This window comes from Hevea brasiliensis, chromosome 6, assembly GCF_030052815.1.
Source record: "Hevea brasiliensis isolate MT/VB/25A 57/8 chromosome 6, ASM3005281v1, whole genome shotgun sequence".
Classification (NCBI taxonomy): Eukaryota; Viridiplantae; Streptophyta; class Magnoliopsida; order Malpighiales; family Euphorbiaceae; genus Hevea; species Hevea brasiliensis.
In genome coordinates, this window is record NC_079498.1 from 99,724,496 (window position 1) to 99,796,262 (window position 71,767).

General features: G+C 34.0%; 6 protein-coding genes across 11 annotated transcripts in view; 3 read left to right on the forward strand and 3 right to left on the reverse strand.

Annotated features, from left to right (window-relative positions):
* The window catches only part of LOC110641242 (nuclear pore complex protein NUP96), a 6,256-nt gene extending 4,648 nt beyond the window's left edge, over window positions 1-1,608 (reverse strand). For 3 of the 4 annotated variants that reach the window (XM_058148751.1, XM_058148750.1, XM_058148749.1), the window contains exon 1: window positions 1-1,607. This exon is cut by the window's left edge and continues 1,027 nt beyond it. In XM_058148751.1, coding sequence (XP_058004734.1) covers window positions 1-1,592 — 1,592 coding nt within the window. In that variant the 5' untranslated portion in view covers window positions 1,593-1,607. The other variant, XR_009149532.1, reaches the window with a different exon arrangement.
* Window positions 1,609-14,548: 12,940 nt separating this feature from the next.
* Window positions 14,549-24,518, forward strand: LOC110641235 (protein RAE1). Of its 3 annotated transcripts, none has more exons than XM_021792885.2 (12): window positions 14,549-14,701; window positions 14,829-14,890; window positions 15,127-15,213; window positions 15,416-15,493; window positions 15,608-15,801; window positions 16,442-16,583; window positions 18,420-18,500; window positions 21,688-21,816; window positions 22,407-22,484; window positions 23,265-23,336; window positions 23,730-23,810; window positions 23,960-24,518. In XM_021792885.2, the coding sequence occupies exons 2-12, from the start codon at window positions 14,834-14,836 to the stop codon at window positions 24,008-24,010; spliced, it is 1,050 nt and encodes a 349-aa protein (XP_021648577.2). In that variant the 5' UTR covers window positions 14,549-14,701; window positions 14,829-14,833; the 3' UTR covers window positions 24,011-24,518. The 3 variants fall into 3 exon arrangements, with proteins under 3 accessions (XP_021648577.2, XP_058004736.1, XP_058004735.1); XM_058148752.1 differs by having other exon boundaries at window positions 14,562-14,701; window positions 14,794-14,890; XM_058148753.1 differs by lacking the exons at window positions 21,688-21,816; window positions 22,407-22,484; window positions 23,265-23,336; window positions 23,730-23,810; window positions 23,960-24,518 and adding an exon at window positions 19,234-19,500.
* A 6,917-nt stretch (window positions 24,519-31,435) lies between these two features.
* Window positions 31,436-32,400, forward strand: LOC110641236 (ethylene-responsive transcription factor ERF003). Its single transcript, XM_021792887.2, has 2 exons — window positions 31,436-31,604; window positions 31,851-32,400. The coding sequence occupies exons 1-2, from the start codon at window positions 31,522-31,524 to the stop codon at window positions 32,305-32,307; spliced, it is 540 nt and encodes a 179-aa protein (XP_021648579.2). The 5' UTR covers window positions 31,436-31,521; the 3' UTR covers window positions 32,308-32,400.
* A 7,557-nt stretch (window positions 32,401-39,957) lies between these two features.
* On the reverse strand, window positions 39,958-45,151 carry LOC110662518 (ribonuclease 3-like protein 1). Its single transcript, XM_058148754.1, has 4 exons — window positions 44,951-45,151; window positions 44,576-44,873; window positions 40,387-40,501; window positions 39,958-40,269 (listed from the first exon to the last, which is right to left on the reverse strand). The coding sequence occupies exons 1-4, from the start codon at window positions 45,053-45,055 to the stop codon at window positions 40,092-40,094; spliced, it is 696 nt and encodes a 231-aa protein (XP_058004737.1). The 5' UTR covers window positions 45,056-45,151; the 3' UTR covers window positions 39,958-40,091.
* A 3,728-nt stretch (window positions 45,152-48,879) lies between these two features.
* On the reverse strand, window positions 48,880-52,987 carry LOC110662519 (probable receptor-like protein kinase At1g80640). The gene is made up of 10 exons (XM_021821492.2): window positions 52,626-52,987; window positions 51,792-51,971; window positions 51,428-51,678; window positions 51,204-51,336; window positions 51,056-51,119; window positions 50,838-50,934; window positions 50,628-50,727; window positions 49,563-49,681; window positions 49,371-49,460; window positions 48,880-49,289 (listed from the first exon to the last, which is right to left on the reverse strand). The coding sequence occupies exons 1-10, from the start codon at window positions 52,795-52,797 to the stop codon at window positions 49,131-49,133; spliced, it is 1,365 nt and encodes a 454-aa protein (XP_021677184.2). The 5' UTR covers window positions 52,798-52,987; the 3' UTR covers window positions 48,880-49,130.
* Window positions 52,988-56,042: 3,055 nt separating this feature from the next.
* Window positions 56,043-57,573, forward strand: LOC110662623 (leucine-rich repeat extensin-like protein 3). The gene has a single exon (XM_021821671.2). It carries the CDS (start codon window positions 56,109-56,111, stop codon window positions 57,435-57,437), a length of 1,329 nt encoding a protein of 442 aa, XP_021677363.2. The 5' UTR covers window positions 56,043-56,108; the 3' UTR covers window positions 57,438-57,573.
* Window positions 57,574-71,767: the final 14,194 nt, after the last annotated feature.

Here is a 71,767-nt window from a genome sequence, read left to right on the forward strand (position 1 = left end):
TTTTCCCTTTCAGAAAAAAGAACTTTTATCAATTCCCAGATCATTACTTGATGCATCAAAACCAAACAAGCAGATGATGACAGCCCAGGCACCTCCAGCTGCTTTTCGATGATGTCAATGTAACTCCGACAAATCTCTGAAAGTATTAAGCGATTAGAAAGAACTTTTTGGAGCTTTAGTTTAAAGGAACCCACTTCAACTTCTTGTGTTTCATGATTTATTGTTTTGTGGAGATTTAAAGGGGAGTCAAAAGCAAACTCAACTAGATCCTTTTTGGTGTTATTGTTTTCATCTCTGACTACTCTGTCAATTGCAACCTTTTCTACATTAATTACAGAAGATAATAACCTCTGAGAACCATTACATCCAACAGGAGCACCACAGTGAACAAGGACACCGTTTGGGCCCCAACCTACACGAAATGACCTACCCATGAACAAACCAGCATCAACTATGTTGCGAGAATGGCTTCCAGTTATTGGTGTCTGATGCTTCAGGTCTAGCTTAAATCCTTCTCCCCTTATTGTCTTTAAAGGCAGGCCCTTATTTTGTTGGGACATCAAAATGGTTCCAGGGGAAGTAGAATTGAAACTTCCAGGATTGTACTCAAGCAGAGCTAATGGTGTTTTCCTTGCAACAGGAAAACTAGATCTATGGCTCATTTTCTGAGCAGAACTCTGTAAAGGATTTCTTGCACGTTCTTTACTAGAGGACAGTTTCTGAAGTGAAGGGCCATTGAAACTCCCAACCTCCTCATCTTCCTCTACAGGAAACATCAGCATCCTCATCTCTTTCATCTTTACAGGATCAAGGCCAAGATGTGCAGGAAGAGAATGATGAAGCAGAGGTCCACTGTGTTCTAATTCTACTTGGGTTTCTTCATTTGTCTCAGGATTGTCACCATCATTCATCTCAAGTGGTTCTTCAACTGCTACAACATCATCCATTATGATATCTTGCTCATCATCATCGCTCAATCCAAATCTGCTGAAATGGCAAACCGAGAACTTCCACTCACTAATTGTTGGGTTAAATGAAATGAAATGAGCACCCTGTCTCTCCATACTCGTTCTCAATTTCTCTGCAACATCTTTGAGCTGCCCCTCATGGATATCTGACAACCTTATCTGCAGAGTCAAAGTCACTTCAGCGGGCTTGTTAAGGCCCTGGCCAACTGGAGGTTTAGCAGTTACATCTTCATAAACTACTATTTCATGTCTATGAAACTTCACAATCTGATCCAAATCCAACCACCTAACATCAGTCATCCCAAGAAACTTGACACATCCATAACCTAATCTCCCAACAGTGAAATCTGGAACTCGGCTACAATAACCAGGATCCAGGAGTTCTCGGGCAATTAAATCAGTCAAGGAAGGTACCATATAATAATCTGTCGAGAATAATATGGGTAATGAAGATTCAATCTTTCTTAAAATTTCACATGATTTATCACCGTTTGGAGATATTATTCTTTTGTTGTGTTGGGCCTGTAAACTAGAAGACCCTACCTCACAATCCAATCCACAGGAAATGCCAAAAGGGGCATTGGATATCGTGTTCAGTAGTTCACTGGAATCCCCTGAAAACATAGCATAAAACACAAACGTTCATTATTATACAGAATCAGTATCATGCTTTAGTGACTAGAGTAAAATGTTATGGCATCATTGATCTTTAATTATATTCAATTTGGCTGCCGAGCAAACAGATGTGAAGAATGGGATATTAGTCTGAAGTTTCAAATTGAGAGCAGAGAAAAAGAAAGAAAGAAATAAGGAATGGGGGGAAATTTGAAAGCAACTGAAGCATTATGTTTCTTCCAGCATTTCATTAAATTTGCTGATTATTCACACTAAGGCCACGAGTGCTCCATATTTCATTTTGTAATATCAACTGATATTTAAAAACATGCACACATTAAAATGCTACTTAAAAAATCAGAGCACTTAAACTTCGGTTTGCACAAAACAATGGTTTATACAAAACAATTGAGCACTTCTAATTCATTGAGGCAAATGACCAAACAGCTTCTATACAACGACTAACAGACACCCTAACTCTATGTTCTTGGCTAACCCAGTATCAATCTCCCACTTTTGAACACTTCCAAGACATTAATAAACAACTTCTGCAAGCAAAACACATTTCACCTTTCCTTTCTATGTGCAACATTTTTCTCAGAAAACAAAACCGAAAAAGAAGAACAGATAAAAATACCAAAAAAATTCAAATGAGCCATAGAGTTTTCAGGTCTCTAGAAAATGAAAACAAAAATTCAAAGTTTTCGAACACTAATGAGAAATTGAAAAGAAAAATTCATGTTAAACTAGAGAGTTACCCCGAACCGGGAGGAGAGAAGAAGCCATGATCTTCGGAGGAAAAGAATGGGTAGAGTAGAGGGAGAAGAATTGGGAGAAGGTTAGCTAGTGCCTGGTAACTCCGGTCTTCGGTGGATCTGCTTTGAGCTATAAAATTTGAGTGCTCTTTATTGTAGGGAACTAGAAGCACTCACAGTCAAGACAAGAGGCCTGAGGCCACAGCGGCGAAGGCTGGACAAACTACACAGAGGGAAAATGGAGCATTGATAAAACCAAAACGAAGTCGTTTCTAGACTTGACATTTATATACAAATTAATTAAAAAAAAAAAAAAACACTTACCATTGCCAAAACGATTTTTTAATTTTCTGATAAAAAAATAAAGTTTAAATCTGCGCAAATTTGAAGAAAATAAAGTAAAATTTAACTTTTTAACTAAATTAATAAAAAAAAATGACTTATAAAAATATGCCATCTTAATAAAGCCCTTTGAAAATTGTGACGCGACAAAAAAATGGTTTGTAAATATATGCTATTTAATCTAATAAATATTTTTTAAAATTATTGTAACACCCCTAATTTTTAAATTTATTATTTTTGAGTAAATATTGATATTTTAATTTTATTTAAATTTTAGAAAATTATTTGAAATTTTTCATATTTTCGAAATTGGGTTTGATTTTCCGAAAATATAAAACTTTGATGATTTTTAAAAATTAATTTAAAGATCACGTGGCAAAACTAAAAATATATTTGGAGTCCACGAATTTTTTTGAGTTTTCTGAAATTTTTTTCGAAATTTTTGGACCTCGTTTTCGGTCCTAAGACAGAGTAAAAATTTAAAATTTTGTATTCTGAATCAAACCGGACCGGATCGGACCGGTCGAATCGGACCAGCCTTCTTCTTCCTTTTTCTTCCTCTCCCGCGCGCGTTTCTCCTCCTCCCTTTCTCTCTCTTTTTCTCTCTCCTCCCTCCTCCCCTTGCCGCACCACCACCTCCCCTTGCCGCACCAGCTCGCCGGCGCCCGCCTCCTCCTCCCACGGCCGCGGCACAGGCACGGAAACTTCTCTGAGCGGCAGCGCACGGGCGACCGTTTGTCTTCCCGGCCAAAATTCGGCTGATCCGGCCACCAATCGGACCGGGTCTTATGTCTAAACTCATCTACTCGTCGAGAGCTTTCCATAGACACCAAGAACACCGAAATCCATCGAGCGGTTTGTCCAATTTTTACCCGGAAAGTTTTAGCCCATTTTGACTTTTGGGCTAGATTTCTCACAAACCGTAAACCCCACGAGAAAACTGAGAGTACCAGAGCGCTCCACTCGTCGAGAGCTTTGCGACGACATAAATTTTGAATTTTTCCGACATCATTTTTCGGTGGGTCCCATGGAACTTCGCAGTGTTTTTCCGAGCATTAAATAAGCTTAGAAAATTCTAAAAAATTTATGTACTAACCCCCGTGTTGTGGGCTTCATGTAGGTATCCTCAATTCGAGGAAATTCGATAGTTGTCCAGGTCTGTGAAATTTCCAGCCAGACAGACCCGTTACCGAAAAAGTCTCCGAATTGAATCGAGGTTTTGGCTACCCCACCATTGTCAAACATCCCGAGCGCATTCCCGAAGTCGGAATCGGCAAAGGTAAACCCGAACCTTGCTTTTTCGTAATTTTCTAGTGTTTAAATAGGATTAAAAATCCATAAAATATTCGTGGTAGCTCAGAAAATTGTGATTCTTTTTGCAATAGCCTAGTAATATTGCTAAGGACCACGGGGCAAAGTTTTAGAATTTTTAGAATTTGTTTGGCAGTTTTTGCGAAAAAAAAATGATCAATTATAAGGACTAAATTGAAATTTTACATATTGTGATGGATGATTGATTCGATGGGCCCAGGAGGGGCTGTGTGATGTGATTGAGTTATGGATATATGGGTTGTGAATATAGAAATGTGTTTTGAGCCCTTTTGCAGGTTGGGTAGGTCCTAGGTATAGGGGAGATTCTGTCGGATTTTCGGCACGACTTAGGACGTATTTGGTCTTTTCTTGATTTGTATTGAGTCAATTGTATTAAATAATTGTAATGTAATTGTCAGGTGAGCCGGGACAGCCTTCTTCCTCCGCTCAGCCGCCACAGTAACTGCTGTCAAGTCTGTGAGTAAAATATTAATTTTAATTGTAATTTCGATATTATTATATGTTCAAGCATGCCCATGCATCACTTATATGCATATATTTATGTAGTTAAACTCTATGCACGATTTATGTTGCATTCATAACTGTTAACGTGCCATGGATGTTGTTGTGGTAATTTGGAGCAGTGTGCGTGCGTTGGCGTGCGTGTGATGTGGTGTGGACTATGGATAGGATGGGTAGTCACGGCTTGAGATCTTCACTGGGACTCGATCCTTCGGGGGTAGTCACGGCTTGAGTTCTTCGCTGGGACCCCGATTTGGTTTATTAAGCGAAAGTCCGGCTTGAGTTCTTCGCTGGCACCAGGTTGGATTTAAGAGAGCTGTATAGGGGATCAGCTCCCATATATTATGATTGATATTACTGGGTGTGTGAGTGCTCCAAATTACCTTTTTGCTGTTATAATGTGAAAATATTGTTGATGTTGCATTTCACTCCACAGGGTTGCATTAGTTTTAGATAGTTATAGAGATTATGGTTAAAATTAATATTTTACTCTCTAAGTCAAACGCTCACTCATGTTCTATATTTTTCCAGGCCACAGGAGGATATTTTTGAGGTTAACCTGCTTTTCTCCCTCGCAGGTCATCTATTTATGTTTGTGTAATTCTATAAACTTTTAGAATTTCTGCATGTGTTAGAAGTATTTAATTAATTTGGGTCTGTAATATAAATTGTTAGTTTGGACCTGTAAAATTATTATTACATGCATGTTTGATTGACTGGATGAGAGAGCTGAGCTCCCATTTATTTTTATGCTGATATGAGTATGTGGAGGGTGAGCTGAGCTCCCCAATTGATATATATTGTGTTTACAGGTCGGGTGAGTCAAAAACTCCCCGTTGAAAGGTCCATTTTATGGCTTGACTCTGTCCGGTTGGTTTCTTGAATGTGGGCCCAAATGGGCCTTAGAGTTGAGTTAATGAATATTTAGGCTTACTATGGGCCTCGGGGGCTTTAGGCTGGCCAGTCCTGTGTCCTAGTCTTGGAGTCCGGCCCATAGGTTGGGTCGTGACAAATGTGGTATCAGAGCTTAGGCTCCAGATTCATAGGGAAAAATTGTTTAAAGTATTGGGAAGAGTCTAATAGGAGTCACATGCGGAAAATAGGGTCCACATTCATCTTGCATTGTCATCTTTGCTTCTAGTCTCTGCTTCATGTATTGTGTATAAATATGAGTCTATAGAGCTGTGTAATGTGTAATTTTGAATTTTGTGGGCTAATGATGCTGAATTTCAGGAAAATGTGTAGAAGCAAGAGAGCTGCCGCTGCACTGAACGGATGTGCTGACGAGGTGTCAAGACAGATGAGGCGCCGCCAGGAGGCGGGTAGGAGGCCTAGAGCTGCTCAAGTAGAAGAGCAGCTGCCACCAGTTTAGGATCAGTCTTTCATGGCACAGGGTCCCATGGACCCCATGGCAACTACTCTAGCTGAGTTGCAGAGAACCATTGACATGATGGCGCAGTATATGGTCCACCCTCCATAGCAGTAGCAGTCCACCGCACCAAGAGGGGAACCTTACAAACAAATCATCAATTTCAAGAAGTTGGTGCCTGGTACTTATGATGTGTCAGACGATGCATATCGGTTTTTGGATTCCTGCAGACAGGCAGAAATAGAATTACAGTTGACTGATAGAAGACTTATAGAGTGTATGCAGCATGTCATAGGGCCTATGCCTAGACAATGGATGAATGACTACATATTACCTCGGATGGAGGGTTTGTCATGGACTCAGTTTGTGGAACTGTTCATCAACTGGTTTGTACCAGAAAGCTTCAGAGATCAAAAGCAGTGGGCCTTTGAGGCCTTAAGACAGAATGTAGATGAATATGCTACAGAATTTCTGGAATTGAGCAGGTCTGCCCCTACAGCAGTAGCTACAGAAACTATGAAGGGGAAAAGATTCCTAAAGGGGCTTGACAGGAGGTATGCAAACCTGGCCATGATGTCTGATCAGTCTTTTGATGTGGTAGTTGATTGAGCCAGACAGATAGAGATTAGCTATGCTGTGGATGACAGCGGAAGAGCAAAGAAAAATAGAGCAGAGGGTTCTTCAGGTGTTCCCCACATGAGTACTCCGGATAGTGGTGGCCAGAGTAATTACAGAGAGAAAAGTAGGAACAAGAAGAGTGGTTTTAGACATAAACCTCGAAGGTTCAGACTAGGATACAGATCCAGCAGTGGTCACAGTTCGGGGTACAGCAGTTCTGGGTCTGATTTAGGATCCTCCTTAGCACCTTGTGCACAGTGTGGAAGAGGACATTCAGGACCTTGTTTGATGGGTTCAGGAGTATCTTTCAGGTGTGGCCAACCAGGTCACTTTGCTAGGGAATGCCCCGTGTTTAGTGAGCCACAGATGGGGTCACAGGGTTCTATTGCGAATGTTCCTCGTCAGTTGTATCCAGGTGCTTCCAGCATGGCAGGCAGTCAGTTCAGTGGCCAACAGGGCCGAGGACAAGGGGGACGTGGATTTGGAGGCAGATCAGGAGGTAGAAGTCAGTATTAGGGTTCTGCCACTCAGGGTAGGGGTCAAACTCGGGTTTTCACCCTGACCCATCAGGATGCTCAGGCTTCCAATGCAGTTGTGGCAGGTATTCTTCTAGTCTGTTCCTATGAGGCTCGTGTTTTGATAGATCCGGGTGCTACGCACTCATTTGTCTCCCCTGTGTTTGCCATGAGATTGGGTAGAAACCCTACCACTTTAGAATGCCCTTTGTCAGTAGCTACCCCACTTAGCGACAACATAGATGTAGATATGGTTTTTCTGGGTAGTCCAGTGGTAGTGGATGGAAAGATCCTCCCAGCAGACTTGGTTCCTCTACCAGTAATGGATTTCGATGTAATCTTGGGGATGGATTGGTTGGCAACTCATTATGCCACTTTAGACTGCAGGAACAAAAAGGTGTATTTCCACATACCTGGTGTGGAAGAGTTTAGCTTTGACGGTGAGAGGAGCATGGCTCCATATAATTTGGTGTCAGCAATTAGTGCTAGAAAAATGTTGAGGCATGGATGTCAAGGGTATTTGGCATTGGTGAGAGATACATCTGTAGAAGGTTTCAGCATGGAAAATTTTCCTGTTGTTAGAGAATTTATGGATGTCTTCCTAGAGGAGCTTCCAGGGTTGCCACCAGGACGGGAAATAGAGTTTTCCATTGATGTTGTGTCGGGTACAAACCCCATATCAATGCCGCCTTACAGGATGGCACCAGCAGAATTGAAGGAGTTAAAGGAGCAACTACAGGAGCTTTTAGACAAGGGTTTCATACGTCTGAGCAATTCACCCTGGGGTGCTCCTGTTCTATTTGTGAGAAAGAAGGATGGGTCATTGAGGTTGTGTATTGACTACAGACAGCTGAACAAGGTGACTATGAAGAACAAGTATCCACTTCCTCGAATTGACGATCTGTTTGATCAGCTTCAAGGGGATAGATTCTTTTCCAAGATAGACCTGTAATCAGGCTACCGTCAGTTGAGAATCAGGAATGAGGACGTGTCCAAAACGGCATTCAGGACAAGATATGTTATTATGAGTTCTTGGTGATGTCTTTTGGACTCACTAATGCACCAGCAGCCTTCATGGACTTGATGAACCAGGTGTTCAAGCCATTTTTGGACCGTTTTGTCATCGTATTCATAGATGACATTTTGGTATACTCTCGGACCGAGGAAGAACACGTGTGGCACTTAAGGATGGTGTTGCAGACTTTGAGGGAGCACCAGCTATACGCCAAAATTTCGAAATGTGAATTTTGGCTAGAAAGCATCTCATTCTTGGGACACGTGGTTTCTAGTGAAGGTATTCAAGTGGATCCCAAGAAAATTGAAGCTGTAACTGATTGGCTTAGGCCTACAACAGTCACTGAGGTGCGAAGTTTTCTGGGTCTAGCTGGCTACTATAGGCGTTTTGTGCAAGATTTTTCCAGGATAGCGACTCCCCTAACTAAGTTAACCCGGAAGAATGTTCCATTCATTTGGACAGATGACTGTGATAAGAGTTTCCAGAAGCTTAAGGAGTGTCTAACCACTACCCCTATGTTGACACTACCTATGAGTGGTGAAAGATACACCGTGTACTGTGACGCTTCCAGAGTTGGCCTAGGGTGTGTTTTGATGCAGAATGGAAAAGTAGTGGCTTATGCTTCAAGGCAACTGAAGAGGCATGAGCAGAACTACCCCACCCATGATTTGGAAATGGCGGCTGTAGTCTATGCACTAAAAATCTGGAGACACTACCTGTATGGTGAAGTGTGCGAGATATACACCGACCATAAAAGTTTGAAGTACATCTTCCAACAGAGGGACTTAAACTTGAGACAGAGGAGATGGATGGAGCTTCTGAAAGACTATGATTGCACCATCCAGTACCACCCTGGGAAGGCCAATGTTGTAGCAGATGCTTTGAGCAGAAAATCTTCTGGCAGTTTGGCACACATTTCAATAGAGAAGAGACCGTTGATTAAGGAAGTACATGAGTTGATGGATCAAGGTTTAATCTTAGATCTATCAGATGAGGGGGTATTGTTGGCTCATTTTTCAGTGAGACCAGACTTGAGAGACAGAGTTAGAGCTTCCCAGCACAGAGACCAACAATTGATGAAGATCATAGAAAGAGTACAGCAAGGTGAAGGTGGTGAGTTTGGATTTGTCAATGATGGCGCCCTAGTGCAAGGTTCTAGGATATGTGTGCTCGATGTGGACAATCTCAGAGATGAAATCATGTGAGAGGCACACTATACACTGTACAATGTCCATCCAGGTTCCACCAAAATGTACCATGATGTGAAAGATAGCTATTGGTGGAATGGCATGAAGAGAAACATAGCAAATTTTGTGTGCAAGTGCTTAACTTGTCAGAAGGTGAAGTTTGAACACCAGAGACCGTCAGGGAAGCTGTAAGAGCTCCCTATCCCATAATGGAAGTGGGAAATGATTACTATGGATTTTGTGACTGGGTTGCCTCGTACCACGCGAGGATATGATTCGATATGGGTAATTGTAGACCGTCTAACTAAATCAGCTCACTTCTTGCCAGTGAAGATCACATATTCTGTTGCACAGTACGCCCGACTCTACATTCGAGAAATAGTCATATTGCATGGAGTTTCTACTTCCATAATATCTAACAGAGTGCCCCAGTTCACTTATCAGTTTTGAAGAAAGTTACAGGAGGCACTTGGCACACAGTTGAACTTTAGTACGGCTTTCCACCCTCAGACAGACGGACAGTCCGAAAGGACAATCCAAACACTGAAAAACATACTTCGCATGAGTGTTTTGGATTTTGGAGGTCAATGGGATGATCAGCTAGCTTTGGTGGAGTTTGCCTACAACAACAGTTACCATTCCAGCATAGGGATGGCACCCTATGAGGCACTATATGGAAGAAAGTGTAGGTCTCCTCTGTGTTGGACAGAAATGGGGGAAGCGAAGGTGCATGATGTAGACCTAGTGCAGTACACTTCAGAGATAGTTCCCTTAATCAGGGAACGATTGAAAACTTTTCGAGGCGTAAGAGTTATGCAGACCCTAGACGGAGGGATGTGGAGTTTGCAGTAGGCGACTATGTATTCCTGAAGGTTTCTCCGATGAAGGGAGTCATGAGATTTGGAAAGAAGGGCAAGTTGGCACCTCGGTATATTGGACATTTTGAGGTTACCGATAGAGTTGGAGCAGTTGCCTACCGGTTTGAACTACCATCCAACCTTTCTCACGTTCATCCCGTATTTCACATCTCCATGCTCAGGAAATACATTCCCGATCCTTTTCATGTACTACAGCCGGATGTAATAGAGCTAAAAGAAAACTTGACATTTGAGGAGCAACCTGTAGTGGTGTCTACCAAGTGAGACAGCTAAGATCAAAACAGATCCCTATGGTTAAGGTTTTGTGGAGGAACCAGTCAGTGGAAGAGTGCACCTGAGAGTCAGAACGGGACATGCGTAGCAAGTACCCTTATCTGTTCAATGTGTAATCATGTACTTTATTCTGCATTGTGTAAAATTCGAGGACGAATTTTTTGTAAGGGGGGAAGAATGTAACACCCCTAATTTTTAAATTTATTATTTTTGGGCAAATATTGATGTTTTAATTTTATTTAAATTTTAGAAAATTATTTGAAATTTTTCAGATTTTCAAAATCGAGTTTGATTTCCCGAAAATATAAAACTTTGATGATTTTTAAAAATTAATTTAAAGACCACGTGGCAAAACTAAAAATATATTTGGAGTCTACGAATTTTTTTTGAGTTTTCTGGAATTTTTTCGAAATTTTTGGACCTCGTTTTCGGTCCCAAGGCAGAGTAAAAATTCAAAATTTTATATTCTGAATCGAACCGGCCGAATCGAACCGGATCGGATCGGACCGGCCTTCTTCTTCCTTTTTCTTCCTCTCCCGCGCGCGTTTCTCCTCCTCCCTTTCTCTCTCCTCCCTCCTCCCCTTGCCGCGCCGCCACCTCCTGCCACCCATTTCGGCCGTGCCTCACCCCTCCCCACGATGGCCGCGACGCCGGAAAACGGCTCATGAAGCGACGAGCACGCGCGCGCGACCGTTCATCTTCCCGGCCAAAATCCGGCCGATCCGGCCACCAATCAGACCGGGTCTTGTGTCTAAACTCATCTACTCGTCGAGAGCTTTCCATAGACACCAAGAATACCAAAATCCATTGAGCGGTTTGTCCAATTTTTGCCCGGGAAGTTTTAGCCTATTTTGACTTTTGGGCTAGATTTCTCACAAACTGTAAACCCCACTAGAAAATCGAGAGTACCATAGCGCTCCACTCGTCGAGAGCTTCGTGACGACATAAATTTTGAATTTTTCCGACACTGTTTTTCGGTGGGTCCAACGGAACTTCGCAGTGTTTTTCCGAGCATTAAATGAGCTTAGAAAATTCTAAAAAATTTATGTACTAACCCTCGTGTTGTGGGCTTCGTGTAGGTATCCTCAATTTACGAAAATTTGTGATTGTAAGATGCGTGAATTTCCGCCGAATGGACCCGTTCGGAAAAGTCTCCGAATTGGATTGAGGTTTTGGCTACCCTACCATTGTCAAACATCCCGAGCGCGTTCCCAAAGTCGGAATCGGCAAAGGTAAACCCGAACCTTGCTTTTTCGTAATTTTCTAGTGTTTAAATATGATTAAAAATCCATAAAATATTCGTGGTAGCTCAAAAAACTGTGATTCTTTTTGCAATAGCCTAGTAATATTGCTAAGGACCGCGGGACAAAGTTTTAGAATTTTTAGAATTTGTTTGGGCAGTTTTTGCAAAAAAATATCAATTATAAGGACTAAATTAAAATTTTACATATTGTAATGGATGACTGATTCGATGGGCCCAGGAGGGGCTGTGTGAAGTGATTGAGTTATGGATATATGGGTTGTGAATATAGAAGTGTGTTTTGAGCCCTTTTGCAGGTTGGGTAGGTCCTAGGTATAGGGGAGATTCTACCGGATTTTCGGCACGACTTAGGACGTATTTGGTCTTTTCTTGATTTATATTGAGTCATTTGTATTAAATAATTGTAATGTAATTGTCAGGTGAGCCGGGACAGCCTTCTTCCTCCACCCAGCCGCCACGATGCTTCTTTGTGAGTAAAATATTAATTTTAATTGTAATTTCGATATTATTATATGTTCAAGTATGCCCATGCATCACTTATATGCATATATTTATGTAGTTAAACTCTAGGCATGATTTATGTTGCATTCATAACTGTTAACGTGCCATGGATGTTGTTGTGGTAATTTGGAGCAGTGTGCGTGCGTTGGCGTGCGTGTGATGTGGTGTGGACTATGGATAGGATGGGTAGTCACGGCTTGAGATCTTCGCTGGGACCCGATCCTTCGGGGGTAGTCACGGCTTGAGTTCTTCGCTGGGACCCTGATTTGGTTTATTAAGCCAAAGTCTGGCTTGAGTTCTTCACTGGCACCAGGTTGGATTTAAGAGAGCTGTATAGGGGATCAGCTCCCATATATTATGATTGATATTACTGGGTATGTGAGTGCTCCAAATTACCTTTTTGCTGTGATGATGTGAAAATATTGTTGATGTTGCATTTCACTCCACAGGTTGCATTAGTTTTAGATAGTTATAGAGATTATGGTTAAAATTGATATTTTACTCTCTAAGTCGAACGCTCACTCCTGTTCAATATTTTTCTAGGCCACAGGAGGATATTTTTGAGGTTAACCTGCTTTTCTCCCTCGCAGGTCATCTATTTATGTTTGTGTAATTCTATAAACTTTTAGAATTTTCGCATGTGTTAGAAGTATTTAATTAATTTGGGTCTGTAATATAAATTGTTAGTTTGGACCTGTAAAATTATTATTACATGCATGTTTGATTGACTGGATGAGGGAGTTGAGCTTCCATTTATTTTTATGCTGATATGAGTATGTGGAGGGTGAGCTGAGCTCCCCAATTGATATATATTGTGTTTACAGGTCGGGTGAGTCAAAAACTCCCCGTTGAAAGGTCCATTTTATGGTCGGACTCTGTCCGGTTGGTTTCTTGAATGTGGGCCCAAATGGGCCTTAGAGTTGGGTTAATGAATAGTTAGGCTTACTACGGGCCTTGGGGGCTTTAGGCTGGCCTAGCTCCTAGTGCTGGTCCGGCCCATAAGTTGGGTCGTGACAATTGTCATGTGATATAATAAAATAAATATTTATTAATTATTTTATTTTAAAATTAAAAATTAAATAATATATATTTTGTATCTTTTATTAAATATAAAAATATATAAGATGTAATTAAAAATTTATATTATCTATTACTAAAAAATTATTTAAAATATAAATTTATATTATTTATTATTAAAGATTGTATCTATTATAAAATTTTATTAATTATTTTTAAAAATAATATATTAAATATAAAATTATATCATCTCTTATTATAAAATTATATTAATTATTATTAAAAAAATATCATATGACATATTAACTAATTTTAAAAAATTATATAATCCTTAAATAAAATTATTTCAAGTAAGTGGCCTAGTTTGTTTGGTTACTATTGTTTTTATAACTTTTCAGAGAAGCTAATTTTATTTTTTCAGAAGTAATGCAAAATAACTCGAATCTGATTAATATTATTAAAATTTAAATTCATTTTAAACTCGATTAAAATTTATTTTTAACAATTCGAATTCGTTTTAAACTCAATTATTATTATTATATGAAAAAAATCTTAATTTTTTTAATTTTATATATTTTAATTAATATTTTACATAAAAAATTATTTTAATTAGTAATTTATATTTTAAAATTTTAATAATTTCATAAAATATTGAAATTCCATTTTATATAAAATAAAATATATAAAAATTTATAAATATTATTATAAAAAATATATTTTATATTTAATTAAGTATTTATAGAAACGAATTTGGGTAACGAATACCTAATGTGTAAAATCTGAACTCGATCTGAATCCGTCACTGGTATTATTTTTCAAATCAAAACCCATCACAAACCCGATTATATAATACTCAAACATATCTTTTTAGGATTCGATCGAATCGAGTACCTATAAAAATCTAACCCGAACCCTTCAAGCGTATTATTTCTTAAACTCAAATCCATTATAAACTCAATTATATAATACCTGAGTACGTCTTATTAGGGTTCAGTTGAATCAAATACCTACAAAAATTCAACTCGTTGCCACCCTATAAGTAACATCCTTAACTTAATTCAAGGAAATTGAAATTATTTGATAAAAAATTATTTTTTTTAATTTATCCTTTTTTAACATTTTCTTCATTGTAATGTTTAAATCATGAAAAATTAAAACAATATTATTTTCATTTCTATATGCATTTAAATAAAAAATAAATTAAATTAAATTTAGAAATTTTGATTATGTTTTTTGATAAAATTTTTTTTTATTATATTTTATTTATTATTATGAAAATGTTATATTGAATTGAATAGTTCAAGTATTATATTTAGAGATATTTAAGTCGTTTTTATTGATATATTATTATTTTCAAAATTTGCATATCAATTAAAGACATATCGTATATATTAGAAAAAAAAAAAAGACATATCGTATATATGAACGCACACATCCCTGTACAAAGACTACGATACATGGTGCTCTCTCCGTTACCTTCTCTCGCCACTTTGTACTTCTGAACACAGTCTCCCTTTCTCGTCTCTATCACCACTCTCTGTCTCCTTTTTACTGGTACATTCCGTGCTTTTCATTTTCTAGCTGCGATATCTATTCACTCTCTGCTACATTTGATTTTTTATTTTTTATTTTTTAAAAATTTTCAGTTTCTTTTATGGATTTCAAACTTGTAATTTGGCAGCTTCAATGGCTACTTTTGGTGCTTCCGCGACTTCAAATCCAAACCCTAACAAATCTATTGAGGTAGTCTATTCTTCTTCTTTTTTTCTGTATTTTTTTTTTTATTTTACTAGTTTTTTAATCTGGATTTTAAGGCTTATAGAGAATTGTTGAATGGAAATATTAGATTTATTTTGAGTTTTTAGGCCAATTTAAGTGAATGGAGATGTAGTTTTTTTTTTTTAATGTGAGGCACACTTTAATTTGATAATTATTTATTAACTAGAAAAATTGGGTTGGCGTCAAACCTTGGATTGTAGGTTACACAACCTCCTGGTGACTCAGTTTCAAGTCTCAATTTCAGTCCCAAGGCCAACTTCTTGGTTGCTACTTCCTGGGACAGCCAGGTTTGTTCAAATTCTCTCTTAAATTGCTGCTTGTATGTAGTGTTTTTTTGGGTGGCCTGTTCTTAAAGCTTAAAATAGTAGCTGAATTTTAATTTTGAAGTTGTTTTTGTCATTCCAATACATCATATATCGTTTATAACTTTCAATATTTATTTTGCAATGTTAGCATTCATAAAAATTTGTTGCTTAAATAATTCTTTAGGTAAGATGTTGGGAAATCACAAGGAGTGGAGCCACTTTAGGAAGTGTGCCAAAGGCATCAATATCACACGACCAACCGGTAATCAATTGAAGAAGAAATGCTTATAAATCTGCTCGTTAATTATGAATTTGTGATCAACAAGAATTCTAAACTTTTTCCTTTTTCTTGTTCCATATTTTCTTCATTTTTAAGGTTTTATGCTCCTCTTGGAAGGATGATGGAACAACTGTATTTTCTGGAGGGTGTGACAAGCAAGTGAAGATGTGGCCTCTACTATCTGGGGGTCAACCAGTAACTGTCGCAATGCATGATGCCCCAATCAAAGAGGTTGCATGGATTCCAGAGATGAACATGCTGGCTACAGGAAGTTGGGATAAGACCTTGAAGTAACTTCTTCTCTCTGTAATTTGGGTTTTCATTTTCTTTTCCTTGCATTTTATTTGGGATTTTTTAAAATGGATCATTACATGTCATGACCGGTTGTTCATTGCAGATGCTGTTCTCTATGGGTGCCTTGCTTTTTTGTTATTATTAATATTTTATCATTGAAGAGCAAAAATCTCTTAAAAAACTGTATGCAATATGTTGGTTGTCCAATATAGTACTTTCGAAGAAAAAAAAAAGTAAAACAAGTTTCTTTCTAGTTGAAGTAAAAACTTGTGAAGTCCAATTTTTAATATTAGTGAAATCCAACGATTATAAATTATATTTTATTTTATTTTTTACTAAATTAATTTTACTTTATAATGAAGCAAACATTTTAAACATTGGTTTAACAAAGTAAAAGCTGAAAATGATATAACTATCTAATTTTCTATTTGTTTGCTTTATGTTGTGTAAGTCTTAAATATGATCCCTAGCAATCTTAAAATTGGAAACTGGTTGAGACTTGAGATGCCCCAAGGTGTTGCGGTGCTTGTGATTGTTATTTCTTTTTCTGCTGTTTCACACATCAATTACTTGCAATGCTTCTGGTGATATTGTGCATTTATCTCCTTTTATCTCAAGTATTGTTTTTGGCATTAGGTACTGGGATTTGAGGCAGCCAAATCCAGTGCACACCCAACAACTTCCTGATCGCTGTTATGCAATGACTGTGCGGCATCCCTTGATGGTTGTTGGCACTGCAGATAGAAATCTCATAGTCTTTAACCTGCAACAGCCTCAGGTAATGTTTTCTCATGTTATAAGATGATTAAATTATCTTTCTAAAATGGCTTTGTGCAATGTCTTTAAAAAATTGGTTTGTTGTACTAGCATAATTTCTAGTAATGGTTATTTTGCCTGATAAATGTTCTATACCTGTATCTTGATGTTCTAAACCTAATTGTAATTGCTGATTATGAAACAGTAGTTCTGATCATGTAGAAAAAGTGATGATATAAATTTAAATTAGCCATTTTTCTATGTGGTAGAGCTACTTTGGACGTTTCTATATTCTTTTGACATGGGAGGGATTGGGATTTATTGATAGCAAGTTCTCATTGAATAATTTCTTGATACCTCTTGTCCATACAGCTCCATTTTACCTGATACTGCCATTAAATTAATTAGACACAAACTTTTGGTTTCAAAAGGATGAGGATTTTAGAGTCTCAATATGATACTTTGGGTAGAGATTGTGTTGCCCATGGTTATTAAAGGGTCAAGGTGCACCAAGGCGCCAAGATATCCTGTAGCCTAGGTGCAAGCGCATGCCCGAGCAAGGCAAGGCACAAAAATAAAAAAGTAATTAAAATGAAAAATATTCTATCACACTTCTAGTAATTAAAATAAAGGCTTAGTTGAGTTGAGTTGAGTTGAGTTATCACACTTCTAGTATAATACTAGTCATTAAAAGAAAAGAGAGAGACAAGGAAATTAATGATAACATAAACTCTATTTACCTAATAGCAATTAGCAAGTAGCAAATACAAACCAATTTATAATACCATAATCCCAATTATAATAACAAAGACTAATAATTTATGATAACATAAACTCAATCATTATATTTCTAAATTCTAATAATTTATAATAAGTTCTACTAATAGCGAAACCTAATAGCAATTACCAACTCACAAGAAGATAAACCCAATTTAATTCAATCATAAACCTAGAAGCTAATAACAAATTTAACAAAACTAATAAGAAATTTAGAGTAATAGCATGTTAACATACTTTCCAAATAAAGAATAAACAAAATCAGAAATTTAGACAAGAAAAAAAAAATGAAAACAGCATATGAGTAGAAGACAGCATGGCAGAATGGAAAAAAAAAAGAGGTAGAAAGCAGCTGCTGGACGAAACATGAGAGAGAGAGAGAGAGAGAGAGAGAGAGAGAGAGAGCATGGCTGAACCCAAAAAAAAAAGGAGCGAGAGAGCAACTGCTGGACAAAACACACACACAGAGAGAGAGAGAGAGAGAGAGAGAGAGAGAGAGAGAGTAGAAGATGAGTAGAAGAGAAGAAAAAAAAAATGTACATACCTGGAGCTGGACTGCTAGAGATCAAGGTTAGCAGCTTCTTCTTCTTAAACTAAGAAAAATATATACAAACCTGGAGCTAGACTGCTGGAGATCAAGGTTAGTAGCTTCTTCTTCTTCTTCTCTTCTTTCTTTGGTGGCTGGAGGCAGGTTTTAAGCCAAAGAAACCCTATTTTTTCTTTTAAATGCACCTAGACTCTCTTGGGTGTGCCTAGGCACACATTGCGCCTCACTGCGCCTGGGTGATGTCCTGCGCCTCTTTCTCCTTTAGGCCCCACTACTTGCGCCCCTTGAGCCCTACGCCTCAAGTGCGCCTTTGATAACAATGGTGTTACCCTAAGTATTGTAGAATTCTCTTCTTTTTCTTTTTCCTCTTTCTTTTTTTTTTTTTTGAGGGGGTGGGTGGTGTGCTGAGTTGTAGTAAAATGAGAAAAATCATTACTAGAAAACAATATGAGTATTAGATATTGCTGATTGTTAATTCTAGTTATTTTTTTCCTTTCTAATGTTCAATTGTAGTCATTGTCTGAATGGTAACAGAATGAGTACAAGAGAATCACTTCTCCCTTGAAGTATCAAACAAGATGTGTTGCAGCCTTTCCTGATCAGCAAGGCTTCTTGGTATGTGCTTGATTATGTCTACATTTTTTTGAGGCAGCCTTTATATATTTATTTCGGTGTAGATTCAAGATGTCTTTTCCAGTAACTCAATTTTGATGGTCTTTCTTTACTTGCTGGGTTTCTCTTTCTGTGTCTCTTGGTAAATAGTAGATGGAAGTATTATTGTGAGGTAGGTGTCATTTGTAATGACTGATAAAACATAGTGTTTGTTTTGCGTAGTGGTGATTTCCCCTTCCTTAGGTGCATATCCGTATTTAAATAAATGATTACATATTTTACACATACAAGAAAAATAGGATAGAATTACACCATGGTCATAATGTATATGTGTGGTGTGCAGTTAAGTTCTTTCCGTTAATTAATTCTATTCCTACAATGTGGTGTTAGTGAAACTTCCTAAAAATTGATGTTCAAAACTGTAATGAATACTAGTAAGGAGAATAAGGTTTGTAATTGTTTGTGGAAGGAGTAAAATAGTGAGGGTGGCGTGTGATAGTTGAGTAGTTGTAAAGATGCTATAGCTTTTTAGGAGAAAGTCAAAGTAGTTACAGTATTCAAGAGTGTATAAATAGAGTATATTTGTATTAGAATAGGCTATTCCACGAATCAATAAACAAGAATACTTTTCTCTCATCTTTGAATATTCTTTTCTCTTCTCATCCAATCTATTTCTTTTCTCATCCAATCTATCTGTTTCTCTCTCTTTCTCTCCTTATTCCTCTGTTTCACTTAGTTGGCAGGCTGTTATGTAACAATTTGGTATCAGAGCCTTGATCTGAGTTGGGTTTGTTTCCAATATTTTCTGTTGGAGTCACAACTTTGGGCAGATTCATGGGAGTCTTGCAAACTTCTAGAATTCCAAGTTTTTCTCTGCTCCTCTCTTTCTCTCTTATTTCCCTCTATTCCTTCTTTTCTTCTTCCTCTCTCCCTGAAATTTCTTCCCTTTCTTACCTCAATTTCTTTTTTTTTTTTCGTTCTTTCTTGAAATTCTTGAATCAAATTCTTTCTTCTTCTGTCACTTTCTGATTCTTTCTTCTATTCCCTTCCTTAATTTCTTATTTCCAGCATTTCAAAAACCTGTTTCTTGAAATTCTTGAAAATTTTCTTCCTCTCCCTTGTTTTTCTCTCTTGCGAGCTGCCTTATTCTCTTTTCCCCTCTATCAAATTCTTCTCAATTTCCCTATTTTCAATTTCTACCCTGTTAGGGTTTCAAAATCAAGACCTGTTTTGTCAAATTCAAGAAAAATCTGAAATAAAAAAAAAATCTTTCTTTTCTCTCAATCTTTCTTCCTTCTCTACAAAATATTTTCTTTCTATTTCTGTAATTTCTTCTCTATTCTTCTTTTCACAATTTTTCTTCTTCCTTTCTCTGTGATTTTCTTCCAATTCCAGTATCAATTCCTTATCTCTGCTCAAATCTGATTTTCTTTTACTATTTTCTTCAAATTTTCTCTCTCAAATTTTCTTGGAAGTAAAATACAATCAGAGCATCAAAACATGGGATTACAATCTTGGGAACAAAAGGATCTTTAGGGAATGCTAGAAATTTTTTAAAGAAGAGTAACAGAACGCTTAGAGGAGTTGCTGTATCAAAAATAGAAAAAATTAGATAAGTTGTTAGAAGAGCAAATAGAAAGGAGGGAAAAATTGTTTCAAGAGGCACAATCCAAAAGTCAATTTCAAGATTTGGAGCTGAGATCCCAAATTCCAGGGGGTTTTGCGGAAAATGGAAAGAAAATAGAAAATGTTGCAGCCTTTACTAATGAAGATGCATTGGAATTGTGTCTTGAACAAGGAGAGGAAACATTACAACATTTGGAGCAGGATTTTCTTCCTCACATGTCTAGTATAAATGAGGTTTTTGGGGAGGAGAATGATGAAGATATAGAAGACAACAATCATGGAATTGAAGTTTATTGGGGTGATGACAAGGAATTAGGAAAGACCAAGGAGAGTGCTGCTAAGAAGGAGATTGTCCTTCTTGATGATAAGATTCATGGGGATGGAGATGTAAAGAAGTCGATTCAAAAGGAGGAGCAAAAATTTCAAATTCTTGAAGATTCCATTCAGCAGAGTTTTGTGAATGATGTTAATGGTGCAAATGATGAGAATACTCAGGGTTTTGAGAATAACAACATTACTGAAGCCTCCAGTAAAGTGCATATGAGGCAACTAGACTATTTAATGGGAAGAATAGGAGTTGAATATGAAGTGGAATTCCTTTGCTCAATAAAACAAAGGATGATTTTGCCTCAGTTAGGAATGGAAGAAGTGTTGGAAGCTACACAATCTAGAGTCCAAAAACTTGAAATTTCTGGGAGCACTGGGAATGGATGGAGTTTACTAATTCAAGAGAACCATGATTGTAAGTTTTACCATTGTGAGTTCTTAATGTCCATAGAGGATAAATGGGAGATATCAAGAAGGCCGAAGAAGAAGAAATTAATTTTGAAGAACATTGCATCTGTAATTCTTAAATAAGATGTATTTGAAAGATGGAGAAGACAAAGAAAGAAAGATTACTATGACAGAGGAAACGGATTGACATTTTGGTGCTGGTTTGTTGCGCACAATCAATAATTTCAGTGTTGCACCCTCCCTTATTCATTCTTGAGGACAAGAATGATTTCAAGGAGTAGGGAATGTAATGAATACTGGTAAGGAGAATAATTTTTGTAATTGTTTGTGGAAGGAGTAAAATAGTGAGGATGGCATGTGATAGTTGAGTAGTTGTAAAGATGCTATAGCTTTTTAGGAGAAAGTCAAAGTAGTTACAGTATTCAGGAGTGTATAAATAGAGTATATTTGTATTAGAATAGGTTATTCCAAGAATCAATAAACAAGAATATTTTTCTCTCATCTTTGAATATTCTTTTCTCTTCTCATTCAATCTATCTGTTTTCTCATCCAATCTATCTGTTTTCTCATCTATTTCTCTCTCTTTCTCTCCTTATTCCTCTGTTTCACTTAGTTGGCAGGCTGTTATGTAACAAAAACATAATGTGTGTGCAAGTTACCAAACAGAATTCATGGATGGTCATGAAGTTTAAGCATTTATAATTTTTTATAGAATTTATTTGGTTTTAGCTGCTCTTTATTTATTAATTTTTCCTGGTACCATACTGTGTCTTCTGTTATTATTCATGAATTCTCTTAATTCTAGAATTTTGTGTTGCATGTTGCTTAGGTTGGTTCAATCGAGGGGAGGGTTGGTGTACATCATCTAGATGATGCACAGCAAAGTAAGAACTTCACTTTTAAATGCCATAGAGATGGCAATGAGATATACTCGGTCAATTCCTTAAACTTCCATCCAGTAAGTTCTTTTATCATTGTTCTTGATAGAAAATCTTAATGTTAATATTAGCTTTATAGAACTGTAATACTTTTCATGTTCATTTGACCAGCTTAGTGAATGATTAATGCTACAGATTTTTAAGTGCTTGGAACATGGAACGCGCTATGGCTCATACAGGAACAAGATCCAATTTTAGATTAACATTACTGTTTATGTTGCCTCATTTACAATATATCTTTTACTCCACTTTCCCCAGTGGTGGAATGACTCATCAATTTCTGTAGGAATGACTTGCTCAACGCTTAGTTTGAATGATACTGGCAGTTTAGTCAAAGCATAGCATTTGTGTCCTATCAACCTAAGTGTTGCATGATTACTCCTGTAGTCTCTAGTGTCCTTGAAAATTGAAAATTTTCAATAATGAATTGGCTTTTCTTGCCACATATTTAAGAGCATGTGGCTTTGCTAGAGACCTTCACTGTTTGGGAATTTCCAAGATTATTCATGCATATTTTTTTCTTCCTTTCATATCTGTTATTGTCACACCTAAATTTTAACTAGTTTTGTCATGCCTATGTTTTAACTTGTAGCTGCCTTTTCTCCATCAGGTGCATCACACATTTGCAACTGCAGGATCTGATGGTGCCTTTAATTTTTGGGACAAGGATAGCAAACAGAGACTCAAGGTTTCTCCAGATCACTTTTAACTTATTCTGTGGTTAGATCATAGTAGTTATGCTTTTTCTGTCGTCTACTTCTGGAAAAAGCACAAAAACTGTGTTTTTCTTTTAATTTTTTAAATAAATGGCTTTTTTTAGTGTGTGTGCATATCTTAGTTGTGCTCTTTTATTTATTTTTTATTTTTTACATCCTTTTTGTTGCAAATATGCTGTATTCACAAAACTATAAGCGTGTTTCCTCAGTACCAAAATGATAGTTATCTTTAAGATCTTTCTTGATCTCTGGCATTTGACTCATAATCTGTATATGTTTCTTAAAAATCTATATTCAGAAAATGGGAATCTACATAGACTCTGTGTGCATGGGCATGCTTGTGTACAGACATGCATTTATTGCACAAGTGCTTTTGTATCATTTATGGTTAATTCTCTTCCAGTGGCTGCAGTAAGCCACTATATTCATGGTTTAGCTGGCCGCTACTTTTAATTATGTTTTCATGCCTTGGTAAAATTTTTGCTTAGTTTAATTCATTGCTTAAGGTATTCTAATTGTCGCAATGTGACAGCAATGTGTTCCATTAATTTCATCTACACTCCATCACTGAATTGTTGGTTTTCTTGGCGGACTGAAATTTGAGAGCTGATTTTGCTTTGTCAATGTTGTTTCTACTGTGGTGTATAAGGGGAAAAAAAATTGCCTTCACTTAGTCCTGGTTTTTTTTTTACTTGGACAACTGTGGTGTCTAAGGGTGATTTGCTCTCTCTCTCTCTCTCTCTGATTTTCAGGCGATGTCACGGTGCTCTCTTCCAATACCCTGCAGCAGTTTCAACAATGATGGCTCAATTTTTGCATATTCGGTAATGCATAGTTTTTGCTATCTCTATAGCCAGTGACAATTCCTGGCAATATTCTCTCTGTGGGCGCCTCAAAAAACACTTCCCGATTGGTGAAATTAATGAAGTGTTATTATAAGCAACACTCAAAATTACCTAGATCTATGTAAGGGGTTGGGGAAGGTATTTAATTATATTATGTTCAGTAGTAAGCAGTGGACTTCATCTCTTCATGTTGTGTCATCATGCTAAAATGCATGTATAATCATCATAAAGAAATGAAAATCTCCCAAATGCTTGTCATTGTTGTTGCTGTCTTTGGCTTATCTTGAACTAATATTAATTCACTGCAACAATTCGACTGCCAAATCTTGCCAAAAAAAATCCACATTAAACTGTTGGATTCATTTTCTATAGGTATGTTATGACTGGAGCAAGGGTGCAGAAAATCACAACCCACAAACGGCAAAGTCCTACATCTATATGCATTTGCCCCAGGTAATTTAAAAGATATTTCGAGTTATATAGTCTGTTATGCGAGTTTACTAAGCCATAAAAATTATGGATGAGGCTTCAATCATTTTAAGCAATACTGTAATCATGGATGAGGCTTCAATCATTTTATGCAATATTGTTCTTCTTTGCAGGAGTCTGAGGTCAAAGGCAAACCACGAGTTGGAACAAGTGGTAGAAAGTAAAGCTGCATATCATTATAAAATCACCTTTTTCACCTGAGACATAAAACATCGCGGACAACATTTACTCTTTCCCTCTTCCATTGTCACTACAAGGGTTTTGACTTGGATGGTTTAGACGTCATTGTTAGTGATAGAGTTCATGATATAGATATAGGTGCCCAGATTTGGATCATAATGCGGTGATCGATGGTTTGTAGCATAAAAGTTTGCAACTCAGCATGACCTTTATGGTGAGTTTTCTGAAGTAGTAGCACGTTAGGTTTGGTCTAACCTTGCAAGCAATCACAGAACTAGGAATTATTTTTAGGGGGGCCAGAATAAAATTTAATATGTAATTGTACTTAAATTTTTTTTTTTTTAACCAAGTCAGTAGGGTTATGGCACCCTTCAGCCCCTTGGCTCTGTCAGTGCTTGCAAGTATGAGGTTTGGTATGAATTATTGAAGATTGAATTTGAGACCGCACAGGTGTGGAAACAACTCCTTTAAACCAAACCAAGATGTTTTTAACGTGTATTGTCTTTTTGTGAAGCGCTAAAAGATGAAAAATAATAGCTAGATTTTGTCTTTTTGCCAATCAGAGAACAAAAGGACTGTGGACATTGAAAGCATTCCTCTACTCACTAGAAAATTAGCATTCAAATTGAATTTGTGAGAAAGCAAGATAGAGCCTGTTGGAAGAAAACAAAAGGTGCGAAATTCTTGAGAAAGGCGAAGTAATTTTCTGAACTAGATGAGAAGAAAAATTCATTTTATTTTTAAGGGTTGATTGCTACGATATGCTAGCCATCCATGGCAGGCATATAGACATTAGGTCAATGATCATAAAATTAAGAAATCAAATGTTGTCTTATAGGAAACTAGCTCATGGTTTAATTGTAACCCACTAAGTAATAGGGATTGATATGGGTCCACTTCGTGGAACATCTTTTTTTTAAGGTTTTGCATGAAGGAAGAAATAGAAATTTCAATTGCAATTGCATTACAGATGTCTTTCTTTCTCTCTCCAATCTCCATTGCTTTGAGTAAATGTCAAGAAAGGAACACGACACAGCACATAAATGATAAAAATATGGGAAATTATTATTTAACTTTTTTATTTTAATAAAATTATTTTTAATATTTTTGTTTTGAAAAAAATATATTAGTTAATTTTTATATTTTTGTTTCATTTACTATTTAGTTCCTCTGGTCATTGTAGGCATTAGTTCAAATTTTATTCAATTCTTATAATTTAAAAATATAATTATATGATTCCTTTATTTTCAAAGGCTGAAATTATTTAATCTTTGTAATGGTTATTTCTCGATTTTTTAAATATATTAATTAATAGAAACTTTGACTTAAACTAGACAGAATGATTAAAGAATAAATAGATTAAAAATATATAAACTAATTAATATATTTTTTAAAATAAAATTAAATAATTAATTTTATTAAAATAAAAAGATTAAATAATAATTTTTTAAAAATATATATATCTAGTAAAAAGGATATATTTTCCTCTCATAAGAGATATTTAGCTCTCAAAAAATTTTGGACTTATATATGATTATCATAGCACGCGTTTTCTTTCTTTTAACCCTTTTTCTTGAAGTCTCAAAACAAGTATAGCTTTCCCAGCTTTGTACCCTTCCTAAATTCCATGTCTTTTGGTAGAAAATTGGTTGCTATTAGACGTTGAAATTTTAATCAAATTCCATCTTTAGAGATTTTCATGTTGGATTGTTTTGTTTTGTTCCCAAAGCTTCCTACAAAAGGAGGGCACCTCTCTACATCATGCTCAACTCTCATTTGCAAAGATTCCAAGCCAAATACTCTTTATATTCCTGTTAAGTGTTTGATTAAAAAAAAAATTATTGGGTTATAATAGAAATTAATAAAAAAGATGCTAGGCTGCTATGGCTAGATCAAAATAAATTATGTTATCTTAAATTTAATTATATTGTGTATCAAAGATTAATTGACCCTAATCAAGTTGAGATAATCAAAGTTGTTTCAACCAGAAGCAATGCAAATGTACTCTTTAATAAGTTGCCACATTGAAAGAAATGTTAATTACCCATCATACTCATCATCCCCACACGTAGACTATTATTATTATAATTATTATATGATCAAATCATACACATCTTTTGAATTTCTGATGAGAAGAATCATATCTTTTTGACAATACTTGCATAATGTCATCTTAATTATTATATGAGGTTTTTTTTTATTTTTTATTTTTTAAAAAGAAAAAAGGCAATGGTAGAAGGATAACGTATTCTCTAGTCTACCATGCTAGGTATAATGATTGGAGTCAAACAAGTTAAAAAATTTTAATTATTTTTATTTCAGAAGTATGATTACAGACTATATAGATTCCATATATTTTTATAATGCAACTTGTGATACTCATACCAAATTTCTTCCTATACATGTTTGATATAGCTTACTCTAAAATCTTATAAAAAACGGGTTGAATTCAGGGATAACTCAGCCCGAGCACAGCAAATCAGGCCTAATCCAACCGATCTTTGCCAAGAGCAACCAAGCTCCGCACACCATGAAGAGATCATCCCGTAGGTGCATCACTAGCTCAATTTGACTTGAGCTTGGTATGACATTCTCTAATATGAGCGTCGGGTGACTGCCATTAGGTCGCTAATTACACTATTTTTTTATGTGCAATCTACAAACTACTAAAAGGATGATCCGAGAATCACAGCAACATCACATTTTATATTCTTAATATCAAAAATAGTTCAATTAATAAGTGAATTTGCTTGCAATATTATTAACTGATAAATAAATTTTTTTTTTATTTTTTGATTTTGATTTAAATGGTCTGTTTTTTATTAAATCAAGAAAAATAGACTTAATTAATACAATATACGAAAATTGCCAATTAAATAATACTTCATAATGGCAATTAGAAAAATAATGTGCCTGCCTAAGTATGCACATAAATCCTCTAGAATAGGAAAACTCATAGGTCTGGCCCTGGGAATCATCATATGACTTGGTATGAACTCATATTTAAACTATGAAGCACCATCCATGTAACACCCCAAAATTTTAAATTTTATTATTTTATGAGCATTTTTGATATTTTAATTTTATTTAAATTTTAGGAATTTTTTTTTGAGATTTTTCGGATTTTAAAAATCGGGTTCGATTTTCTAAAAATATAAACTTTGATGATTTTTAAAAATTAATTTAAAGACCACGTGGCAAAACTAAAAATATATTTGGAGTCTACCAATTTTTCTGAGTTTTCTGGAATTTTTTCGGAATTTTTGGACCTCGTTTTAGGTCCCGAGGCAGAGTAAAAATTTAAAATTTTGTATCCTGAATCGAACCAGACCGGATCGGATCGATCAAATCGAACTGGCCTTTTCTTTTTTCTTCTTCCCTTCCCTGCGCGCGTCCAACCTCCTCCCCTTCTCTCTCTCTTTTCTCTCTCCTCCCTCCTCCCCTTGCCGCGCCGCCACCTCCACTGCCTCCCTAGCTCGCCGGCGCCGACCCCCAGCCGTCCCAGCCCACAGGCCGCCGCCCCAAACGGCAGGAAAAAGCGCGCGAATGTCCCTCCTTCGCGCGCGCGACCGTTCGTCTTTCCGGCCAAAATCCGACCGATTCGGCCACCAATCGGATCAGGTCTTGTGTCTAAACTCATCTACTCGTCGAGAGCTTTCCATAGACACCAAGAACATCGAAATCCATCGAGCGGTTTGTTCAATTTTTGCCCGGGAAGTTTTAGCCCATTTTGACTTTCGGGTTAGATTTCTCGCAAACCGTGAATCCCACGAGAAAACCGAGAGCTTTGCGGCGACATAAATTTCGAATTTTTCCGACACCGTTTTTCGGTAGGTCCCATGGAACTTCGCAGTGTCTTTCCGAGCATTAAATGAGCTTAGAAAATTCTGAAAAATTTATGTACTAACCCCCGTGTTGTGGGCTTCGTGTAGGTATTCTCAATTTGCGGAAATTCGACAGTTGACAGGGTCTGTGAATTTCCGGCCAGACAGACCCATTACCGGAAAAGTCTCCGAATTGGACCGAGGTTTTGACTACCCCCCATTTTCAGACGTCCCGAGCGCGTTCCCGAAGTCGGAATCGGCAAAGGTAAACCCGAACCTTGCTTTTTCGTAATTTTCTAGTGCTTAAATAGGATTAAAAATTCATAAAATATTTATGGTAGCTCAGAAAATTATGATTCTTTTTGCAATAGCCTAGTAATATTGCTAAGGACCGTGGGGCAAAGTTTTAGAATTTTTAGAGCTTGTTTGGGTAGTTTTTGCAAAAATGATCAATTATAAGGACTAAATTGAAATTTTACATATTGTGATGGATGACTGATTTGATGGACCCAGGAGGGGCTGTGTGATGTGATTGAGTTGTGGATATATGGATTGTGAATATAGAAGTGTGTTTTGAGCCATTTTGCAGGTTGGGTAGGTCTTAGGTATAGGGGAGACTCTGCCGGATTTTCGGCACGACTTAGGACGTATTTGGTCTTTTCTTGATTGTATTGAGTCATTTGTATTAAATAATTGTAATGTAATTATCAGATGAGCCGGGACAGCCTTCTTCCTCCGTCCAGCCGCCACAGTGACCGTTGTCAAGTCTGTGAGTAAAATATTAATTTTAATTATAATTTCACTATTAATATATGTTCAAGCATGCCCATGCATCACTTATATGCATATATCTATGTAGATAAACTTTAGGCACGATTTATGTTGCATTTATAACTGTGAAAGTGCCATGTATGTTGCTGTGGTAATTTGGAGCAGTGTGCGTGCGTTGGCGTGCGTGTGATGTGGTGTGGACTATGGATAGGACGGGTAGTCACGGCTTGAGATCTTCGCTGGGACCCGATCCTTCGGGGGGTAGTCATGGCTTGAGTTCTTCGCTGGGACCCCCGATTTGGTTTATTAAGTGAAAGTCCGACTTGAGTTCTTCGCTGACACCAGGTTGGATTTAAGAGAGCTGTATAGGGGATCAGCTCCCATATATTATGCTTGATATCACTGGGTGTGTGAGTGCTCCAAATTACCTTTATGATGTTATGATGTGAAAACGTTGTTGATGTTGCATTTCACTCCACAGGGTGCATTAGTTTTAGATAGTTATAGAGATTATGGTTAAAATTGATATTTTACTCTCTGAGTCGAACGCTCACTCCTGTTTAATATTTTTTTCAGGCTACAGGAGAATTTTATTGTGGTTAACCTGCTTTTCTCCTTCGCAGGTTGTTTATCAATATTTGTGTAATTTTATTTACTCCTAGAATTTCCGCATGTTTAGAAATGTTTATTTGATATGGGTCTGTAAACTAAATTATTATTTTGGACCTGTAAACTTAATATTCTATGCATGTTTGATAGATTGGATGAGGGAGCTGAGCTCCCATTTATTTTTATGCTGATGAGTATGTGGAGGGTGAGCTGAGCTCTCCAATTTTTATTGTGTTTACAGGTCGGGTGAGTCAAAAACTCCCCGTTAAAAGGTCCATTTTATGGCCGGACTCTGTCCGGTTGATTTCTTGAAATTAGGCCCAAATGGGCCTTAGAGTTGGGTTAAGTGAATAGTTAGGCTTACTACGGGCCTCGGGGGCTTTAGGCTGGCCCAGGTCCTAGTGCCGATCCGGCCCATAGGTTGGGTCGTGGCAATCCAAAGGATAGTTTTCAAGTGCTACTAATACAAATATTTGTTTGGGTGACCCCTACGATCTCACCCAGGAGGCTTCTATCCATCCAACCGACCAATAAGAGACTAAGGCATTGTTTATCTTTCTTTGACAATGATGGATAATGTTTTAACATTTCATCAAAATTTTGAAATTAAATATGCATAGCAAAAATAATACTAAGATGGGTATCTCTTAAAAAATTTGTTATTACACCCTTATTTTTAAAATTAAAGAAATAAAAAGAAAGAAACTAGATCACAAGGAATTGAATAATATAGGTAATTTAACTAAGACTTATGCTAGCTTTCTATTTCTCATCACCCAAGAGCCTGAGTTTACGCAAAATCATCCATCATCAATCTTGTGGAAGTTCTCAAGAGACATTATATGATGTAAGGTATCATCTCATCAACTATTCAAATTGATTCAAAAAATTTTTTTGGTCTAGGCCTTCGTGCTAGCTTTGGCAAGTTCTTGCAAAACCAAAAATAGCATGTTGCATGTGGGTCTGACCAAATCACAGATCTTCTTGATGTCAATATCTTACATCTTGCAATCTTTTATATATATATATATATATATATATATATATATATATATATATATATATATATATATATATATACGTGTGTGTGTGTGTGTAATGTTGCCTAATGCAACAAAAAAAAATCTTTGGTCAAATTTAGCTGCAGAGAGCCCAAGGTGAGAGAGCTATGCAGATAAAGATGGAGCATGGGCTTGAAAATTACATCCAACATTGCATAATATCTCCCTTCACTTAAAAATTATGGCATATGGATAGGTTTCTTATGTTCAGTATCTTTGATGTGAGCCATGCAACTACCTCATTTAACTAAAATTTTCCACCCTTAAATATTAACTATCTAATTAATAATTTAATAATCAAGAATTTACTTTATGATTTTAGTGATTAACATGTAAATACGACCAACAATTAAGTAGTGCCTAATAAACTTTTAATACTTTTTTATTATTATCTTTTTTGGATAAGAAAAGTTTAAGTGTAAAAGGCGTATTTTCATAATAGGATAAGAGAAAATTTATAAATCATTGAAAATTTACAATAAAGCTTATGTATCATATATAATGAGAAACTTTAATAACAATTAGTGGGATTCGAATTTGAAATGAGGTGCATCAAGAACTGAATTCTTAACCTCATTAGAGATTTACTGTAAGGCTTACGTATCGCAACAATAAAGAATTCTAATAATAATTAGTAGGATTTAAATTTGAAATGAAATACATTAAAAACTGAATTTTCAACCTTAAATTCATTTTTTTGGTCTGTAACACATTTAAAAGCATCAAAATAAAAAATCAACTCTAAACCACTAATTCAAACATACGTTAAGACATTGATTATATTTATCCCTCCGTAGTACATGACTAATGATGGAACTTTAGTGTTAAGAAAGGCATACTCCACTTGTATCTTTGGAAGTATGCTTATATGCAAATGTGTGTGTATATATATATATATATATATATATATATATATATATATATATATATATTTTTTTTTTTTTTTTTTTTTATTCGTATGAAACTTGTATTGCCAATTTGCTATATGGTAATGATATATGGAAGGCCAATAGCACATTTATTACTACCAATGGGAAAGAGATTAACCATAACCACAGATAACAAGATGAATAAAAGGACAAAGGCCTTGGTGGACCCCACCAGAAGGCCGCAAAACACGCCTATATAAACCTCTCAATTCTGCCATTCAGGACTCGCCCTCCAGGCCTCTCCTCCTCGGCTTCTTCTCTCAGAACATTTCACAAACACATTGATTGATATCTCTCCACCATGGCTAGACAGCAACAGCGATACCGCGGTGTCCGTCAAAGGCATTGGGGCTCTTGGGTGTCCGAAATCCGCCATCCTCTACTGTAATTTCACTGTTTCATGATTTGCTCCTGTGGTTTTCTTGTACTAAGCTCTAAAACAAACGTTTCTTTTCCATATATGACTGGACATCAAGAAACGTTTCTAAATTTGTTTTCCAGTAGAATCACTGGCTCACCTTAAAGGCCCTTTCTCGTCACACACATGCGCACGCTAAAGAAAGGTTTTTTAGTGCAAAAATTCTTTGTTTCTTGTAATAAAAGAAACGTTTCATTTTTTTGGTGCTACAGGAAGACTAGAATTTGGCTAGGCACATTCGAAACGGCGGAGGACGCGGCGAGAGCCTACGATGAGGCAGCTAGATTAATGTGCGGGCCAAAAGCACGCACAAATTTTCCATGCAACCCAAATGAGCCGCAATCATCTTCTTCAAAGCTTCTCTCAGCAACTCTTGCAGCAAAGCTACATAAATGTCATATGGCATCTCTTCAAGTGACAAAGAAAAATAATGCCACTAAAAAAACACATGAACCTCAATATAACCCATTTGCCACTAGCAATGGCATTGCCGGAAAAAGTGTAGAATCCGGCTCTGCTTGGCCGGAGGGGAAATGGGTTGGTGAGGAAAGTGAAGTTGGGAATAGCCAGCAGCAAGATAAGGCACTTGAAGATCATCATATAGAGCAAATGATAGAAGAGTTGCTTGATTATGGGTCTATGGAGTTTTGTTCTGTTGCTTCAACATAGATGAGTACTCTTAATTAGAAAGATAAAAAATGTAGCATCTTCATCTATTTCCTAATGCAACTTAATCAATTATATATTAAAAACTTCTGATAATTACTTTTCTTTTTTTTTTTTTTAATAACAAATATTGCATTAACCAGTCCGAAGGCAATCTAAAGACAAAGTAGCATCAGTTCCCTGGAGGATTTACAACCCAGTTACAAGTTAACTGGTTTTTGAAACAAAGCTTGGCAATCCTATCTGGCTATTGGAAAAATTGAAAAGAAAAGTAATTTTTAATGCTTTGGGTATATAAATCTAATTAATTAAAATTACGCTAAATGTGAAATTGGCATTCTGGATTCAAAATAAAGTGGTGTGAAAGGATGTGCTGATGTGAATAAAATTGCCTGATAATGGGATACTTCAAATGTGGCACAGGAAAAGGAGAGGGATCAAAGAGGGAAAAGAACAGAAGATGATGAGATAGTAATTGGCATCGTATAGAAGATATAGATTCCTTCATTTTTTTTTTCTTTTTTTCCCTTTCATGAGTTTCATCTAGGAAAAGAACCCAAATCCCAAAGTTGCAAAAGTGAAAGAGATTAGAAGTTTCAATATATATATATATATACGTATCCTTTTTTTGACTGTTGGGGTTTGAAAGTGCTTCCATTTTGCTTCATCCAAAGCCAAACAGGAAATGGATGAAGGACCCTGAAAAGAAGTGCTCAGGGAAGACTAATTAGTTATGTTTATTCAATATACATAGTATATATAGTGCAGTACATCTGGGCAAGAAGCAATATTTGACCAGAAAAACTCTTAACAGTAAGCATATATATATGAGAAGATGTATAAATATAAATTGATTATCTCTACAGTAAAATAGACAAAATGGGTGGCTGATGCAAATGTCAATAATAAATGATAAATCCATCCCTATCTAGGATCGATGCTGATGCTATTTTCTTGTCCTGATCGACCATATGTATATATATATGTATTCATGTAAACATTCTCCTCATTTTCTCACCAACTTTTATATATTTATTTTCGTGGATAAGAGACTTGACAGCTTTATTATCCTTCCAGCTTAGATCCTTTGATTTCTTCAAAAGCATTACTTTTGACCAAAACAAGCATTCTCACTTGTTCACATTAAAAAAAAAAAAAAGCCCTTATTTATATAAATTAATTCATATTAATAACATCTTTTTTCTATGTGCATGGAGAATAATTAAATTCTTAATTAATTAGTTTAATATATACTTATTATTAAACAATAAACAGCCTCTACCTTTGTCTATTTCACAAGAAATAATTAAAATATTTATTTATAAAAAAAAATTCTTAATTCTGGAGCTAATTCCTAGGGCAAAGCATATTATATATTTAATTTGGGTGAACCTTTTTTTTTATTTTATTTTTTTAATAATTCAATATCCCAAAATTCTTCTAAAGAATAATTTTTCATCAAGTAAAGCATTTTTCTTTTTGGAAAATAAACACTGATGAGTAGTTACCATCCACATCATACATCATGAAAATACACTTTGTCTGTAACTTTTCAAGAACTAAATCTCATAACTTTATGGTATGCAATGGGAATATATATGTATCAGACTCATGCTCCCATAAACATGAGGTCTTGTGCATGCCAAGGAAGACACATATTCTTTTCGAATGTAAAGAGGGAAGAATTTCAAATTTAGTCACTATTTGTTTCTTAGAAAAATTTTTTTTTATATTTTTTTAATGTTTAAAGTACTTAGGCCAAAGAAAAATATTTTTTTATTAAAAAAATTAAATTATTTTTTTAAAAAATTATTTTTTATTTTATAAATTTTAATAATTTTATTAAAATGTAAAAATAATTATACATAAATTACATAAACGCATATTATTAATTTAATATTACAATTAAATAATAAAAAATATTTTTATTTTTTTAAAAATATTTTTCAAATAAAAGTCATTTTCTATAAAATAAACAGAGCCTTAATTTTTTTTTTTTTAATCATATATCAAATATGGATGAGTGTAATTAAATTATATACAAGAGTAGACTACCCTTTTAGGCCCCCAAATGAATAAAAAAAAGAAAAATTATTATTTAGCCCATATATTTTAATAAAATTAATTATTTAATTTATTAATTTTAAAAATTATATTTATTTAATCTTTTTATTTTTAGTTAATGAAGTATTTAGTCTATCTCGTTAACTTTTTTGTTAGACAAAGAAAAAAAAAGGGTTATAAACAAGGACTCGACTATTAATAGATTTAAAATTATGAAAATTAAATAGTATATTATTCAAATTTCAAAAACTAAATAATTGAGTTGATATTTAAAATAATGGGAGAGATTAAATAATTCATAGACTAAAAAGTAAAAATATTAAATAGTATACTTTTCAAAAATAATAAAATTAAATTATTAATTTTATTAAAATATAAAAAATAAATAATAATTTTCTCATAAAAGAAAGAAAAAATATGTATAAATTTTCATTTACAATGGATCTACATGTTGTTGGAGAGATATTTTGCTAGAGTCACATATTATCATTCATCAACTTGGTTGTGACAAAAATGATGACCTACTTAATATACAGCTGTTTCTTTCTCTGGCCATATGTGTACTGTTATAAGTCATGCCAAAGGCTACCGTTCATTTTGGGTACCATTAATACCCAATCCAATTGTGCATAAACTCACCTTTTTTATTTTGTTCAATGGAAATATAATTATCGAATGAGTTAAATAACAGAAGATAATTATTATTTTTTTATTATAAAAATAAATAATTTTATAATAATTAAATAAAAAACTCAACCTCGATGCTTCTTATCTAAAAATTTTGATTATATAAGAGATGATTAAAGTGTTATTGATGTAGAAGGAAAGGTCTATTTCCAACTCCCAATATAATTCATGAACTCAAATATTATATAATGCCATTTTTAGTAGACTGGAAAGAATTATAATTAATAATTATCATCCCAATTTATTGGGATACCTACAAATTCTTGTATATGTAATCATTATCTTTACCCATATATTATTGGGATAATTATAAAAAAAAAATCAAACTATTTATAAAATTGTAATTCAATTCAATTGTTCTAATTTTAATAATATAATTCAAACTTTTTTTAATTAGGTTTATATTATTTTCTTTAATTTATTTGATTTCCTTTTCATCAATTTTCATGTTTAAATAATTTTAAATGAAAGAATTGAATTCTTTTCAATTTAAAAAGAATAAAAATTATGTTAAAAATAATATAATTATGGGAGAATTCAATTTAATTAAATTAAATTCTTGTAATTATATTGGTTTTGCTTTCCTTGTAGTGCCATTTTCACCAACTTGCTGTGCATAAGGGAAGACAAATTAAAGAAGTTAAAATGGCAGCAAACCGCAAATGCAACAATTTTTGCCACTTCACTTTGTCTAGTGCATGCCTTGTTGAAATATGGCGGGATCCACTCCTCTAATCTAAGATCTACCATGCTTCATCATTAATCTTCTATCTGGGGATTGATTTTGTCCCCCACAAACATTCCCAACCAAACTTAATTGGCAGCACTCTTCATTATGGATCTTGTGACAATCCTTCTAAATTCTCACTTGAAACTTTTCAACCCATATTTGCCATTCAAGCATAGATGAATTACTTCAAAAGAAGTATCAAAGATGGATTTTTACGTTTTTAATGCTCTATTTTTAATTGTAAAAGGCTTAAATTTTAAGCGAAAACACTTATATAAAATTAGAAATTTTGTGTTTTAAATTTTAAACAGTGATGAATTATCAATTGATTATATGTTATTATTGATTATTTAATCATTCATCATAAATTCGTCAAAAAATGCATTATGAAAAGGGTATTTTTATCTCTAAAAAAGACTCAACGTTAAAATAAAAAATTTTAATCCATCGAAAAATTTATCGTAGATGCTAATGAATTCTCATATCATCACTATAAAATTAAAGCACAAGCATTCAATTTATTAACTCCTAAGTTTGTAAGAATTAAAAAAGAGTATGCTTATGGTATGCAATCTTTTCTTATTTTCATAACTAAAATTAATGACTTTATGATAAATTAACAAACTTATAGTTATATTAAGGTTTGTGCTAAGTAATGATTAATGTAAAATATGTATGTAATTCACCTCACACCAATAGAATGACAAAATCATTGCATATAAGATGATATTTTTTATTTTCCTTAAAAGCTAAAATAAAAGCAGTCAAAAAATGATCATTGTATGTGGAATCTCATGTCCGTATCATGGAGGGAAATAATCATTATATGGCATATAGCCTGATAAAACCTTAATCATACCCATTATTTCAATCCCATGTTGAACAATTTGGATCTATTTTATGATTGGATTTAGATACTTGGAATTGAGTGAGCAATGCAAAGATACAACAAAAATGGCTTTGTTTTATAATTAATTGCACAAGTACTCCTAGAAGGGCAAAACACTTTCTACATCCCATTCCCTAACTAATATATATATATATATATATATATATATATAGAAAGAGAGAGGCTCCAATTGAGACTCGAACTTGAAGCTTCATAATCTTAAAAATTATTTTAACATCGTTTGTTTTTTAATCAAAGATAACATAAGGCTTCAAATACTTGTAAAGCTAAAGAATGAGCAATATGATTACAGTTCCTCTTGATAAAAGAATATGAGATGAAATCAAAAGCTCTCAAAAGGGATTTAATATTAGAAATTATGTTCTAAATTGCTAAGGGAACCCTCCTTTAAGAGCATTGATCACTTGTTAAGAATTACCTTTCACCACTACATTCTTAAACCCTTTTTGTTTTTGCTAATAGATTGAGCTAAAATTGATTGGTCATATAAAACAATTATTAGCTCAATATAATAAACAAAAATAGTTTTATAAGTAGCTATATGCACTAGAATATCTAGACAAGATCAAGAACCAAAAATCTCAATCCTTCTCTCCATATATATTTATAGGTATGTGTTCCTTCCTACTCTTTTGCTCCTTCCCATCCCTTCACATGCAAATCCATGTTATATCCAAATCCTTTGCCCTCTATTTGCATGTGCATGTTGGATTTGCACATGGGTTAGCGATACTTTCTTGCCATGATGTTAAAACGACAATGATATGTGATATCATCCTTCTCTCTCCATATATATATATATATAGCTATATCTTTCTTTCTCTTTAATATTTTCGAAATATAAAAATTTATCTACTTGACGATCTAATTAAGGTTGATGAATCTTGATCTATAATTCTCATTTCTTTTCTTATATGTATTTGTAATTTTGGAAAAAATAAATAATAGTAAAATTTTTCTTTTCTTAAAAATACATAGAATATGTTTATTCTTATTTATAAGATAGAGTTTTTAGACTAATTCGTGCAAATGTATTTTTGTTTGTTTCTATTCAATCTTTTTTCTGTATGTATATGCTTTAGGATGATAAGCATTTGCATTTAGAATATTGTTTCGTCCACCAGTTCTTCACATGGGCAACCATGTTACTTCAATATAGTTTGTCCCAAAATCAAGCATGCACATGGTTTTAACCAACCTTTTCTTATTGTGTAGATTAGGAGGGCACCATTTCTTGTTTCCTTTTCTTCTGTTCTCCTACGTTGGTTGGGATAAGAACTTCCAGCTATGGCTAATTTTTAAAATGAAGTTAAATTTGATTCATTTTTTTTTTTACATAATATCAGAATTTATTCTGCTTCAATATAAAATCATCCGCATCCGCAGTTGTATTTACTTGAAATTTTACACTCCAAATATTCTTGTCTAAATGTGATAAAAAATAAAGATTTCTAAGAGGCTTTCTGTAATATAAAAAAAAAAAATCCAATGAATTTTCACACAATTATATTATTTTTTATATGATTTTTATTTCTTTTAAAATGAATTTTTTTTAAGTTAAAAAAATATAAATTCTCTTAATCATTAAATTTTTAAATAAAAAAATAATTAAATTAAATTAAATTAAGTTTTTGTAAAAATCTAGTTTGTAAACAGACTGATAATTAAATTGTCATCGTCTTCAGAAATTTTCTAGGCCACACTCTTACAAGCTTGGGCAGCCTCACATGGATACTTTGGATGCGATGTGTAAAAGCCCATTTTAAATTATTTCACCTTGGGCTTGCTAAACTCCCACTTGGACTGGCCCCTACGCCCAGTCACAGCTACCCAACAACAATAATAAAAATAATAAACACAGAACAACATTGTAAAATTACCATTTTTTGAGCTTGATCTTATTTTGAAAACCCTCATGATCCAATGCAAATAAATTTAACTTACTTTCATTGAACATAATTTCGTGGATTCAAGACCTTAAAAATATACAATCTGGTGGAAATCAATATGTATAAAATAAAATATGAAATCAATATGTAGCTTTTCTTCTTTTATCCTAAGCCTTTGTTTAATTTCTTAATTGCACAATAAAAATAAAAGAAAATTAAATAGTGAAAAAAATTTAATTAAAACATAAGATAAATGAATTTATAAAGTCTATTATCTTTATTGTGTAGTCTTGATGTTAAAGATATATTCATAATTTCAATTTTTATAATGTCTATTTCTTTCTATTTTCCTATTTTCACTCTAAATTTTTAGAAAATATTTTAAGGGTTTAGAAGAAAATTAGAAAATTTTAATTTTCATTACTTTTTTTTTTTCCCTCTCATCGATATCCAATTCTCTCAAATGAGAATAATTTTTATAGCCATCCTTAAACTTTATCACATATTTCAATTCTATCCCTTAACTTTAATATACAATTAAAAAATTTCTAAATTTTAATTTTATTTAAAAAAAAAAACTCTTTAACCATTTAAAATATCTCTTTTAAGTTATAGCGTGCTGTTTACAAATACAGGTCCAGCATTTTCAGATAAAAGATAAATACCCTCATTTTTTTTAAAAAATAGATCGTTATAATGATATTGATAATTTTATGATAAATTTAGATAGTGATTGAAATAATCAGTGTTTTTAAATGCGAGAGTGAATGAGTTACAAGTTAATTTTATTATTATTTTTTTAATTTAAAAATTTATTATAACACGTTAGAATGATTTACATTTGCAATTAGGCTAATAATATTATATAATATTTAATATTATTCCTTTTTTTTTTTAATTGCATCACATGCTTATTGAATTAATTAATAAAAATATAAAAAAGTGTTATGAAATTTCACATTATGATATTTAGAGCATGTGATTTAATTTATGACAAAATAATATCTTTAATTTTATTGTATTATTACTTTAATAATGACTGCTTTAATGCCTTTAGTTATAATAAGTGATAGTTTATAATCAATAAAATAATTTTTTTTTCCTTTCATTAAATTTATTATTATTTTTTAAATATTTTCATATTTTTAAAAATATTTTTAATTTATTAAACTCACACTGCCATATTAGTAATATTAACAATATTAATGCATTTACCTTATGCTATTTTATTAAAAATGGGTTGACTTTGGATTGAAAGTCAACATAAAATTTATTGACTTGCGTTGACAGGTCATCAACTTTAATTTCAATAATTTAAGTTTGATCAATTACTGAGTAAATCTTTGAATCGGTTTTTTTTAAATAAATTAATATAAAAAGAAGGTGAAAATTATTTTTTGTTTATTTATTATTATTATTATTAAAAAGGAGGAAGATTACAATGATTTATTAGGTTAAGACATTAGTTAAAATGGGATTATTAAAATTAAGATTATGAATTATTTATTTATTTATTAACATTTTTTTTTATTGGAAAATAACCAAGATGCTTCAAGTACCATAAAGCTCCTTCAGCTGCATGCTCTGCTGCAGCCTTCTTTTTGGGCCTAGGGGCACCAAAACACTGCAAGATAGATGCTGATGGTGCTGCCCCTTCAATCTCCATTGAAACCTTAAAAGTGAACCTGTGCAAATCTTGAATCAGCCCACAGCCATGATTATAGGATATAATTTATAAGTGTGGATTTGCTGATAAGCAGAATAATTAATTTGAAAAGAAGAAAAATTAAGCATGTACTTACAATCTCAGGTGGGAAGGTCCTTCCTCTTTGCAACATTCAAATAAAGGGGGTTTCCAATTGTTGGCTGCACAAATCTCATGCAATTGTGATTTAGCTGATGCATTTTTTTGTTTGCCTAAAACATCCAAGATTAGAGGTTGAAAGAGCATTAGTAACTCATATATTGACTTGGCTAAGGGCTCATTTAAATTGGTCCAATTCAAATTAATAGGCAAATATGAGCGCGCGCATGCGTATTCACACACATGCATATATATAAGTTGTGCTTAAAATTTTAGTTTAGATGAGTTTAAATCATAATTTAATTATATATGAGTGCCACCTTATTTTTTTATTATTTTATCATATAAATCAAATTATGTTATCATTTTAAAAAGTTAGATAAAATAAATCTGACATAAAGTTAATTTAATATTAATCAGAAATAATAATTTCCACATGATATTATTTAATTATCTCAAATTTAATATTATCAACATAATAAACATGATATATGTGTATCTTAATTTAGGCCTAAAAAATATGTTTCGACTTAGGCCTTATAAAAACTTATTGTAAAAAATTTCTATTTAAACAACTAATTATAATGATAAAAATTTTTATATTAATAAAATTTTATCTTTTATAATATGTATATCATGTTAGTTTATAAATTTTATTAAATTTGCAAGAATTAAATAATTTAATTTAGTAAAATAATGAATTATTAAAATGCCATTTGTCAATAAATAAAATGAGACATGTGACATGCTATGCAATATGTATAACATAATTAACATAATTAATATATATATATATATTAAGTTTGGTTATTGTTTGAATTTTATTCAAGCTTTATAAAAGGCTTCATCTATAAATAATTTGGATATATATTTATATAATATCATATATATGTTTTTTTTTTATTTATATTGTGTTTTGCATTTTTTATAATATTTAAAGAGGAAAACATTATTAACATCAATGAAAAGGTATCCACATTAATAACATGCATATTTTTCTCTTCCTTTCCCTTTTGAGTTTTTATTAATTTTTTCCCTTTAATAGCTCAACAATTTATATTTAAATAATAATTTAAAAAAATAAATTATAAATAATAGAACTTATTAAAAAATTAAAATTCAATCACATGAATAAATTAAATTCTAATTATATAATATAAATATTATAAAACTCGTTTTTAAAATAAGAAAGTGAGAAATTAATACGTAAGTTTTTTGAGTCATGCAAACTTAAAAATTTGATTAACAAATGTTTGCCATATGGCAAATAGATTATTTAGGGCACTTATACTTCAAATCAATGGCAATATGTTAACCATCACTTGCACTCTTTCACTTTTTTTTTTTCTCCCTTTCTTTAAATGTCTAATTATTTCTCTCTCTAATAGAAAATTTCTCAGTTTCCATTGATTTCCTGAGCCCTAATCTCTTCTCTCTGCCAATCTCATAGCTATCCCTGACCACTTTCGAGCAGGAAATGGCTCTTGCTTACACCACTCGAATGTGGGTTCATCCCTCCCACCTCCGAGCAGGGCTTGTACATGGTTTTTCTTTATAGTGTTTCGTTCGTGTTCAAGGGCGGAATTAAAAAATTATTGGGAAGAACAAAATATTCACACATATATATATTGTATAAAATAATATAAAATATTAAACTATAATAATTGTTTGCTGATTAAATAAATTATGACAAAACTTCAATAATAAATAAATATTACATAATTAAAATTTATGATTATTGTATAATTTTATAATATAAATTCTATTATTTAAAGAAAAAAAAAAAGCAGTCTTCATCACAATATTATACTAAATATTTGCATAAAATTTATAGACTAAAAAGCCAAAAAAAATTATTATTAAAATAAAAAAAAAAAAAGTGATTAATAAAGCAACAAAATAAATATATTAAGCAAAAAAATAAATGTACAATTAAGTTAATCAATTCAAAATTTATATAAGAGTCAAGACTATTAGTTTTGTCTACTTGTAGAGATATAAATAAAACATTTTTTTTAATTTAAACGACATAAAGAAAAAAAAAACTAAATGAGAGGAAAGAAAAAACAAATATATTGTATCCATAGAAAGATAGAGCAAAAAGTTCATTGAAAAAATCCCATCTAATTTGAAATAATATGATAGAAAATTATTAAATTGAATTATATTTAATTTTGAAATAATAATTACCAATGAATTTTTAATTTATAAATATAAAAGTTTGAATAATTAATTTTTAATTTAACTTTTATACTTATTTAATAATAATCAAGTAAAAACTATAAAATTTTAATTTATAAATAACTTTTGTACTTTAATTTAAATAAAAAAACTATAAATTATTAAAGGTGGAAGGAAAATTTGAGGGCCAATAAATAAAAAATTAAAATTTACTACCCATATTAAAGATTTTTTTATAAATTTTTGGAGAAGCTGATAAAAAAATTGAGAAACTAATTAACAAAAAAGTGTTTCCATAACTCTATTACCTAATTAATTTTGTTCAACTTAATCCCTGTTTCATGGCCACATATCTTTCAGGCTAAGGAATGGAAAATCTCTCTCCTATTACATGAATTCAATTTTCATTTCATTTGGGAAAAGTCATTTATTCAATACGGGTAGAATAAGACTCCAACTAAGTATTCTTAAAAAAATAAAGAAATCCCAATGCTAGATTCAGAAGCACATAATAGATCAATATAAACATCATGAACTGTCTCATAATAAAACCTGTTGTTATTAATTTCTTCTTCTTAATTCTTTTTTCTCATTTTTCTATAGCCCAAGCTCAAAAAAGAAAGAGATAAAAGGGTCTCACGAAGAATTTAGTCAGAAATCTCTTGAGTTAACAAAAAAGGATTAATTACATAATTTTTAAACTTATTTTTTATTAATAATTAGTTTTATCTTTTCTCACACCTTTAGAAAAATAAAGTGTAGCTATTCTACTATTGTTAAAAATTTATGAAATGTAACTATCTCAGTTTTACATATAAATATATGTAAAATCTTTGAAAAAAAACATTCTCTCGTAAGAAAGACTTACTATCTTTGAGATCTGATGTTACACCGTTGCTCACATTTCATTTGATAGTTATAGGCGTATTGAAAGTTAAGCAGTTTAAAATTTTAATACACCTACAAAAAAAAAACTACTAATGTTAGGGGCCAAAGCTCCTCTTACACCCCCTAATTCAAATCGACTTATGTACAATGATTGTATTGCATGCAGGTGAAATGCTGACCGGCGAGCGAGCTAGTTGATTAACCTGCGATGTTATTAGAGTTGTCCAGAGAATCTATGCATAGGCTTGGATTTGGCTATCTGATTTAGTCCACAGGGGGGTGTTCTGTCGCCGTGAGGACGTACATCTTAGGGGTCTTTTAACAGAGGCTTTTTCAGTTGGCTGCCTAAGGCTCTTTCAGTTGGCTGCCTAACCTTCTAAAACGCATAAGCAATATGAACTTTGCCCGTTGACTCTGTTCGCATATCATCGAAGTTGGTGGTTTTTTATCCAACAAAGGCCGTTGCTCTGGTTGGATGGCTTTTAGGTGTGAGCTTTGTTGGTCGGTTTTCTATTCGAGAGTATTAACCCTTAATTTAATGAAATTTCCCTATCTTTCAACCTTAAAAAAAAATAGTCCGATTTCAATTAGTCCTCTCTGTACTTGAATGAAGTACCCTCAGAAAACCAATCAAATGCCAAAAACAGCACCAGTCTCAAAAAGGTGACCACTATTTTTTTTCATAAAAATAACAGCATACCCTCAAAAGAAGTGCAGAACAGTGTTAATTGAACTTGATTGGACTGGTAGTGGTGGGTGGATTTGGAAGTGAATCGAATCTAAAGTCAGTCCAAATTTGCTTTTGAAAGAGAATCGAAAATAACCAACTGAGCCAGCCTTTAACTGCTTGACCCGCAAGAACCGCCCTAACCCGCTCGATCCGGACCAATTCCTTCATTAAGCTAGAAACGATGCCTTTTTATGCGTTTTCAATTAATATATATTTAATTTATTAGTTGAACTATTGCCCACTAACTCATTCAGTCAGTGCGAGCCGAGTTTAATGACATTGGTGCAATCAATTGGAACCGAACGCAAATATCGCCAAGTAAATGATGGAAATCTAAGGGTAAACATAGGAACCCATAAGGGGAAAAAGAAAACCAAATCAAAATTACCTGAGTTATTATGGAAGGCTTTATCATCCATGCTGGTCTCAGAAACCACCTTGCTTTGCGTTTGGGTCTTGGAGATGGTGTTATTAGAGTCTATCATGTGCTTGATACAGCAATTACAAGCATCATCTTCATCATCTCTGGGATTATTCTTATTATATACTAGATTTCTATCAGCTAACAAATCTGCTTCTGTGTTTGCCTCATGATCAAACAATTTCCCTGCCTTGGTTCCCTCTTCTTTGGGGCTTGGCTTAACAGCTTTAGGAACATACCTGGCAACTGTTTTGATTTTCCTAACCTGAAAAAACAAAGCAGAATTAGCTCAAGATTCAGATAGCAAAAGAGAGGGTTCTCTTTTCTTGATTTGCTGTGTACCTGCTGGGAGTAGGAGGTGGTGCGCGGATCTAGAGGAGGAAGATTCTTGAGATTGATATAGCCGGTTTGGGATTGCTTTTCTGGTTCTTGCAATTTCTTTTCCATCTATCTTTTCATTTTTTTTTCCTTTTCTTTAATCTTGTTCCCACCCTGTGCAAGAAAATTTTCAAGAACCCATCTCCAGCTTTCGGCCTTCGTTTCGACCTTATAGATGCCAATTTTTCATGCGACAGTGACAAGTGGGGCCGAAAAAGGTCTGCCTAACCAACACCTATTTGTTTTTTTTCGTTAGTAAAAATTTTTCTTGGCATAATTATGTCTATTTTTTAAAATAATATGAATTAAAAATTTTGTTTTTGTTTTTATTATATATATATAAAACAACCTTATGTCTAATCTCACAAGATATTATTAAAGTTTATTTTATTATAAATATTTAAAGCCCTAAATTAATATTTTCAAAAATAGATTGAAAATAATATTGAAAAAAAATTAATTCATATTCATGGAATTTTAATTTTAACTTCTATTGTGTTTGGATATTAAAATTTAAAATAACAAATTTGAATTTAATTTTAATATTTTAAATATTATGTAAGTGATTTCAAATTCACAATGAGATTTCAAGTCCTTGCATCCAAACACCAGGTTACTCATGAAATTTATGTTTCTAGCCAAAGCAACTGATGCAGACGGTACATGTGCATAGCAATAGAGAGGAGGGACCTCATGTACATGAAAGTCATAAACTGGATGGTCATCTTTCTTTTTTTTTTTTATTTTCTAATTATAAAAAAAAGGCGAATTTAATTAAAAGATTCATCTTTTGTCACAGTTCAAAATTCATAATTATAACGGTTTAATTTTATCTAATTAAAATTTTAATTTTAAATCTCAAATTTTCCACATTTTTCTTTTTTTTAAGTATTTTCAAAATTTTTTAAAAAAATGTGAAAATTATTAAAATTTAAATTCATGATCTCCTGCCCAACTATTAATCGCCTTTCACACTTTTACCCTTGCAAGGTACCCCCTTCAAATTGAAGCCTTCACACTTGGATAAAATGGAAGTTGAGTTCCAAAAGCTTTTTATTTTTCAATATAATTTATCTAACTAATATTATTTGAAACCTTACAGAAAGTTACTTTAATATTATTGAGTTAAAACTCAGCGGCAGCTATAAATGATATTATTTTTTTTCAGATGGATTAATGATTTTATTTTGTGGGGAACTGACTTTTGATGAAGCTGGAATCATCACCTCTAAAATGTCCGCTCGAGGAATGAGCATAATGAGGCAGATTAATGATGCTTTGCAAGGGTGGTATAGCTAGTCTCTCCATTTAAAAAAAATATATTTATAAAAAGAAAATTTAATTCTTATATTATTATATTATTTTTAGTATAATTTTTTATTAATATATATATTTTTTATATAATGTAGTTTACTTTAGAAAACTGCCAACTTTTCTTGAAATTAACCTGATCAGGATCTGGATATTTAATGTGTCAAGACTAATATTGATATGTTCATGGGCTACAGCGGTTGATTAATTAATGATATTCTTTCCATTGTTTTGATACAAAGATCCATGTCGTGATCTGATCCTCATAATAACTAAGATCGATTATACAGTAAAATTTTATTTATATATCATCAGAAAATTCCCTTGATGGAATAATTCTTTGGGCTTTTACACATTTTCAGTAATATGAAGTATGAACAGTAAGGAATCAACCCGATAGGATTGATATTGAATAATTGCTTTATTCTTCACAGATGCTCTCTAAAGCTGGTTGCCAATGATCATAAGCTGTAAATGATCTAATTGGTGATCCTGTTGTCAAATCCTTGTTCCTCTTCCTGGTCCCATAGAAGGATGAACAGAATCTGCTGCTTGATGATGATACTTCACCATTTACTTTCTTCTTGAAGCCATTAAACATGCACACGAGGCATCTACCATTAGACAAGCAACTTCCCCTCCTTGAATCCTTTGCCTTCGTGTTCTTGTTCAGACAAATCCCACAAGCAGAAAAGAGGACCTTACAATTATCTTCCTCCTTCTCTTTATTATCAGCCTCACTGCTATGGACATCTGGAACAGGAGAATTGCAACGGAACTTAAGCGGGTATCGCTGAAGCTTTCTGACGGTGCTCATGGGTACAACATAGAATTTCTGGCCTAGCATCAGTATGGTGTCCGGTGGAACAATAGCCCAAGGCTCCTGGAAGATATGTGGGTAGGCAACGACGCATTTTGGGTTCCTGAGCATGATCTCTGATGCAAGAATAGGTCTGTCATGGAGCTCTTTGCGTCCTCCAGGATGAACAATCTTGACGAACATGTTCTTAGCGCTTTTAGTGCAGAGCCACTTTGATATGGCCATGCTTTTCTAATCATAATAGAGAGATGTTGTTGCAGGAAGATGAAGCAAGGGAAGCAAGTAATACTTGTTGTCATTTTAGGGTTATAATCCTGTGATTGGTTGATAATATCATGGCTAGTATATGAAATTTATTAGGCATTAAAATAATGAGTTCCAGCAGATTGCACAACTTTGAGTCAGCTTTTGCCATGACAGGCATTGATTAAATTGTCAGTCACAAATGATCAGTGACAGAAATTCTTCTCAACTATGTATTATGATGTCTTATTAGATAGAATGTAGTAAGAGACGTAGCTCTGTATTTGTACTTTCTGGGAATATGCTTGAGCTTTTTAGACATCATTTCAGTGATTTTGCACAGCAGCTATTGTTGTTAACCCAACAAAACTAGATTCTTAGCAGGATATTGGAGAAGATTCTCTCATCTTCTTGGCATTTTAAGTCAACATCCTTTGCTGAGAACTTCAAGAAATCCTTGGATTGCATGCAACACGTAATAAATCAGATTAAAAAAACCCTAAAATAATGTCAATAGATGAATAGACTTGCCTTCTTGCCTTGCTTGTAGCCGAGGCCTTTGTACTAATTTTTGTTTTTACTGTTCTGTTTCTGGTGCATTGTCAACTATATATTGTTGGTGGATGTCATATTCCTGCATCTCCCAAATGTATATGACAATGCATTTTGACAATATCTCCTATACTTATATCATATGGAGATGTGGGTTTTCTTTTTTTTTTTTTTTTTTTCTTGGTGTAGAATTTTTTTAATAAATGGAGCTAATTAATTTGAACCAAACTTCATTGAAAGGTTAGGCTTGATCAGGTCTAGGCATGTAAGGGGTGGACATGGAATGGTCAGGCTGAGTATTTACCAAAAATTTAAGCCTCAGCATTAGGTCCCAAGCCCAGAGGCTTGCAGGCTAATTAAATTAAATTAAATAAATCAAAATTTTTAAAATATAAAATTAGAAAATTGAATTGAATTAATTTAGTTTGATTTTATTGGATAATTTGGTTTTAAGGTAAAATTGAGCAGAACAGGTTTAGTCGAAGAAACTCACCTAAACATGAACATATTTAACTTGTATATTTAATTAATTTAGATTATATTAGTTTTATTTTTCTGATTTTTTTTTAAAATAAATCAAATTAATTAAATTTAAAATTATGAAAACAAAATCAAACTGAATTAGAATTTTAAATTAATTTAATTTATTTTTTAAAAAAATTAACCCAATTCTGTTCATCCCAAACTGACACGAGCCTCAAAGAAATTAAATTTCACAAGATTGACGTTGAGAAATTAAATTGATCCATTCTTTCGGTGAAAGGACCATATGATTTAACACTATCACAGAAAGAGGCATGATTTATTGTTGTCATTAAAGCTGTGAACCACCTAATAAAAAGATGGTTCAAGTCCAGTTTGTTATCAGTTCACAATGGAGATGAATCCATAGCTGAGTCTAGTAGTTGAAAGCATATCATTTACCTCGCAAATTCAAGTCACAACATCAAAGAATGGCACTATTAAGTTCAATCAACTTCAAGTTTCCTGCCATTTTTGCCTCCAAAGAGGACATCTCACTGAACCTAGTTCTTGGAAATACACCATTACAAGAACGTTAACATGGACAAATCACATTTGATTCAATTAATTTACAACCGTGGTGGCAGGGAAAAAAAATTCCAGTGATGATTTGCACACATTCGAATCTATGAAGGAAATAGTCATATGAAAAAAGAATGATCATGAAGAACACGAATGTAGCTGCATATTCCATCATCATTGTTGAGAATGCAGGGCAGGAGGAAGAGGTTCTGTTACTTTTAGTGACCCTCCAAGCTCGTGAGGTACAAGAGGAATGAGTGAATGCAGAACATCTGTTATCAGCGGCCTATAACTCGGTTCCTGTTGTACGCATAATACTGCCACCGCAGCTACCTGCTCAATGATAATTTATAATTCAACTAGTAAAAATAAGCACAAAAATGACAGTGTTCTGTTACGATGTATGTAATGTACCTGATATAAGTGCTTTAAATCCATAGTATCCTTGATAACAGGGTCCACAATATGAGGAAGCTTTGATCTGTCAGTAAGCTGAGGCATGGCCTACATGTCAAAAATGGGAGTACAGTTAAGCTCCACAAGCCTGGAATCCTAATAGGGATGACCTTAGAGGTGACAGCTACACTTGTTTTAAAGGAAAATTACCCATGTTACCATAGACAGACATTGATCTTCTGAAATCATTTCCACTGGCTGTCTTCCCATGAGTAGCTCCAGAAGAACAACTCCAAAGGCATAGACATCACTTTTATCAGTTAATTTACCTGGACAGCTCCAAAAGCATATATGATTAGGTCTCACAATTCATCAAAGAAAAAAACTAAATGCCAGAGATATTTAACTTGGAATCCTCAATCTTGCAGCATCAAAGAGTAGAAAAAATATTCGTTATAAAAACCAATGTTCTCAGAAAGGAAAAAGGATGGGCCTCCTTCTTTCTCTTCAAATCATATGGATGTGTTTATAAAGGACTTAGGCCAGTCACCATATACTTCTCCTTGAATTCATTGTCAACATTCTTATAAACAGCAGAATCATAGCAATACATGCCTCATTCAACAGCTCTCACTTGATTCTTTAGGAATATTTTCTTAGTTTCAGTAGCAAAACAAGCCTAAAGGACATGGTACTAATTGATTTTACAAGCTTTCTTGATCCCACAGCAAATTGGATGGGCATTCTCAAAGAAATTTGAATATCATTCTAACTGCAGAAACACATGTTAGCTTCATTATAACCTCAATGATGAATGATGACAACAAATTAATGCTATTCTAGGTCAAAGAATTAAATACAGACATAAGGAGTTGTATTTGAGGAATAGAAAAATTATCTGTATTCTGTACATTATGAACTTAACTAAGCAAACAGATTATGTAAAGAAAAAGAAAGCAAGAATACTCATTTTCAATCCTTTAAAAGTAGGAATTGCGGAAAAAGATCATGCCACATAAACTTTTTAAACATTTGGTACATTTTGTGACATCACGTGGACCACTGGAATTCATAAAATGCCTTTCCCACAAACATACTCCTATGTCAAAAACATCTATAACATAGAAGCATTTCAAGTCCAATTCTCATGATGGCGCCAGAACAAAGATTTCTATCAGGAGTGATCTATTTCATGTGATGGAACGACAATAGCACAAGCAATGAAACAGAATAAAAGTTCTAACCTTCACAGCATTATAGACAATTTTAACATACCTTCCAAAAGGTACTCTGGGGCAACATAACCTAAAGTTCCTGAAAGCTTTATGTTTTTCTTTTCGATTCCGGAAGTTACAGCAAGGCCAAAGTCTGAAAGCTGAACAAGAACTCAATGAAGGAAATAATTCTAGTTGGCATCATAAAAAGTAATAGACATGCACAGGTGAGGATCGAATTACTTGTTAAGCTGTTATATATATCTTTTACCTTGGCATTGAAGTTGGAATCCAGAAGAATGTTTGATGACTTTATATCTCTATGGACAACAGGAGGATTGCAATGCTCGTGAAGGTACTCTAGTCCCCTGGTCAACGTCAAGTCATCAATCCCGGTGACCACTAGTTAGCACAACATTTTCTTTGGAAAAGAAAAAGAGAAAGAAAGAGAATAAAGTACAAAAGGCAACAAATAAGCATTGCACTTGCCTTGCAACATTAACAGCAATTTTCATACGGAGAGGCCAAGTTAATGCTGATCCATGTGTTGGTCCTAAAATGTACATCAATAACATCAATAAGCAAAAGGATTTATAAATTCACATCTTTCATTGTTTTTTCTTCTAAGGAAGTATACCATGCAATTGACTTTCCAAAGACCCATTTTGCATTATTTCATACACAAGAAACTTCGCTTCACCATGAATGCAGTAACCCAAAAGAGAAATTATGTTCTGATGCTGAATTTTTGTCAACCACTTCATCTCATTCTGCACTTACAATTGAAATTGGAAGAAAGAACCTAATGAGATTTCATACACCCAGCAACGGATATTCAAACCAATTTCAGCATGACATTACCTCAAATTCTCTTTGTACATCCTGTCCTGTGCCCTCCAGTTTTTTTACTGCTGCAACGAGTTTGTCATTGACATGAGCTTTGTAGACACGTCCATGACCACCTTCACCCAATAAATTATTTTCCTGGAAATTGTTTGTTGCAGCTTCTAACAACTGATATTCCATCACAGCAATGGAACCCTTCCTACTAGCCATCTTCAAGGAATTAAATTTATCCAGAATTGGACTCAAGGAATGCCCATTTCCAGCATCTTAACATTGAATTAAACAAATAAACAGAAAATTTTGGACACATCAGCATAACTGTGGTTAATTGTTAGCAAGGAAAAGCTGTAAATCAATGTGAAAGTGACAGAGAATATACCAAAATTTTGTTTGCCTTTGGAGTTAGAGTTCTTAGAGCTTTTCATTCTGTGGATCCAGAAACACGACAGAAACATCAAGATTCCTCCAAGGACAGAAGAAGCAACAATTAGAGCTATGAGGATTCTCTTGTTCAAATCTTGGTGGTGCACTATTTTTACCATAGGAGCCACAGGCGGTCCTGGGTAACCAGGAAAAGAGCATTAACAAAATATATTGCATATTGGAATAAAAAAAATAAAAATAAAAAAAAAAGAGCTCAAAAATATCATCACAAGATAAAAAAGATTCAAGGAGGAAAGATAATGATCTTTGCAGCAAATTATGAAAACTGAATAAAATATAGATCTCAAATATTTCCAGGAAAGAATAGAGAAATGCATTTACCAAACCAATAAATTATATTTAACCTACAGAATCAACCAACAAAAGTAGTCCCTTTACCATCTGCTGAGACACTGCCTGAAGAAAAGGGAAAAAAGAAAATAACACACAATTTCATGGTGCTCCTTTTTTTTTTCCTTATTGCAAAGTCGAATGGTATAAAGTTAAATTCTGGTGCACTTTGCATTCTATTGGCTCCAAATTGTAGGATCTCTTTCTTCTCTACATTTACCCAATAACCAGAAACTGCAGAGACTGAGACGAAATCTACACTAAATCGAATGATTGCACTAGAGTTTGAATTTGAATAGCAAAACAAAGCAAAGCCATTTACCCATTACATCAAATAAAGCATACATTTATGACAAAAATAAAAGTAAAGGTTCAAGATTCAAAACCCATAATGTAAATCTCCATGAAAAAAAATACCAAATGACCATAGTTGACATACCTGGAGATTGAGCTTCCATTTTTGCAGAAAAGAGTGAAATAGGTTCTTTCCTAGCAAGAAGGGAAGGTCCAGAAATGGGAGAGAGTGTGGACTCAGGTCTGGCATCAAGCAAGAAAAACAAAAATGTGCTAGACAATGCCCATATGGGCAGAAACAGTGCAAGAAGATTCATGTCCCGTTTCTTTAGAAAGACCGAAGGTTCTTTGGTGTTTTAATCAAACTTAAAACTTTGATTTTGCTTGGCTATATTTTTATGCTTGCAAGAAAGGACAAAAGACTGTTGCAGAGAAACCAAGAAAGCAGAAAGCACTTTCCTTTTTTTCCCTTAGAACTCTAAACCAAGAGTTTAACCTGTAGTGAAGTTATGGAAGGGGGACAAGTGGACATCAAATCATGTGGTTTATTTAAAATTTGAGAGAGATGTGCTTGCTTAAAAGATGTTGCCATATTAGTTGGAAAATTCTTATCTTTGTAAGTTTATGATAATCCTTACAATTGTTTGGTCATGTCTTTATTTTTCAGATTTTACAATTATAAAGATGGTTTTATATAAATATTATTAATTAAAATTCATTAATTTTATAAATTATATTTGTGAAACATATGATCAATCCCATATTATAATAAAATTTAAATCCTGGATTTTTTAAAATGCTATTAATTAATTACTAATGGTTCAATCAAAAAGATAATTAATCATTTTAAAAGTTTTAGTAGTAAATTTGCACTAAATCATGTGATGACACAAGATAAACAACAAATAAAATGTGAATAAATTATTTGATTGGTAAAGGTAACGTTCTTTTAATTGTTAAAATAGAGTGGATTTTAACTTATATTCTTCCTTTATTATCATATCATTTCAACTTTAATCTAATAATTTCATAAATAATTTTTTTTATTATTAATTCTAATTGAAATTTGAATTTAAAACTTCACAACTTTAAATATCATTAAATTAAAATTTATTTCCTTATTTAAAAACTAAAATTTTATTATAATTCAATTCAATTGATTTTTTTTTGTAAATTTTATGTTTAAAATTAAAGAATTTAATTTTTTTTATTTTTTTTGAAATAAATTATTTTTTAGAAAAAATTAAATGAATTCTCACACAATTATGTTTGATTTTTATTATTTTTAAAATAATTTTTTTAAGTTTATCATTTCAAACATAAAAATTAATAAAAAAAATTAAATTAAATTTTTACAAAATTTTAATTTTTTAAATAGGGGATTAAGAAACTATTTATTCTATAAATGAGAGGAAAAATTATAAAATCTTGAATGCCTTAAAAATTATTCATTCCATCTTTCATTCACATCATATCAAATGAAGCGTAATAGTCAACAATTGGCTTGACATGCAGGCAAGGCAAGAAAAATGTGATTACCTGCATTTTGGGTTGCATTCATATCTTTATGATTGTGATAGTTTTTCCTTTTTTTCCACTTTCTCTTAATAATTATTTTTTATAGTTCTTTTTCCAATTTCTCTTAATAATTATTTTTTTAATATTTTGTTATAATTTTTACCAATGACATTAATCACAAATATCATGTGAATAATATAGATAGAAAGCCAATAATTATTTTTTTTCAATATGATCAAAAAAGGAATGAAAATATATAATGAGAAAATGGGAAAGTGGGATTGCTCCATGTATCTATAAAATTGAAGGCAAGGGCTGAAAATGGAAAGGAGTTGAGATGGCTAATCATCACTTGATTAGTCATTTTCAAGCTATATCGTCAACCCCTTTGGATATGGCTATACAGAAGACGACACAAACACTCCATAATTAATCTTTAGTAGCCCATTGGCATTAATCAAGCATTGACTCTTCACTAATCACATGCTCCCCTTTTATTCTTCCATGATTAAGGACCTTAATTTGGTACAATTTGTTGTTTATCTAAAATAAAATTAGCACCGAATTTCAAAATAAATAAAATTATCACCGATTTCCGTGTTAGAACATTATTATTATTATTATTATTATTGATAGTTATCCAAGTGATAATTTAACTAATTGGGTTGTTAAAATTCCTTGATAATCATTAAAATTATTAATTTTTATATTATAAAATAAATATAATATTAGTAGAAAGAGAGTAAGAATTCGAATATAACTTTATTAAGTGGTTGATATATATATTTTTAGTTATAAGAGCAATCGGGTAGGAAATATATTATTATTTTTTTCGTCGGAATGAGAGTTTATTATCATTGAAATATTAATATATTAACGTTTTGATTAATTATAATAGTGAGTAACATAGAGGAAAAGGATAAAGAAAACATGCAAGGTCAGATCTTGTTGGTGTACCAAGATAATAAGGACAACCATGTTGTAAACTTTGAGCCCTGTGTTTTCATTTTGTTTATATATAAATTTCCCAGTTTAATGTATTGTAGTTGATGATTAAGGAATTATCTTTGAAAAAAATGGTGGGTTTAACAGAAAAGACAAAGACATTAGACATGCCTCTCAATTCCATGGCAGTGAAGATCTTGGCAAAAGATATAGCTCTCAATCATGTGGGATCTCATTGTCCAAATAAATTATTGGCTAACTTTAACTTAAACATTATTCATATTTGCTAGAGACAGTGACCTTGGCATTGTGCATTTTTTAGTTGGTTCAAGACTCAAGACTGATCCCTTTACATTTGCAAGCTATTGCTGGTTTTGGGCTGAGAGCTATGAGCCCATGACCCATGTGAGACCTTGCAATTGCTTGTGTTAGCATGTAGACTTATTACGATTCATTTGGGTTGCGGATTGGCAATTGGCAGATCACTGCGCAGGCTTTTTTAAATTCTCAATCTTGAGTAGCTAACTCGGCCTTACCCAATATCTCTAACTCAGCAGCAACATTCATTTTTAAATTAAATTATATCGAAACTTTTATATAACGATACAAAATTTTAATAAGAAAAATCAATGAAATTTGAGGGTGTAATACTAAGGCGGCAACAATGTTCAGTGATTTGCTAAAGCACTTGGGGATATAATATTATCCATTTTCTCAGTCGCCGAGACTGAGAGAAATAAATGTTTGCACAGAGGAGCGGCCTTCCATTCAAACAAGGAAGAGCATGCCTGCCGTGCCAACTCCAGGGCATTTATACATGATTCTTTCATCTTGTCAAAAATGGCACATACAACTAGGCAACTCTACTCTTGTGTAGAAGAAACTCTACTCATAACCCATTTCGTCCACCTTTCAACTACTCTGTTTCTCCTGCCTAAATTTAACAAGCTCTCTTGAAACTCGTAAATATTAGCTGGCCTTTCTTCACTCTTATCTCTTACCATCTTCTGCAAATATTAAATGCACATTTTCACCATAATTGGGTTCATTTATAATCTAATATAACAATTAACAAAAATGGTATTACTATATAATAAGTGTGGCCATGCACGAGTTATGAACAAGAACAGCAAAATAACCAAGCTCTGTGAGCGAAACATCAGACATGAAGGTAAAACTAGTGATTCTGATTCTCTTCTCACTGCTTTTGATTACCCATTCTCTCGCTGAGGCCACTGCTTATCAGAATGGTAAACAACCAGAAGAAGAAGAAAAAAGAAGACAGAGAAGCAGAAGGAGCAGAGGCAATAGATCAAGAAGCCGCCATGGAAATAGACCGTCTCGCTGTGACCCATTCTTTTTATACCTATTTGATACGTGTGGCCGATGGCCTTTCCCTACTTACCCTTCGCCCGATAACCCATTCAACCCTACACCAAGGCCTTCCCCTCCACGGAGGCCTCCACCTTTGCCACCACCTATTGTGCCTTCTCCTCCTCCAATTCCACTACTCCCATCTCCACCACCACCATTAGTAGTGCCATCGCCACCTCCCCTTGTCCCATCACCACCTCCTTTAGTTCCATCCCCGCCACCTTCATCTCCACCTCTTGTAGTTCCATCACCTCCGCTACCATCTCCGCCACCACCTTGTCCTCCACCGCCATCTCCCCCACCACCGTCTCCACCCCCGCCATCTCCGCCACCACCTTCTCCACCCCCGCCATCTCCTCCACCACCATCCCCGCCCCCGCCTTCTCTGCCACCACCACCGCTAGTTCTATCTCCACCCCCTCCATTGTTTCCATCTCCTGACATGCCAATAATATTCCCACCATCGCCACTAGTCCCTTCACCACCCCCACCTGAACTGGTACCATCACCAATAATTCCATGGCTATCACCCCCAGATGATGCCTCTCCAGCACCGCCTCTAGTCCCAGCATTTGATCCACCAACACAACCGGATTTACCACCATATTTAACGCCAGCACCACCAGTATTCCCAATATTTGATCCACCAACGCAGCCGGATGTACCACCATATTTTACGCCAGCACCACCACTATTCCCAATATTTCCTCCGCCAACAGAACCAAATTTACCACCATTTTTAACTCCAGCACCACCGCTCGTGCCAATGTTTGATGCACCAACACAGCCAGATATACCACCTTATTTAACGCCAGCACCACCGTTGGTGCCAATATTTGATACACCACCACAGCCTAATATACCACCGGAGTTCACACCAACACCACCACTAGTCCCGATATTTGATGCACCAACACAACCAGATATACCACCGGTGTTTACACTAGCACCACCACTAGTGCCAATATTTGATCCACCCCCTGTGGTGCCTGAAATACCTCAGAATCCAGAGAAATTAGAACCATTCAGTGAGCCAGTGCAGCCATTGACACCAAGGCTTCCTCTCTTACCTCCCGTTGAGCTTTCAACACCCTCTCTTGTGCCTCCGTTAGAGAGCTAAAAGGTTATCCTTAGCGTCTTTTTTCTTATTTATTTGATTCCATCTAGAAGTGGACTCTAAAGCTCATCGTTTAGTTGTTTGTCTTTAATCATACTCAAATGTTCACATGAATAAGCAGAAAAAGGGTGGCCATGCATGCTAGCTCTGTTGATATATATATATATACACACACACGTATATTTTACTCGTGTGAGTACATTATGGTTCTGTATGCAGTCAAGCATATGTATTTAGTAACTATATTACTATCACTTCTAAATCATCCAAAAAAATCAATTTATAGACTTATTTTCATAGTGGACATTTTTTTTTCTCTTGGTTTTTTTTCTTTTTTTTTCAAAGATAAATCAAGAAAGCCCTATTCGGGCAACAAGCAAGATACATGCTCAACTTGCTGCAGAGGGTTACAAAGGAAGGATTTATCTCTAAGCAGCTTTGAGTGCTTGTTATTAGACCAAGCTCATAGACCGTGGAGGTTGAAGAGATAATATATGCATATAGACTAAGTTATTAAAATGCAAAATATAAATAAAGAACACAATATATTAAATGAGATGATTTTTTTTTTATTTGTAAATTTAATTAAATGTAAAATTAAGTCTAATATGATATAAAAAATAGTAATTAGAATTCCATAGAAATATTAAATGTAATAAAGTAAAATAAAATAAATTTTAAATAAATTAAGTAATAATGAAATTAATATTTATTTTTATTCACTACAAAAAATAATCAGTTTTGTAATTGATTATTGCAACGATTGAAATGGGTTGCTATTAGTAATCAATTTTACAACAACTTTGTGATTTTGATTTTTTCAATAAAATAATTAATTTTAAAAAAATTTAGGAACAGATTCAAGAATCGATTTTTAAATCAGTTGTTATTAGCAACCGATTTATAATTAGTTGTTAAATCGATTGCTAATAGTAATCGATTTATGATTAATTGCTAAATCGATTGCTAATTAATATTAAAAAAATCATAAATATACGATTAGTAATTAATTTTAAAATTGATTTCTAAAATCTATTGCTAATAACAACCAATTTTAAAAATAGTTGCTAATAGAAACCGATTTAGGGAATCGGTTGTTAAATTGAAAAATTATTTTAATTGACTCTAGAGTTAGCAACTAGTTGCAAAAATTAATAACGGATTTGCAATTAATTATTATTTATAATCAATTTCTTGTCGGTTACTAATAGTAACCGATTTTTGCAACCAATTGTCAATCGGCTGCTAAATTTTTTCCTTCAAAAATTTTTATTCAATTTTTTTTTCTTTTTTTTTTTATTTACAATCGATTTGCAAATCGGTTGCTAACGGTAACTAATTTTTGCAATCAATTTTTCCTCAAAAAATTCTGACCTAATTTTTTTATTTTCCTTTTTTGATTTGTAATTGATTTTTGTAACCGATTTTGCTATTGATTTTTTTTCTCTAAAAATTCCCACTCAATTTTTATTTTTTTTATTTGCAACCTATTTTTAAAACCGATATTTTCTCCAAAAAATTTTCACTCATTTTTTTTTAATTTAATTTGCAACCAATTTATAAATCGGTTGCTGTAGCAACTGGTTTCTACAATCGATTTAAATTGGTTGTTATTAATAATCGATTTTACAACTAATTACGAATCAGTTGCAAGATTCCCCCTCCCCTCCCAAAAAATTTCCATCCAATTTTTAAAAGAAATTAATAACCAACAATTAGTTGCTAAAATCAATTGTTAATTCGCTTATATAAACTATTACTCATTTTCTTTTCTCACTACTCATTTTTTTTCTCTTTTCTTCATTTTCTTTATCTTCTTTTTTATTTTCATTTTTTTTATTTATTATCTTTTCTTTTCTAACATATTTTCATTATCATTTTTTCTTTCTAACCTATTTTCTTCATCTTTTTTTTTTTCTAATCTATTTTCCTCTTCATCTTTTTCTTTCTTTCTCATTTTTCTCATTTTTTATTTAATTTATTTTTTTACATAAAATAAAAATTTTTGTACAAATATATTTTTTGTTAGTAAATTATTTGTAATATTAATTTATTTGTTATTATATATATATATGTTAAGTTTTTTAGTAATTTGTCTTATAAGTATATTTTTATATTTAATTTTTTGTTAATATTTTTTATAATAGTTATTATTAGTATTTTTTTATAATATTTTTATATTAATTTTAGTACTAATTTTCATTAATAATTTATTTAGTATTTTTTGCAAATTTTATTTATTTGAATTTTTTTTGAAATTTTAATTTTTTAATAATTTTTTTAAATTAGCAACTGATTTTTCATTACTAAATTAATTATAAATAGCAACCAATTTACAAAATAATTATAAAATTACAAAATTAAAGACATCAAATTTTTTGCATCTAATTATGTTATTTAAATTTTTAAATCCGTTGCTACTAGTAACTAATAGTTTTTTTTATCAAAAATTTTATTTTTTAAAAAATAATTAATTTAATAACTGATTTAGTTGTTGATTGCTGTTTAGTTGTCGGTTGCTATTTACAACCGATTTGATTGTTGATTACTATTTGCAATAAGGCTTATTACAATCGACTGAATGGGTTGCTATCGATTAGCAACTGATTTTAATGGATTAGTGACTGATTCGGTCGATTACTAATCCTATTTTTTTTTTAGTGATTTATTATTACATAATTTTTTCTTTTTTAATAATAATTTTAATTTAATATAATTTATTAGTAATATATTAATTTATAAAATAATTAATTGTATAACATATATATAAATTTAATTCTAATATTTATGGGTGGTGAATTGCTTGAGGTTTTGGATCCCATGGCCAATCCATAAGAGCATAGTGAAGTTTTTTAAGCAATGAAAACAATAAACCTATCTCTGTGTGACTTTGGTGAAATATAGCATGCATTGCTTGAAAATTGCTTGTTCTGCTCAGACCGGACCAGCGGCCATGGCTACTTGTTGGGAGATGTTAGAATGGAGAGAACAAACTTAGGGGTGGAAGAATTTATGGTGGACTTCTTGATCAATCCCCGAACCAAATCTCCATAATTGGGTGGGAATAACTGTTTCGACTGATGAATGTCTCAAGAAGGCTGCCTTATGTTGTCCCAATAATTACAGGTGCTTGTAGCTATTGTTCTAGCTAATAATACAAGTGCTTGAGATTACAAGGCCGCGTTACGTTGTCCCAAATTACAAGTGCTTGAGATTAGCTATTGTCCAAGCTACTATTACAAGTGCTTGAGATTACAAGGCTGCATTATGGCCTGCGTCGCTTTCTTTTCTGTTTTGCCGGCTCTCATGGTTAGGGATGACAACTGGTTGATGGGTTTGAGATGGATTCAGTTGTGATAAGTTCGGTTGTACATATTGAATATTCACTACTCAAATTTATTTATATAAATATTTAATTAAATATAAAATATATATTTTTTATTGTAATATTTATATATTTTTATATATTTTATTTTATATAAAATAAATTTAAATATTTTATAAAATTATTAAATTTTTAAAATATAAATTATCAATAAAAATAAATTTTTATATTAATTATTAATTAAAAAATATATAATAAATTTAAATATTTTTTAATAATAATAATTAAATTTAAAATGAATTCAGATAATTAATAATAAATTTTAATTAAATTTAATATAAAATTAAAATTTAAAAATATTAATCAAATACAAATTCAGGTATGATATTTTCGTAAATATTTTACCGGTTGTAATCGCTAGTCATGGTTTCTGATTGGATGCCTGTCTAACCCTAAGGTTAAGCCTTGGGTCTGTTTCTTCTTGTACTGGCGCGCTGGGACTATTGGCTACTAATCTATCAAAGTGTTTGGGCTGTAGACCATGTAATTCTGCTGCCAAATAATAAAAAGACCAAATGATTAAAAAAAAAAAAAACTAAAACTTTACACTTTTTTCAATTATAGTTTTTTTTTTTTCTAATTTTAGTCTAATTTAAAATTTTAATACTGATTATGGTCTAATTTCAAATTAGATAAAATGAACGTTGATGCAATTATTGATGTGAAAAAATATCATTTTTTTTATATTGTTGAAGATGTGACATGAATCTTAATTTGTTTATTACATTGTTGCTGTCATGACAATACCCATTGAAAAAAATATATTAATTCGAAAAAATATATTAATATTATATATGTTACCTATTAACGTGATGTAACTTTGATAATAAAAAAAATTAATATTTTCTCTCTTTTTTTTAATTATATCTAATTTTATAGATTTATTTTATTTATAATTAGTTGATTATTTTTTACTTAATTTAGTTAAAATTAATATTTTATTATTTGATATAATTATAAAATTAATATTTATGTTATTTAATATAATCAAAAAAGAAAATTCCCATCTCTCTCTTTATATTTTTTCGATATTTATAAAATTTATTTATGAAAATAAATAACCTTTTATTTAGAGATTTTTTTAGAGAGAGATAGAGAGTTGTGTGGAGGGTGTATATATTATGGGATGACATTAGGTGAAAGAGAGAGAGAGAAAAAAAGTAGAAAAAAAAAGTAGGTGAAGGGATATTTTTAATTTTAAATAAATAAAATTTTATTTATTTTTACAAAGAAGTTTCATAACTAACAGTGGAAAAAAATGAGGGGAGAGAAAAGAAAATTATTTTTATTTGTTATATTAGATAATATAAATATTTATTTTTAAAATTATATTAAGTAATAAAATATTAATTTTTTATTATATTAGAACAAAATTAGTTAAGTGATTATAAATAAAATAAAATTATATAATTAATCATGATTGATAAAAAAATCAATGTCACGACCCAACCTATGGGCCGGACAGGTACTAGGACCTAGGCCAGTTTAAAACCCTCGAGGCCCGTAGTAAGCCTAACTATTCCTTAACCCAAATCTAAGGCCCATTTGGGCCCAATTTCAAGAAATAAACCGGACAGAGTCCGGCCATAAAATGGACCTTTCAACGGGGAGTTTTTGACTAACTCGACCTGTAAACATAATATATAATCAAGTGGGGAGCTCAGCTCACTCTCCACATACTCATAACAACATAAAATAAATAGGAGCTCAGCTCCCTCATCCGGTCCATCAACATGCATAAAATAATAAGTTTACAAGCCCAAAATAACACTTTATATTACAGACCCAATTCAAATAAATATTTCTAACACATGAGGAAATTCTAAGAGTTAACAGGTTTATACAAAAATTAGTAAACGACCTGCGAGGGAGAAAAGCAGGTTAACCTCAAAAATATCCTCCTGTGGCCTGGAAAAATATTGAACAGGAGTGAACGTTCGACTCAGAGAGTAAAATATCAATTTTAACCATAATCTCTATAACTATCTAAAACTAATGCACCATGTAGAGTGAAATGCAATATCAGCAATATTATCACATCATAACAATAAAAAGGTAATTTGGAGCACTCACACACCCAGTAATATCAATCATAATATATGGGAGCTGATCCCCTATACAGCCCTCTTAAATCCAACCTGTGCCAGCGAAGAACTCAAGTCGGACTTTCGCTTAATAAACCAAATCGGGGTCCCAGCGAAGAACTCAAGCCGTGACTACCCCAAAGGACCGGGTCCCAACGAAGATCTCAAGCCGTGACTACCTGTCCTATCCATAGCCAACACCACATCTCACGCACGCCAACGCACGCACACTGCTTCAAATTACCACAATAACATCCATGGCACTTTAACAGTTGTGAATGCAACATAAAACGTGCCTAGAGTTTAACTACATAGATATATATATATAAGTGATGCATGGGCATACTTGAACATATAATAATAGTGAAATTACAATTAAAATTAATATTTTACTCACAGACTTGACAGCGGTCACTGTGGCGGCTAGGCGGAGGAAGAAGGCTGTCCCGGCTCACCTGACAATTTTATTACAATTATTTAGTAAATTTGACTCAATACAAACTACGAAAAGACCAAATACGTCCTAAGTCGTGCCGAAAATCCGGCAGAGTCTCCCCTATACCTAGGACCTACCCAACCTGCAAAATGGCTCAAAACGCACTTCTATATTCACAAATCATACACGCACAACTCAATCTCATCACACAGCCCCTCCTGGGCCCATCCAAACAGTCATCAATATTTACCCAAAAATAATAAATTTAAAAATTAGGGGTGTTACATTCTTCCCCCCTTACAGAAAATTCGTCCTCGAATTTCACACAAGGCAGAATAAAGTACAGGATTACACATTAAACAGATAAGGGTACTTGCTACGCATGTCCCATTTTGACTCCCAGGTGCACTCTTCCACTGACTGGCTCCTCCACAAAACCTTAACCATAGGGATCTGTTTAGATCTTAACTGCCACACTTGGTAGTCCACTATGGCTACAGGTTGCTCCTCAAACGTCAAGTTCTCTTTCAGCTCTATTACATCTGGTTGTAACACATGGGAAGGATCAGGAATGTATTTCCTGAGCATGGAGATGTGAAATACGGGATGAACGTGAGAATGGTTGGGTGGTAGTTCCAACCGGTAGGCAACTGCTCCAACTCTATCAGTAACCTCAAAAGGTCCAATATACCGAGGTGCCAACTTGCCTTTCTTTCCAAATCTCATGACTCTCTTCATTGGAGAAACCTTCAGGAATACATAGTCGCCTACTGCAAACTCTACAGCCCTGCATGCAGTGCATAACTCTTACGCCTCTTCGAAAGCTATATTCAATCGTTCCCTGATTAAAGGAACTATCTCTGAAGTGTACTGCACTAGGTCTACATCATGCACCTTCGCTTCTTCCATTTCCGTCCAACACAGAGGAGACCTACACTTTCTTCCATATAGTGCCTCATAGGGTGCCATCCCTATGCTGGAGTGATAACTGTTGTTGTAGGCAAACTCCACCAAAGCTAGCTGATCATCCCATTGACCTCCAAAATCCAAAACACTCATGCAAAGCATGTCTTCCAGTGTTTGGATTGTCCTTTCGAACTGTCCGTCTGTCTGAGGGTGGAAAGCAGTACTAAAGTTCAACTGTGTGCCAAGTGCCTCCTGCAACTTCCTCCAAAACTGAGAAGTGAACTGGGGCCCTCTGTCAGATATTATGGAAGCAGGAACTCCATGCAATCTGACTATTTCTCGAATATAGAGTCGGGCGTACTGTGCCACAGAATATGTAATCTTCACAGGCAAGAAATGTGCTGATTTGGTTAGGCGGTCTACAATTACCCATATCGAATCATATCCTCGCGTGGTATGAGGCAACCCAGTCACAAAATCCATGGTAATCATTTCCCACTTTCATTCTGGGATAGGGAGCTCTTGCAGCTTCCCTGACGGTCTCTGGTGTTCAAACTTCACCCTCTGACAAGTCAAGCACTTGGACACAAAGTCTGCTATGTCTCTCTTCATGCCATTCCACCAATAGCTATCTTTCACATCATGGTACATCTTGGTGGAGCCTGGGTGGACATTGTACAGTGTATAGTGTGCCTCTCGCATGATTTCATTTCTAAGATTGTCCACATCGGGCACACATATCCTAGAACCTTGCATAAGGGCGCCATCATTGGCAAATCCAAACTCACCACCTTCACCTTGCTGTACTCTTTCTATGATCTTCATCAATTGTTGGTCTCTGTGCTAGGAGACTCTAACTCTGTCTCGCAAGTCTGGCCTCACTGAAAAATGAGCTAACAATACCCCCTCATCTGAAAGATCTAGGATTAAACCTTGATCCATCAACTCATGTACTTCCTAAATCAACGGTCTCTTCTCTATTGAAATGTGTGCCAAAATGCCAGAAGATTTTCTGCTCAAAGCATCTGCTACTACATTGGCCTTCCCACGGTGGTACTGGATGGTGCAATCATAGTCCTTCAGAAGCTCCATCCATCTCCTCTATCTCAAGTTTAAATCCCTCTGTTGGAAGATGTACTTCAAACTCTTATGGTCAGTGTATATCTCGCACACTTCAACATACAGGTAGTGTCTCCAGATCTTTAGTGCAAAGACTACAGTCGCCATTTCCAAATCATGGGTGGGGTAGTTTTGCTCATGCCTCTTCAGCTGCCTTGAAGCATAAGCCACTACCTTTCCATTCTGCATCAAAACACACCCTAAGCCAACTCAGGAGGCGTCACAATACACGGTATATCCTTCACCACTCATCGGTAGTATCAATACCGGGGTGGTGGTTAGACACTCCTTAAGCTTCTGAAAACTTTCCTCACAGTCATCTGTCCAAATGAATGGAATATTCTTCCGAGTCAACTTAGTTAGGGGAGCCGGTATCCTGGAAAAATCCTGCACAAAACGCATATAGTAGCCAGCTAGGCCCAGAAAACTTCGCACCTCAGTGAATATTGCAGGCCTAAGCCAATCAGTTACAGCTTCAATTTTCTTGGGATCCACTTGAATACCTTCACTAGAAACCACGTGTCCCAAGAATGAGATGCTTTCTAGCCAAAATTCACATTTTGAAAATTTGGCATATAGCTGGTGCTCCCTCAAAGTCTGCAACACCATCCTCAAGTGCCACACGTGTTCTTCCTCGGTCCGAGAGTATACCAAAATGTTATCTATGAATACGATGACAAAATGGTCCAAAAATGGCTTGAACACCGGGTTCATCAAGTCCATGAAGGCTGCTGGTGCATTAGTGAGTCCAAAAGACATCACCAAGAACTCATAATGACCATATCTTGTCCTGAATGCCGTTTTGGACACGTCCTCATTCCTTATTCTCAACTGATGGTAGCCAGATCGCAGGTCTATCTTGGAAAAGAATCTAACCCCTTGGAGTTGATCAAACAGATCATCGATCCGAGGAAGTGGATACTTATTCTTCACAGTCACCTTATTCAGCTGTCTATAGTTAATACACAACCTCAATGACCCATCCTTCTTTCTCACAAATAGAATAGGAGCACCCCAGGGTGAAGTGCTCGGACGTATGAAAACCTTGTCCAAAAGCTCCTGTAGTTGATCCTTTAACTCTTTCAATTCTGCTGGTGCCATCCTGTAAGGCGACATTGATATGGGGTTTGTACTCGGCACAACATCAATGCAAAATTCTATTTCCCTTCCTAGTGGCAACCCTGGAAGCTCCTCAGGGAAGACATCCATGAATTCTCTGACAACAGGAACATTTTCCATATTGACACCTCCGACAGATGTATCTCTCACCAATGCCAAATACCCTTGACATCCATGCCTCAACATTTTCTTAGCACTAATTGCTGATACCAAATTATATGGAGCCACGCTCCTGTCACCGTTAAAGCTAAACTCTTCCACACTAGGTATGTGAAAATACACCTTTTTGTTCCTGCAGTCTAAAGTGGCTATAATGAGTTGCTAACCAATCCATTTCCAGAATTACATCGAAATCTATCACTGGTAGAGGAACAAAGTCTACTGGGAGGATCTTTTTATCCACTACTACTGGGCTACCCGGAAAAATCATATCTACATCTATGTTGTCACTAAGCGGGGTAGCTACAGACAAAGGGCATTCTAAAGTTGTAGGGTTTTTACCCAACCTCATGGCAAACACAGGGGAGACAAACGAGTGCGTAGCACCCGGATCTATCAAAACACGAGCCTCATAGGAACAGACTAGAAGAATACCTGCCACAACTGCATTGGAAGCCTGAGCATCCTGGTGGGTCAGGGTGAAAACCTAGCTTGACCCCTACCCTGAGTAGCAGAACCCTGATACTGACTTCTACCTCCTGATCTACCTCCAAATCCACGTCTCCCTTGTCCTCGGCCCTGTTGGCCACTGAACTGACTGCCTGCCATGTTGGAAGCATCAGGATACAACTGACGAGGAACATTTGCAACAAAACCCTGTGACCCCATCTGTGGCTCACTGAACACGGGGCATTCCCTAGCAAAGTGACCTGGTTGGCCACACCTGAAGCATACTCCTGAATCCATCATACAAGGTCCTGAATGTCCTCTTCCACACTGTGCACAAGGTGCCAAGGAGGATCCTGAACCAGACCCAGAACTGCTGTACCCCGAACTGTGACTACTACTGGATCCGTACCGTGGTCTGAACCCTCGAGGTTTGTGTCTAAAACCACTCTTATTGTTCCTACTTCTTCCTCTGTAATTACTCTGGCTACCACTATTCGGAGCACCCATGTGGGGAACACCTAAAGAACCCTCTGCTCTATTTTTCTTTGCTCTTCCGCTGTCATCCATAGCATAGCTAATTTCAATCTGTCTGGCTCGATCAACCACCACATCAAAAGACTGATCAGACATCATGGCTAGGTTTGCATACCTCCTATCAAGCCCCTTTAGGAATCTCTTCACCTTCATAGTTTCTGTAGCTACTGCTGTAGGGGCATACTTGCTCAGTTCCAGAAATTCTGTAGCATATTCATCTACAGATCTGCCATTCTGTCTTAAGGCCTCAAAGGCCCACTGCTTTTGATCTCTGAAGCTCTCTGGTACAAACCGATTGATGAACAGTTTCACAAACTGAGTCCACGACAAACCTTCCATTCGAGGTAATAAGTAATCATTCATCCATTGTCTAGGCATAGGCCCCATGACATGCTGCATACACTCTATAAGTCTTCTGTCAGTCAACTGCAATTCTGTTCCTGCCTGTCTGCAAGAATCCAAAAACCGATATGCATCGTCTGACACATCATAAGTACTAGGCACCAACTTCTTGAAATTGATTATCTGTTTATAAGGTTCTCCTCTTAGTGCGGTGGACTGCTGCTGCTGTGGAGGGTGGATCATATACTGTGCCATCATATCGATGGTCCTCTGCAAACCAGCTAGAGTAGCTGCCATTGGGTCCATGGGACCCTGTGCCATAAAAGATTGATCCTTAACTTGTGGTAGCTGCTCTTCTGCTTGAGCAGCTCTAGGCCTCCTACCCCGCCTCCTCGGAGCAGGCGCCTCATCCTGTGCTGACACCTCGTCAGGCACGTCTGGTTCTGGTGCAGTGGCAGCTCTCCTACTTTTACGCATTTTCCTGAAATTCAGCAGCATTGGCCCACAAAATTCAAAACAGCATGTTACACAGCTCTATAGACTCATATTTATACATAATTATATGAAGCAGAATGTATAAGCAAAGATGACAATGCAAGACGAATGTGGATGTTATTTTCCGCATGTGACTCCTAGTAGACTCTTCCCAACCTTTAGACAATTTTTCCCTATGAATCTGGAGCCTAAGCTCTGATACCACATTTGTCATAACCCAACCTATGGGCTGGACCAGCACTAGGACCTGGGCCAGCCTAAAGCCCCCGAGGCCCGTAGTAAGCCTAACTATTCCTTAACCCAACTCTAAGGCCTATTTGGGCCCAATTTCAAGAAATCAACCGGACAGAGTACGGCCATAAAATGGACCTTTCAACGGGGAGTTTTTGACTCACCTGACCTGTAAATATAATATATAATCAAGTGGGGAGCTCAGCTCACCCTCCACATACTCATAACAATATAAAATAAATGGGAGCTCAGCTTCCTCATCCAGTCCATCAACATGCATAAAATAATAAGTTTACAGGCTCAAAATAGCACTTTATATTACAGACCCAATTCAAATGAATATTTCTAACACATGCAGAAATTCTAAGAGTTAACAGGTTTATACAAAAATTAGTAAACGACCTGCGAGAGAGAAAAGCAGGTTAACCTCAAAAATATCCTCCTGTGGCCTGGAAAAATATTGAACAGGAGTGAGCATTCGACTCAGAGAATAAAATATCAATTTTAACCATAATTTCTATAACTATCTAAAACTAATACACCCTGTAGAGTGAAATGCAACATCAGCAATATTGTCACATCATAACAGCAAAAAGGTAATTTGGAGCACTCACACACCCAGTAATATCAATCATAATATATGGGAGCTGATCCCCTATACAGCCCTCTTAAATCCAACCTGTGCCAGCGAAGAACTCAAGCCGGACTTTCGCTTAATAAACCAAATCAGGGTCCCAGCGAAGAACTCAAGCCGTGACTACCCCGAAGGACCGGGTCCCAGTGAAGATCTCAAGCCGTGACTATCCATCCTATCCATAGCCAACACCACATCTCACGCACGCTAACGCACGCACACTGCTCCAAATTACCACAACAACATCCATGGCACTTTAACAGTTGTGAATGCAACATAAAACGTGCCTAGAGTTTAACTGTCACACCCTACTCCTCGTAAGATGTAACATGTTCCCATAGTACACCTAATGAATTACCGTACTTCACCTACCGGTAACCCATTAAATATACTATAAGGGATTTTAAAACAATTTTCTTTCATTTTGGAATTGATGGGTAAAATTTTTTTTTTTCAAATATTAAAAACCTTTATTTAAAGTCCAAACATAAATCAAATTTTTGGATATTTAAGATTTTCTCAATTTTTACAAAAATTTTGGTAGAGTGTCGTCTGTATTTTGAGAAAACTGTTCTTCAAAACCTGAAAATAAAAACACTCACAATATTTTTCTCAATCACAACTTCATTTGCAACCACCAAATTTCAAATCAACAACAATGGCAACACTTCAACTCAAAATCCAAATTTCAAATCAAAAATTAATAACTCAAAATATTTCATAAACTCATGCACATTGCATTTTAAATATTTAATTTACATTCACTATTAAATTTACAAACACAAAATCTCAAAAATAATATTATTATAATTTTATCTGTACAAGTGCTCAAACTACAGAGATACATATGCATACTATCATATTTACATCAAACTAAACTACCAGGGTATAGACAATACCCGTACAGAAATTCTTCAACCGTGCTCCTCTCATTGTGTGACTCACTCTCTTTGCTATGTCCTTTTCTCTATCAGCGACAACAAGTTAAAGCTATAGCTGAGTATAAAGATACTCAGTGGTGCACAATAAAACATAAAATGTATAATTTAAAACATTCATGAACAATTCATAATTCAAATATTTCACAATCATATTTCAAATTTTCAAATCACATTTATAACAAATCATAATTTTCAAAGCTTAATACAACACAAAATTTAATCAAACAATTTAATAAACATATTGTTGCCAAACAATAACACAACTTAGGCCATGATACAAAATTTCCGAACATGCCGTGTGTACATCACGACAAGGCAAACACCCCCACTAATCGAAATCAATGAGAGAGGTGGCTAGCTAGCTAATGAGTACTCATCCAAACTCGCCCCTCAGACTGGGAAGCCAGAGAGGGAGGAAATTGATCAAATATCAAACTCACCCCACAAGTAGATGTGGAACATATTAATATTGCCATACCAAGTGTGAATTAAAACGATTTAAAAATATGATGTTCAATTATAATTGATGCAACAATTAAACAAGCTTCATTTCAAATCTCCATTTCCAAAGTAGGCAACACACAAATTCTCAAATAAAATTTCCAAAGCCATAACTAAATTCAAAACCATATTGTTCAAATATTCCTTACAAATCAATAAATAATTTTCATTTCAAATTTCCATTGTAAAATAGGCAACACAACATTTTCGAAATTCATAATGAATAAAACAAATTCACAATGTATAACAAATCGATTTTCATTGTGAAACTATAATTTATAAATTTTTGTGCACAAACCTGATGCGAGTCGCCTATCGGCCTTGACTCGATTCCTCGGGTTCTTTCCCGGTATTCTTTTCCACTGAAACACACAGTTTTACAATGTTTCAGTACTAGAACTTAACATAAATCCAAAATAAATTTAGCATCATTTTTACCCAGCTCTAACGTGCTAAACTCGATGTTCTTGAAATTTTGTGTTTCGGGTTACTATTCATTACACTATTCAAGTCAAATTGTTGACTTTATAAGGCTTAATAGGTATGGGAACTCCAACTTCACCCACATACCACATTTTGGTCACCAAACTTGTTGGTTTTGGTCCTTTTCTCAAAACTTAGGTCTTTTAGGCAAAATTGTCAAATTTTCAGTTTTAGTGTCCCTAATTATACTGTTTCATTGGTCAGTTTACTGTTGGAATTTGGCAAAACTTTCTTCATAGAAAATGTTCCTTATTGTCTTAAGTTTATTCTCCTTTTTGAATCACTCCAATTGGAGTTTTCTAGAGAGAGTTATAGCCATTGAAACTTTACTATTCATATGACAATTCTACAGTCCTGCAGATTCAGTGACCCAACTTTGCTCAGTAATTTGATTTGGTTAATGGCATAATTTGGGTTTATATTTCTCATGAAAGTTTTAGGTCTATATCTCATCTAACCACTAGTAAAATTTCAGGTCATTTTGACCTGCCTAGCTCGAGTTATGACCAAATGA

What these genes read in the sequence shown, in the direction of transcription:
- LOC110641235 (XM_021792885.2), top strand. Translation starts at nt 14,834, where the DNA reads ATGGCTACTTTTGGTGCTTCCGCGACTTCAAATCCAAACCCTAACAAA. An exon ending in ATTCCTTAAACTTCCATCCA is followed by an intron (nt 21,817 to 22,406) that starts GTAAGTTCTTTT and finishes TTTCTCCATCAG; the next exon opens with GTGCATCACACATTTGCAAC. An exon ending in GCTCAATTTTTGCATATTCG is followed by an intron (nt 23,337 to 23,729) that starts GTAATGCATAGT and finishes CATTTTCTATAG; the next exon opens with GTATGTTATGACTGGAGCAA.
- LOC110641236 (XM_021792887.2), top strand. Translation starts at nt 31,522, where the DNA reads ATGGCTAGACAGCAACAGCGATACCGCGGTGTCCGTCAAAGGCATTGG. An exon ending in GAAATCCGCCATCCTCTACT is followed by an intron (nt 31,605 to 31,850) that starts GTAATTTCACTG and finishes TTGGTGCTACAG; the next exon opens with GAAGACTAGAATTTGGCTAG.
- LOC110662518 (XM_058148754.1), bottom strand. Translation starts at nt 45,055, where the DNA reads ATGGAAAAGAAATTGCAAGAACCAGAAAAGCAATCCCAAACCGGCTAT. An exon ending in CCACCTCCTACTCCCAGCAG is followed by an intron (nt 44,874 to 44,950) that starts GTACACAGCAAA and finishes TTGTTTTTTCAG; the next exon opens with GTTAGGAAAATCAAAACAGT. An exon ending in GGACCTTCCCACCTGAGATT is followed by an intron (nt 40,270 to 40,386) that starts GTAAGTACATGC and finishes AGATTTGCACAG; the next exon opens with GTTCACTTTTAAGGTTTCAA.
- LOC110662519 (XM_021821492.2), bottom strand. Translation starts at nt 52,797, where the DNA reads ATGAATCTTCTTGCACTGTTTCTGCCCATATGGGCATTGTCTAGCACA. An exon ending in TTTGGAAAGTCAATTGCATG is followed by an intron (nt 51,120 to 51,203) that starts GTATACTTCCTT and finishes TGTACATTTTAG; the next exon opens with GACCAACACATGGATCAGCA. An exon ending in ATTCCAACTTCAATGCCAAG is followed by an intron (nt 50,728 to 50,837) that starts GTAAAAGATATA and finishes GTTCTTGTTCAG; the next exon opens with CTTTCAGACTTTGGCCTTGC.
- LOC110662623 (XM_021821671.2), top strand. Translation starts at nt 56,109, where the DNA reads ATGAAGGTAAAACTAGTGATTCTGATTCTCTTCTCACTGCTTTTGATT.